This window comes from Moschus berezovskii, chromosome 20, assembly GCF_049115385.1.
Source record: "Moschus berezovskii isolate FMDL1 chromosome 20, NW_MosBer_1.0, whole genome shotgun sequence".
Lineage (NCBI taxonomy): Eukaryota > Metazoa > Chordata > Mammalia > Artiodactyla > Moschidae > Moschus > Moschus berezovskii.
The window spans coordinates 45,062,216-45,132,938 of NC_142479.1; the positions used below are offsets into that span (position 1 = coordinate 45,062,216).

A 70,723-nucleotide genomic window follows, 5' to 3' on the forward strand; every position below is an offset into this window, starting at 1 on the left:
TCAAAGAAATTCAAGCCAAAGACTGAACAAAAGAAGTACCTACAGGAAACAGACCTTTGTTATCTTTATTCCCTACATTTTGTGGCCTACAGAAACTGGCCAACACCAAGCCAACCACTTCCGATTATCTGTAAGAATCAAAAGATCTAAGATAGCTGGGCTGGTGGGCATGAGTAGACTTGTAACACCTTATTGGTTTTTTAATCAGTAAATACATCTCTGAAATTCCAAAACTAGTTTTTGCATTTTTTTTCCCCTGTATTCAAAATTTGAAAATTTCCAAATATACAAAAAAGTTTTACAGTGAATACTCATGTGCCTAATCCTGGAGTCTATATTTCATATTTGACCACAGTGACTTCCTCACATGCCCCTCTATCTATACAACTACCGCTCCACCCACCATGGCCTCTGGTTCTAAGCCATTTCTTACCTTCTCAGTATCCCCTACGACATGGCTCCTCAGCCCCAGCAATGTCTATACTCGGGGCCAGATAACTCTCTGACGTGGGGGGCTGTCCCGGCTATGCACCTTAAGATGTCCAGCAGCATCCCTGGCCTCCATCCACCGTGATGCCAAGAGCACGTTTCCCCACCCCGAGCTGTGACAACCAAAAATGTCTTCGGACGCTGACACACAACAAACGCCAGCTGGGGTTGGGGGGAATTGGCCCTGGCTAAGAAACACTGTCCTGGAGCTCCCATGGGAGCCTTCGCAATGGTGGGGACTCCTTCAGTTATCTGTGGTCAAGCTATCCTGGGGTGTCATCTAGAAATCACACATGGAATAGCCAGAGGTGACCCCTGAAGCAAAACCAATGGTGCGGACCAGAAGCAGTATGTGTGTGGTCTGTAGCTACAGTCGCATTTTTGTTTGTTTCACTTTAAAGCTGATGCAGGTTAACATAACACACAGACAAGTCAGTAGAGTAGTAACCTACTGTGACATAACTGGCACTTTTACACAGATGAGGCCTAAGGTAACAAAAAGATAAATTAACCCCAATGGAAAATGCTAAGTATCTTTTTTTTTTTTACTGTTTATACGTCATTCAATCTCATCGTATTAAATGATTTTAAAATAAAAACAATCAAACCTACCTTGACTGCCCAAAAGTCACATGACAACAACAAGATAATTGTCACCATACAGGCAATAAAGCTGCTGCTGAACAATTCACAGAGAAGATAGACTATAATTGCACTGACTCGAAAGAATAAATGGAAAAATGATGCCACTGGATGTCTGAAAACCAAAACATAACAAAAGAAATGCAATTACATTTTACGACACATACTGCAGATGTAAATGAAAACGTTTCAGCCACAGAACCATGCAGAGTCTTGTCAAAATAAAAGGTGACTTGAGGAAGAAGCAAACCGAGTACCTCTCTTTTTTCCTAAGTCCCATTATTTGACTAGGCACTGCTGTCACAGAAAATACACTATGTAAACATGACTTTACACCTCACTGACTATAAACTTTCACAAGATACATGACAAGAAACCTTACCAAGGTTGGAGAAATAAGGGACATTATACTCTTAGGACTGACTCCTATTTTCACCTGTCTAAAAAGCACGCCCTCAGAATTCCCAGGCCCTCAGAAATCCCTTCAGGCACTAAGGCAAAATACCCATCAGGCAGAGTTGGTATTTTATTAACAGCATCATTGAGATATAACCACATGCCATACAATTCACCGGTTTAAAGGGTATAATTCAGTGATTTCTGGTATATGCACAGAACTGTGCAACTATCACACAATCAATTTTAGAACTTTTTCATGATGCACCCCCCAAAAGAAATCCTATACCCGTGGGCGGTTATGCCCCCATTTACCCCAATCTCACCCCTCCTCTAGCCCTCAGTAACCACTAACGTATTTTCTGTCCCTATGGATTTGCCTGTTCTGGACATCCGCATAAATGAAATCACATAAAATGTGGTCTTCTGCACTGGTATCTCTCACTTGGCGTAATGTTTTCAAGGTTCAGGTAGAGTTTGATTTCATTAAGTGAATTTCTCTAGAGAGTATGAAGTTTGGAATTGCAATTTGTTTGGCTTGATGTTTTCATATTAATTGATACAAAAGATACAGTACTGAAATTTTCACAATAAACCCAAATGTAACGTAAAAACTATCTAAAAATACGGTGCGTCCTTAGTACAAAAATCAGAATTAAAAACACCAGTGTTCAAATAATTGGCTTTGCAGATTTGAAAACTCAGTAAAATTCCATATGTCAATTATTCCCAGAGAAAACGTGACATGTCATCTCATCTCAGACTGAAAAGCAAACTGGCAGTACACAATCTTCACCAGCACTGTCACAACCACTCTGCCCAGAAACCCAGTGCTGGCACCAGTCAACAGACAAAACAGCACCAGACGCTAACCCATCCCTTACACTTATCCTCATACCTGATTTTGGATTTTTTCGGTCTGTTAGTTGTCTCCTCTTCCGCGTCAAACAGTGAAACATCTTCAGTGTCGTCATTACTGTCCTGATAGGAAAAGTAAACACTCATGAAGCAAAACGAAATTCCGTCCTCCATGCCTACTCCATGCAAGGTAGCAAGCTAGTCAACACGGAAGACAAGGGAAAGACACGGTCACAGCCACCTGGAACTCACCAGCCCAGGTCTCTGCTATCACATCACCCTGGCTTTGTTATCACTACGTGAAAACACCTTTAATCTTGTAACTTATCCTGTCTCCGCGCCCCGGCCCTGGACCAGCCTCCACCCCCACACAGGCCATTTCACTCTCCCATTTAGGGAAGGAAGCATTCCGCGTTGTTCGCAGCTCTTTCCCAGAGCCTAGGACGGTGCCTGGACCACAGTAACCCCTCAACACGAAAACAGCACCTACGATAATCTGAGTAAAAGTGTAATCTTTCCGAAAACAGGAAGATATAAACTTAAGGGCTGTAATTAGCCCTGAGGGCAGATGTGGTCACGGGAGTGGACCAAGCGTCCATCACCTCCAACGCTGCTTCGACGGCATAAACGTCACTGCTAGGCCCGAGAGGGCAACTCCTCTAATCCCACGTCCAGGGCAAAGGCCCCCTCCCATCGCCGGTCCACAGTAGGGGGTCTTCGCTACCGCCCCCTTCAAACCCGTCAGGCCGGACCCCCCAGGCCCTCACCCGGCAGACCCAGCCGCCGCCACTCTCTCCCGGAGCCCACAGCCCCTCACCTGCTGCAACATGACGGCTAGGCACCAGCCCCACTTCCGGGAGCCACGTAAGCGCCGCAGCCGCGGGGAGGGACCGACCAGACACGGAAAGCACTACACCAGCCAGGAGGAGCCGAAGTAACAGCGGAAACCCGGCCCCACTTCCGCATCCGGGCTCTCGGGGGAGGAGCGAGTGGGGTGGGGCGAGAGTCGGGACGGGGCGACTCGGGTCGGGCGGGGCTCGCGAGTGGGCGGGACGAGAAGCCCGGACTCGGGGTGGGGCGGGGCCGACTCGGGGTGGGGCGGGGCTAGCGAGTGGGCGGGGACTCGCGGACTGATCCAAGCAGGAGCTGAAATTAACAGTGTGCAGCATGACGGGGAAAGTTTCATGGTTTATCACGTGGAGGTGTTGCTTGTACTTACAGGGTGTCCTTCCCATCAGTGTGGATGGCCTCAGGGCAGGTATGGGGGCGGGGTGTTCCATAGTTTTCGTTTGAGTGTTCTACGATGATGTGTAATCCTGTACAGCATTGCTTTTGTACTTTAAATGGTGGAAACAATTGAAAAAATAAATGTGCATTTACCAGTTATCTAACTGACCCCTGTGTTCCTTTCCTTCCTCGGGAAGGTGATGAAAGGGTGTCCCTATAAGGCGGGGACTCAATAGGAGATGTTATTCTTATTACGGTTTTAAGTTTAGCGGCTAAGGATGTGGTCTTGCCCCTTGAAGGAGCTGAGTTCAGGGACTTGGCCTCTTCTCTGAAACTGGGATTGTAACAATGTTCTATCTGCTAGGCCTATGTGAAACTGCTCTTGGAAGACTCATGGAATAATGTGTAGAAGCACGTTTCCTTAATTGAGGGGATTCTTTCCATACAAATCACAATTTTGTATGGCTATTGGCCAATGCTACTTTACACCTGATATCTTAATAATGGAGAAAAAAATTCTCCAAGGAGAGAAAGGCTGCCAAACATTAGTATTCATGCACTTGGAGGTGAAAGCGGAGGCTGGGAACAGGTATCCCGTGCATCTAGTCTGCCATGCAGGATTTTGGTGGCCCACCCAGTGTGTGGGTTGTGGGGTTGGTGTTTTGTTGTTTTGTTCTGCTACTGTTTGAATGGTTTCCATCCCACGGCCATGCTGGGCTAGTGGAGGGTACCCCCTTCGGATGACATTACTTTGTCAACAAAGGTCTGTCTAGTCAAGGCTATGGTTTTTCCCGTGGTCATGTATGGATGTGAAAGTTGGATTACAAAGAAAGCTGAGCGCCAAAGAATTGATGCTTTTGAACTGTGGTGTTGGAGAAGACTCTTGAGAGTCCCTTGGACTGCAAGGAGATCCAACCAGTCCATCCTAAAGGAGATCAGTCCTAGGTGTTCATTGGAAGGACTGATGTTGAAGCTGAAACTCCAATACTTTGGCCACCTGATGCGAAGAGCTGACTCATTTGAAAAGACCCAGATGCTGGGAAAGATTGAGGGCAGGAGGAGAAGGGGATGACAGAGGATGAGATGGCTGGATGGCATCACCAACTCAATGGACATGGGTTTGGGTGGACTCTGGGAGTTGGTGATGGACAGGAAGGCCTGGCGTGTTATGGTTCATGGGGTCTCAAAGAGTCAGACACAACTGAGCGACTGAACTCAACTGAACTCTGCATATAAGTTAAATAAGCAGGGTCACAATATACAGCCTTGACATTCTCCTTTCCAGATTTGGAACCAGTTTGTTGTTCCATGTCCACTTCTAACTGTTGCTTCTTGACCTGCATACAGATTTCTCAGGAGGCAGGTTAGGTGGTCTGTTATCTCGTTAAGAATTTTCCAGTTCGTTGAGATCCACACAGTCGATAAAGCAGAAGTAGATGTTTTTCTGGAACTCTCTTGCTTTTTCAATAAGCCAACAGATGTTGGCAATTGGATCTCTTGTTCTTCTGCCTTTTCTAAATCCATCTTGAACATCTGGAAGTTCACCGTTCATGTACTGTTGAAGTCTGGCTTGGAGAATTTTGAGCATTACTTTGCTAGCGTGTGAGATGAGTGCAGTTATGCAGTAGTTTGAGCATTCTTTGGCATTGCCTTTCTTTGGGATTGGAATGAAAACTGACCTATTCCAGTCCTGTGGCCACTGCTGAGTTTTCCAAATTTGCTGGCATATTAATTCTTCTCCCTAGGAGTTATCCCTGAGAAGGAAACACAATTTGAGGACTCCTTTTTGATACTTAATTGAACTTACTGCACTTCATCAGGCTTCTGAACGAAAACACCAGGGGACTCCAGTGCAAGATTCTGATATAATCCCTTTCGTCAATTTGCTAGAAGAAATGACCCAGAAAATTGGTAGCGATGAATGGTATTAAATTTCCAAAAACCACTTCTCCATCCCCCATCAATGAAACAAGGTTTCCATGCATCTCATTGAATGGTTTTCAGGGGGAATACAGATACCAATCTCTCTTAGTCTCTGTTTTCTTACTTTGATAAGTATCAATTCTTTGACTTATAGGAAGATAATGAAGAGTCCCCATGGTAATTGCCAGGGAACAGTTGAAAACAAACAAACAAAATAAAAGAGGCCAAATATCAACATCTACTTGGTTTCCTATTTATTATAAGACACTGTAATTTCCCAAGGCAGGTTCAAATAAACACATTTTGTCCAAGTTCGGGGGCCGCAGTTTTCCCCTGCTTCATGAAGTTGTCAATGGGCAGGCCTTTGATCTTCCTGATCCATGCAGCTCTGCTGGCCTTTTCTGGATCGACCACTCCAACTGGCTTTATGGTCTGAAACTCTTTCATCCTGGCCTCCCCATACTCTTTCTGCTCCTTCACAGTCAGCAGCATGAACTCTGTGTTCACTCGTAAAGGGTCAAGGGTAGAGTAGAAGCGGGGCCCTTCTTTCTTGGCAGCCTGAGCTGCCATGCCCGCAGGCGGAGCCAGCATGCGGTTTGGCTTGATGACCTGCGTGCTGGTTAAGGGGCTGAAGTTGCGCACTCCGTCAGTTGAACTGGTCACCCGGTCTTCGCCCTTCGAGCCACCACGGAACCTGGGGCAGATAAGCACCGGCTGGGGGATAGTGGACTGCACTCGGGGGCCATGTACAGACTTCTTCAGGTTGGGCTGAAGCTTCTGGATTTCGAGGGGAATACTGGTCTGCTTCACTTCTATGGGAGGAGTGCTGAATCTCAGTCGGTCAACTGCTTGTTCAACCACTTGGCCCTTCAAACTCAGGACCTTCCTTGGGTATGGAATGGAAGGTCCCCAGACATCGATGATCTGAGCCTGGGGCCTCCGGGGATAGGCAAACTCCCCGGAATTATGGGCTTTCTGCAGGGCGTTCACAGTCAGGAGGAACTGGTCAGGCGACATGGGAATCCACCAGGACTTCTTTGAGCGACTGATCGAGCCTCCCGAAATTCCCAGATACCTTTGTTTTCGTAATTTCTCCACATCATTTCCTTTTTCCAAAACCAGAAAAGAAAAGCAAATCAGTGTTCCATGAAAACCATTAACTACTCATGCATGAAAATTAAATCCATTCTAACTACTATGCAGACTAAGGTCACTGTTGCCCAATGGACACGCCACCATCATGTGAGCAAAAATCGTCTATGAAACGAGCAATCACAACATGTTTAACATGAGCTTTTAACAGATATGCTAGTATTTGTGTCCAAGGGTGCATTAACATCTAGATATGCATATTTTGGAAGGAACATCTCTATGTTCCACACATTCTTGAAATTCCCCTGTGGGAATGAACTTCACACCCCATTTATGGGCCTTATAAATTTTTAGTGAAGTGTTAGTTGCTCAGTCATGTCCAACTCTTTGCAACCCTATGAACAGTAGCCCACCAGGCCCCTCTGTCCATGAGACTTTTCAGGCAAGAATACTGGAATGGGTTGCCATGCCCTCCTCCAGGGGATCTTCCCGACTCCGGAAACAAACTCTCATTTCTTATATCTCCTACACTGGCAGGCAGGTTCTTTACCACTAGCACCACCTGGGAAGCCCATAAATTTTTAGTAACATACATAGATTTTTAAATAAAACTTGTATAGCAAAGCTTAATCTCTACTTTTTACAATCAAATTTGATTTAAGATCTTTGGATATTTCTTAGAATCAAAACTGCCTTCCAAAAATATGTCTCCACTGCAAAATGGAAACTATCACATGGCCAAAAAGCAACTTCTGAACAGGAGATCTCAAAATGTTTTGAACGATAACATGTCCAAAAGCCACTGATAAGGACAAGCGGTTCATTCTAGCACACTGGTGGCTCAGTGGCAAAGAATCTCCCTGCCAATGAGGGGACGCAAGTTCGATCCCTGGGTGGGGAAGATCCCCTGAAGAATGAAATGGCAACACACTCCAGTATTCTTGCCAGGAAATCACATGGACAGAGGAGCCTGGCGGGCTACAGTCCATGGGGTGGCAAAGAATCTGACACAACTGAGTGACTAAACACTTTCACACTTTTCTGCATGGCCTCAAGTTAGTAGGGGATGATTAGGGGAAATCAGTCACTAAACCAACACCACAGTCATTCCTAGGAGAATATGGGCATTTTATCTGTTCTCAATCAAAGATAAGCAAAATTATTGGCCAGGTAAAAAACTGGACTGAACAGAGAGAGAAAGAGGGGTTGAATTCTGTCACACTGATTCAGAATAAAGGATTACCCATCTTCTGATCTCTGGCAACAATGGGTTTTGCTTCCAAATTCTCCTGCTCGGCACCCATGCCATTTGCTTCCTGAGAACCCAGTCTCTTCCTGCCATCTTTCCAGGGTGACTTTGGCTTTCCTGCACTTGGAGGTGTCTCCATTAACACACCTAAATTAAGATTGAGGAGGAAACTGTAGTAATTCTGTGATTCAATCAAGGATGACTACTGGGGGCATAGCTGATAATTCAACTGATCTTCACCCAAATTATCACTTTATTGTTTGATGTTTCTTATTCCTTGAAGCTAGGCAGTCACCTGGAAACGAAGGTCCATCTAGGTCACCTGCTGACCACCCCCCAACCTGATTTCCTACTGATTATGAAGCTTTAAGTGTTATATGAAATTTCCAGTGCTCTGTCCTAGCTGACCATTTGTGGTATAATATGCTTGGATCTATTGATCTAGTATTTTCCAGGTACGCATGTTATCAACCAGATGTCTAGAGAGAAAAGCGCAATATATCTCGTCTCTGTCCTAAGGAAATAATCATGTACTATATGTTTGGAAAGTGAATCATGAACTATATATTTGGAAAGTGGCTTCCCAGATAGTTCAGCGGTAAAGAATCCACCTGCCAAGCAGGCGACACTAGAGATGCAGAGTAGATCCCTGGATTGGGAAGATCCCCTGAGGAAGGGAATGCCAATCCACTACAGTATTCTTGCCTGGGGAATCCCATGGACAGAGGAGCCTGGCAGTCTATAGTCCATGGGGTCGGACACGACAGAGCAACTAACACAACAGCAACATATGTTTGGATCAAGGGCATGGAGGAGGGTGTTGGTAGCTTGTTTCTTGTTTTAATGGCAAGTATGAAGGGTTAGCTTTTTTGGGCTCCAAAATCACTGCAGATGCTGATTGCAGCCATGAAATTAAAAGATGCTTACTCCTTGGAAGGAAAGTTATGACCAACCTTGATAGTATATTAAAAAGCAGAGATATTACTTTGCCAACAAAGGTCCGTCTAGTCAAGGCTATGGTTTTTCCCGTGGTCATGTATGGATGTGAGAGTTGGACTGTGAAGAAAGCTGATCGCCGAAGAATTCATGCTTTTGAACTGTGGTGTTGGAGAAGACTCTTGAGAGTCCCTTGGACTGCAAGGAGATCCAACCAGTCCATTCTAAGGGAGATCAATCCTGGGTGTTCATTGGAAGGACTGATGCTAAAGCTGAAACTGCAATACTTTGGCCACCTCATGCGACGAGTTGACTCACTGGAAAAGACTCTGATGCTGGGAAAGGTGGGGGGCAGGAGGAGAAGGGGACAACAGAGAATGAGATGGCTGGATGGCATCACCGACTCTGTGGACATGAGTTTGAGTGAACTCCAGGAGTTGGTGATGGACAGGGAGGCCTGACGTGCTGTGATTCATGGGGTCGCGGAGACTCGAACACAACTGAGCAACTGAACTGAACTGAACTGATGAAGGGTTAGTGTCACCTCCTATAGAAAGAGTCTAATAAATTTGGAAATTAGGCCTTGAAAATAAGCAGCTTCCTTTGAGCTACCTATTAGATTGTCATGTCAAAGAAAACTGTTCCCACCTGCCCTAAAGAACTGGGATGTACATCATTAAGAAACCACTGGCCAAAATATTCCACAAAGAAGCTGGTCCTTGCAGCCCCCTGCCTGCTCCAATGGATACCACAGAGGCTGCCTGGGTTCAGCTCTCTCACCTGTAGGTAATCTGGATGCCCTCAGGAAGATGCGGGACCTTAGAGGTTTGCTTAACAGGGACTCCTGGGCTGTCTGCTTGCTGGACACAGAATCCCTTGGGCTGTAGACCAGGGTGCTAGACTTGGAGAGGATTTCTGCAAAACTGTTTTCTTCCCTGTCCTCCTCTCTGTCTTTCTTCTTTTGTTTGGCCCGCTCCACTGAGTACTGCCACTTGATATTCTCAAACTGGAACAGAAGGACGTTGCTCTCCGTGTTGATCACCATCCTGGAACCAAAGCAACATGACTGCCCACAAAAGGGGACTTCCCTGGTAGTCCAGTGGTTAAGACTCCACCTCCCAGTGAGGGGAAGCAGGTTCAACCCCTGATTGGGGAGCTAAGATCCCACACACCCTTAAAAGGAACATGGAGGCTGCCATTGCCCCGGCTTCCAAATATGCATTAGGACTACTGTCCCATTGGATCCTGAGCCAAGAGATCAGTGCTGGGGAAATGACCACACAAACAGGGTGGTGTAGGTTGTTGCAGGGTCTAGAGGGGAGAAAGGTAGCAGGCCGTGCAGCAAAACTCATTGGCTCTCTAGCTGTTTTCTTTAAAAATGAGTTGTGAGCAAAACACATGTGTCCTGACTACTTGGCTTCTCGAGTTAAAACATTTTTAAGTGAATTTCTGTTCCTGGAGTAAACGCTAAGGACCCAGGTACCCAAGGCAGAAAGCTTAACTACTCTGCACACAGATGTCTGGAAGTTCACTCCTTTCTTAAGCACAGCATCCAAATGCCACATGTCTATTGTCATGATGGGATGAGAAAGCTCTCTAATGGGGCAAGTCTTTAAGCCCTCGCTGACCTTCTACCCCAACATTCACTCCATCACTCCAGGATCTCTGTGCACACTCTATGTCCAGACAGGACATTTGTATTTGGAAAGCAGGAGGGTTTCCATCTTCCCTAACCCCCCTGTACCCAGGACCCCAAACATTACCACCCACCCACTGTTCCTGGGGTTCACAACATTCACAGGGTGCTGCCCCCCAACCCTGGCTCCTAGGTTGCCTATAACTGTAAACAAGAGATGGAAATGCTGTGTGCAGGCTCCTTTCTGCTCCGAAAGGCTGTAATTTTAAGGCTGTCAACAGTAAACATAAACTTTCCATAAAAGTGACTGGAATGGAATCAGGAAACCATCCCAGTTAGAAATCTTTCAAACTCATTTTTACTCAAGTTGACGTCTCTCTTTGGATGTCACAAATGAGAAAAAGGTCAGAGGTGACCTCTCTTTATGGCTTTCTGACTTCATGACTGAAAGAGTATTCATTTATTGAGCCTTATTATGCAGAAGGAAGGCAAAGTAGTTCAGAGCGACTAGGTGATGTCTCAAGTCAGCCTGTGCTAGAATGTAAAAGTCTAGTTGGATATTTTTACATAATATCACGTGAACCTAGTGTATAACAACACAGTGCTATATTCAATTAGTGCCACCATGGTTCTGTTTCTGTAAACTCCTCTGCCCCCTGGAGAAGGGAAGAGCCACCTACTCCAGTATTCTTGCCTGGAAAATCCCATGGACAGAGGAGCCTGGCAGGCTGCAATTCATGGGGTCACAAAGAATAAGACATGACTAAGCGATTGAGCACACACACCTCTGCACAGTTCTGCCCCACTGGACATGGGGCCACCTGCCAGTGCCACCCCAACCCTCCTGCAAGTCTCTTTGCATCAGAAACGAGACACAGGGAGCTGAGGAGCACTCAAGCTGGACATGGGATCAGTGGAGGCTGCCTGTTGGCAGAACCAGGTCCCTGTAGCAGAGCTGTATCATGCCCATCACGTGATCAGATCCAACCCTGGGAACAAATGAGCCCCTGAGCCTATCATCCACTGCAACCCAAACTGCAGGTGAGCACAACCTGTGCTCTCCTGCTGCCCTCAAATCCAGGGCCAGTGTCCCAGAGGAGGGAAAAAGAAACCATCTAAACAGACTCGCTCAGGACCCTGACTTCCACACCGACCACCCACCTGTTGCCCTGAATAAAGAAGGACAGCACAGGATCACCTCTGCCATTGGCTTTCATCACCTTCAGACAGTTCCCGTTTAGGAAATTGTAAATGCGGATCTTGCCATCGGCACAAGCACTGATGACCCGGAGGAAGAGAAGGGCCACGTGGAGAACCTCCCTGGAAGGGAACAGAGTGACAGGCAGTACCCACCTTCCGGCGAACCACTCGGATGTGGCTGCAGTCAGGGACTTTGGTGTGTGGTTGGAGTGGGGGAGCTCATGACTGTCCTTGAAGCGATGTTTGCCATCATTTTGTGATTCTGGATGTAAACCACTAACCCTCAAGACACAGCTGGACTCTCCCCCCTCACTCTGCAGTTTCTGTTCCTACAACTTGGTCACAGTGCCACCAGGCAGAAAAACAAAAGGGCTTACGTCAAGGTTTTTTTTGGGGGGGGTCAGATATATAGATGGCTGTGCTTCTCTCTTACAATTTGATTTCTAGCTATCAGACTTCTACAAATGTCATGCTCAGAATCATTTGACGTTTTGAATCTTTTTTAAAGTATTATTATATAAAGAAAGAAAAAAAAACAGACGGGAAAAGGGTTATCTTTATAAGCAAACACCTGGTATTTGAGCAGGTTCTCTTGGTCCTTAAATTAGTGACTTTCAGTGAAACATAGGAAAACTGTACCCAGCAGCTGAGATTTTTGAGCTCTCTTTTGTGATTACCAGCAGGAGAACAGAGTGGAGGGGAATCGGGAGAAGATTTAGATAAATGCCTCTAACAAAATCCCCCTGACAACAGTTGGGTCCTAGCTGGGCTCCAGAGAGGTGGAATATTCAGATCTGAGAAGTGCCATTACCCTATTGCTATTAATGTTACTGAAAAATGGAACTTGATGTCACCAATTTGTTAGACCTTGGGTGCAAAGCAGGTCCATTGATCTCTGGCACCTCCACCCATCCAAGTCCATCCATGGCCACATTCATATGTTACTTTCTCCATAAAGCCATCTCTCATCTCCACTTCTCCTCTCACCCCACTCATATACATAGACTTCCAGTATATTGTCAGATCCTCTTGGGTACAGCACTTGTCTTATTCACCTTTGCACACCCAGCACCCAGCACATGGCCCAGTCCCGGAGCAGGTCCTCAATAAATATTTATTACGAAAGTGAATGTTGGCTGATGTTTCAGTGTATGATCATTGCTAAGGTATATTAAAACAATGACATCCAACATAGGGAGTTGGGATGGGCAAGTACACACTGCTCTATTTAAAATGGATAACCAAGGAGGACCTACCGTATAGCACAGAGAGCTTTGCTCAATGTTATGTGACAGCCTGGGTGGGAGGGGAGTTTGGGGGGAGAACACGCGTATATGCGTTCCCTGTATATGGCTGAGTTGCTCTACTGTGCACCTGAAACCATCTCAACATTGCTAATCAGCTGTGTTTCTGTTGTTGTTTAGTTGCTAAGTCATGTCTGATTTTTGTTTCATGTCTGATTCTTATGCTTCAATATAAAATAAAAAATTAAAAAATAAACAAAAGAATGAGATCCACCACATATCATCTGAACTTGGTCAGATTCCAAGGTGACCAAGGTACCAGAGTCATACTGAGACTTTTCAAGGCTCCAACAACTAGCAAAACAAAAATAACAAAGACTTTGAAACACAGAAGACATTCAAAGAACAGCAAAGAAGTCAATGTGGCTTGATGTATATCACGTGATGAACACATGGATAGATGGACAGATGGATAGACAGATAATAAATCTAAGGTATAAAATACATGTAAGAAAGTTCAACAAAGTTCTCATTTTTTCCCAAGATGAAAATGCAATAACTTCATTGGTGCCCTAAGTGCACCTCAGTCCACCTACGGCGAATCCAGCACTGGGAGAGATGCCTCGTGATTGAAGGGTTTGCCTCCTTGTGTGTCTCTTTGGATCTTGCTGAGCTGAGCCTACACTTCTCGTGGGTTCCTGTGACATTTGGTGGTTCAGCCTATATACCATTATAGCATGGTGATTTAAAGCACAGACTTTGGGATCAGAAAATCTGGGATCAAAACCTGATCGTACCTCTTACTGACTGTATAAACTTGAGAAAATAACCTCTCAGTCTTCAGTTTTCTCTTCCATGAGAAGGGAAACTGCTTCAGAGGATTCCTGTCAGGATTAAATCAATCAAGGTATTTTAAAAACTAAGCCCATACCTCACACAACAGTGGTTTTCATGGTTCTGGCATAATCCAGTCTCCTTTCATATGTTATCTCTGCCCTAGAAATGTCGTTTGTCTCTTTCTTTGTCCCTCCTTGTTCAAAAAAAGACACTCCAGAAGGTGATGTCAGTGAAAATGGTGGCATTCAAAGGAACTCCAAAATTCCATCCTTCCATAAAAGCAATGAAAAAACTGGCAAAAACTGTCAGTTTGGAACTTTGGAAAATAACCAAAGGCTTGCAGCAACCCAAGGGAAACCACTAATAAAGTAATTCAAAAATATATAGTAAAAACGTGATGACAGAATTAAAATGGTACACTGTTAATATCTAAAAATCCATTCAACATCCAAAAAGACCACAATAGAAGACTTGAGAGATGAAACAAACAAAATATATATATATATATATGTAAAAGACTATAGAAAAACAAAGAGCCAAATGGTAGAGTTAAGTTTGTTTTACACTTAATGTAAATAGATTAAATTCTTCCATTGAAAGGTGGACATTGGAAGAAACGATTAAAAACATAATCCAACTAAATGCTGCCTACCGGAGGCTTACTATAGATTCAAAGACACAAATATGTTGAAAGTGAAAGAGTGGGAAAAAAAGATACTTCTTGCCAAAGGAGCACCAGAGTGTCTATACAAATACCACACAAAATAGACTTTTAGACAAAATTGTTAATAGAGACAAAAAAAGAACATTATATAATAATGATAAAAGAATGAATTTACCAAGGAGATATAACAATTATAAAATATTTGCTTAGACTGCCCCCAAAAAATAAGAGATAAAATTCAAATTACTAAAATCAGAAATGAAACAGAGGACATTACTACTGATTGATGGAAATATTGTGTAATTAGATAGTGGGAATAGCCACACAACATTACAGATACACTAAAAAACATTCAATTGTACATCATGAAATGGTGAATTTTGTGTCATATGAATTATCTTAATTTTTAATTTGTAAATATATACATTCAATTTACTTAATATATATTTAAATGTTGTATATAATATATGCTGCTGCTGCTGCTAAGTCGCTTCAGTCATGTCCGACTCTGTGTGACCCCATAGACAGCAGCCGACCAGGCTCCCCCGTCCCTGGGATTCTCCAGGCAAGAACACTGGAGTGGGTTGCCATTTCCTTCTCCAATATAATATATAAATATATATTTAATGTATTAAATATATAATATATATAAATATACAATGTATAATTTAACGGAATGAAGGTGTTCAGTGTACTTGATAGTCATATTTCTTGCAGTAAATTAATAATTTGGCTTCTTTGTACAAATCAATAGCATGAATTTGCTTTCTCAACACTTCATTATGTCCAGCTAAACTACCCACCGAGGAGATCAAACTGCCCAATCCTAAAAGAAATCAACCCTGAATACTCATTGGAAGGACTGATGCTGAAACTGAAGCTCCAGTCCTTTGGCCACCTGATGCAAAGAACTGAGTCACTGGAAAAGACCCTGAAGCTGGGAAAGGTTGAGGGCAGGAGGAGAAGGGGACAACAGAGGACGAGATGATTGGATGGCATCACCGACTCAATGGACATGAGTTTGAGCAAACTCTGGGAGGTGGTAAAGGACAGGGAAGCCCAAGTTGCCACAGTCCATGCAATCACAAAGAGCGAGACACAACTTAACAACTGAACAACAATAATCAAGCACTTATATATACACAGTGCTGCTACAGATGAGTGGGAGAAAGGGCCCTACAAATGAGAACACTGCCCATGTCCTCCAAAGGTACTATGACTGTCTATGGATTTGCTGTAAGTATGCAGGGCATCAAGAGCCAATGTGGATGGTGTGTTGGGCTATCATTCAGTGGAAGTGAGAATGGTTTAAGAAGGTCTCATAGCTGAGGTATTAATAGAATGGGTTTGATGAAATGGTGAACACACTGCTGAGTTTGCTGGAAACAATTATCTTCCAATAACTAAATTAAATCCTACTGAAACATGCTTGGAGGGTTTTAAAAACGTAGCGTTACCATTTTAATGTGACATCACAAAGTTTAAGTCCCTCCTTGAGGTCAAGTTTGGACAAGCCAGATGATAAATGCTGAGAGGTTTATCAATAATCACCCAAGGGTTGACTAAATCACTGAACACTGGCCCTTCCTGATACTATGCACTGCCAACAATGCAGTTATACACCCCAGATAGAGAACATACACATATAGGCCCATATCCCTCTCTACTGCCCACAAAGTCAGTCTGCCTGCTCAAGAAGTTCCTGTGGATAACCAAAAAGGGCCTATTGTATAGCACAAGGAACTCTGCTCAATGTTATATGGTAGCCCGGATAGGAAGGGAGTTAGTTTGGGGGAGAATGGGTACATTCTCAGCAAAAGCTGAGTCCCTTTGCTGTGTGCCTGAAATTATCACAACATTGTTAATCAACTATACTCCAATATAAAACCTTTTTTAAAAATTTAAAAATTAATTTTAAAAAAGAGGTTCCTGTAAGGGTACAAGGAAATCTAGGACCATATTTCATTAAATAACTATCCTTGACAGATCCTTCTGGAAGACCCATTTTCTCTCTCAATGAATTAGGATAGCACTTAGCTTCCTGGCGTCTCTTATAATGCACTCAGGGGAAGAAGCAATATTAGTGCAGGACAAGACTGGCACAGAGCAGTCTGTAAAACCCACGATTATGGCAGAGCCATTAACTGACCACAATGCCCTTTCCAAATAAGCTTAAATAACCTCTGAGTACTTCTTAATTGGATCCAACCAGGCACCATCACTAAACTGGGGTTGGAAATGCAAAATGAAATCCATTTGCTATCCCGGAACAGAATTGAGCCCACAGGCTTAAAGGGAGCTCCTTCTTTAAGCCCTTAGTTATTTTTAAACCTTTGGCACCTGGGTCATTTTAAGATTTTGCAACCACAAAATTCCAAGAACTTAAGTTTACTGGAACTGGCATCATTGAGGGACAGTTCTGCCAATATTCCTAATTTTGGCAGGTAACAGATAAAATTTATCACATGTGCAGTAGCTTCTCAAAATCTGCACATAGTATTGTTGTTTCTTAAAAGAAACAAGGGAGGGCAGGAGAGGGGGTAACGATATTGGGCAACAGGTGGAAGAAGAGGAAAGTGGAAATGGGTGAGGAGCAGAGGCGAGAGGGTCAGCAGAGAGCAGTAGGGACTGATCTAAAGAGTGAAGTCTAGGTTCTGATGGGAAAATTGGGGTCGCGGGCAGGGACCTGGCCACGGTGTCCTGAGTACCTACTTTGGATGCTTGAAGGCCATGAGGCACCTCTCGTACTTTCCCACCATGCTCCAGGCCATGACCAGGCCATCAGTGCTTCCCGACAGGAGATGCCACTGGTCGAAGTATAGACACTTCACAGCCCCCTCGTGGCCATTGAGCGTCTGCAAGAAAAGATGCCTCTGTTCTCAGCCCATCTTCTGCCCGAATCATGATGCCTCAAGGAGCAGAGCTGGAGGCTTCTTTTTTTTTTTTTTTGGTAATTAATTTATTTTTTATTTGAGGCAAATTATTTTACAATATTATATTGGTTGGTTTTGCCATACATTGACATGAATTCGCCCCGGGTTTACATAAGTTCCCCCTCCTGAACCCCCCTCCCACCTCCCTCCTCCCTTTATCCTCCCTCTGGGTCATCCCCGCATGCCAGCCCCGAGCATCCTATAACATGCATCGACCCTGAACTAGTGATTCGTTTCACATATGACAACATACGTGTTTCAATGCCATCTTGAGATGGATCCCAAAGCCACGCTCCACCAATCTGTGGCTACCACAATGGGAGTCTGCCTGAGCCTACTGCATGTCTGCTCTAAGAAGGTTGGTGAGGTTCAGGCAACCTGCTCTCCAGAGCTCCCTCCCCAGTTAAGGAGGAAGGAGATCAGGGGAGGCCTTGTACCCAGTGGGTCTGTGGCCAGGCAGGCCCCGCCTTCCTGGAGTGCCTGAGAGGGACACGGTCTTCCTCCCTCCGCTGCCAGAAGGGCAAGGCTCATGTGTCAGTTTCCCGCCAGGACCAGAGGCAGCTTGATATCCAGTAACTGCTGCTCAGACCATGGTAACATCACTGGTGGTGAGAAAAGCCCACCAGCCAGGCAGCCGCTTCTCACTGTGATCCTTTGTTCTCAGCACAAAAGATATCTCAGCACCACCCATCAGAGACGGGCTGCCCATCCAGCAAGAACACTTCTTGTGTGTGAACATTCAATCACTTTCTAGACAGCCAATATTCTCTTCTCAGAAGAGAGGCAAGAGGAGATCACTGTGGTTTGTTCATTCCCAGACCCCCCGTACCAGAATCAGGGTCAAATGTTCCAGAAGAAGAAAACGTACTTTACCTGTGCTGCTGTGAAAAGACCCCACCGAATCCATGTGTCTTGCAGAGTCAGAACACAGCCTCCACCACCTCCACCCATGACAACATGGCTCACGTGGACCTTAACCTTCAGCCAACTCAGAACGGTCCCTTCTTAGGGGGTCTTCCCCTTCCCTTTCTCAGGACGACCCTCTTTTGGTGACTGCCTGTCAACCACCCTAGGGTGGTCTGGGGAGCTACCTGTCTGCCAGTGTCTATCAGTGTCCTCCAGCCTCTCACCCACAGCACTCCGCTCCCCCAGTCCCCATCCTTAACCCCTCCCCCTAGTCCCCTCCCCCCAGTCCCCACCCCTCACCTTTACCAGCTGGGCCGTGACCATGTGCCACACTTTGACCATGCCTTTCTCACAGCTGCTCACGATGTACGTGTCATTGATCCTGGTGTCCAGGATGGGGTCTTTGTGTTTGAAGGTCTTTAGGCACTTCCCTGTCTCTATATCCCACTCTGAAAGGGAAGGGGAGAGAGAAAAAAGGGTGCACGGAAAGGGTGCCAAAGGGGCTCCATAACCCATCGTAGAAGCTGAGACCAGCCGAGCCCATCATGTCAGTCTCCAGAAGGCTTCACCTGGTCCAGCACCCCCACTGGCTCACCCATAGTCCATGTACCTGCAACCCAGGGCTCCCCTCTCATAGCCCTTGGGAGATCCAACAATACATAGACCTTGGCTCTGACCCTGGAACTTAGCCTCCTGGTCTAAGAGGTGGACAGCTCATCTCCAGTAAGCCTCCTCCTCAAGCCTGAAAAATGCTAGAGTAGATTTCAGGAAAATCATGGCAGGTGTTCAGGGCATGATTCCTCCCAGACGCTGTCTCCTGACACTCACCTCCTACCCATCCCCAAAGAAGAGAAAGCTGTCTATCTCCATTTACATTTTAAAGTATTTTTTAATCTGACTATTGGATTTTACTTCTAAGAGATTGTCACAGCTGAGGGTGGATCTACTGCTGCTTCTACACAGATGGTGCTGGAGCCCCCACCTCTCATATCGTAAATGTTGGGTGGATATGAGAGTCCATGGGTGGTGGGAGAACTGAGCTTGAAGGAAGAGACTGAAAGTGGGCATCAAATTCAGTGATGAGAACATTAAAGCCCCCCATAGAACCTACTTCCTCAGGCAATGCAATGAGTATCACAGGACCAAATACTAACCACAGTGCACACCCACCCCACACGAGCCATGAGCCAGGCACCAAAGTGCTTGCCATGCATTAACTCATCTTCACAGGACAAAGCTATTATTACTCCTTCCTGTACAGATGGGGAAACTGAGACCCAGAGAGGTTCAGTAACCTGCTCAAGATCACAGGGGTGGTGAGCAGATTGAACTGGGATTTGAACCCAGGAAGTCTGGGTCCAGAGACCATGTTTCTAACCATTAACCCAAACTATGTGAGTAAGCTTTTCTACAGTGATCTTCTGCCCTCACCTGGGCATCTGTGGGAACTCTGCACTCAATGCGTTAGCTTCCCATTGCTGCTGTAACAGATTACTGTCAGCACAGAGCCTGAAAATGACAAATGGATTATCTTACAGAATCACTGCACAACCTCACAAGGCTAAACTCAAGGTGTCAGCAGGGCTGTGCTCCTTTAGGGAGTCTCGAGGAGGTGGGGGGAGGAATCCACATCCTTGCCTTTTCCACCTTCTAGAATCCCCCACACACACCTTGGCTCACAATCCCCTTTCTCCATCTTCAAGGCCAGCAACGTTCCATCTCTCTGACCATTCATCCACAGTCACGTCTCCTTTTGGTCACACATAAGAAAATGTCTGTTTTTACGGATCCAAGTGATGACCCATGGCCCCACACCAATAACCCTGGGTTATCTCCCCATTTTAAGGTCCCTGACTTCAGTACATCTTCAAAGTCCTTGCCATGCAAGGTGACACAGTCACTGGTTTCCGGGATTAGGATGGGACCATCTTTGGCTGGCTGTTCTTCTGCCTGCCACACTCAACGTGTCCAAAATACAAGCCATCATCTTCTCCTCCATCCCTCCCCTACCCTGTTCTTCCTCCAAGGTCCCATTTCCATCAACGGTACTTCTGTGTACCCAATGGCCTGAGTCATAAAGTCTGGCCCCACCCTTCGCCCTTCTTTCTTGCTTTTCATCTCCTGTTGGTGCTGAAGTCCTGCCAGTTCTCATTCTGGAAATCTCACCCCCGCCCCCCGCCCTCTGTATGTACCATCTTCTGTAAACTCAGATCCATCCAATAACTTCACACATGCCTATTCTCAGATATTCTGAAGACATCCACAGGTTCTCTAGACTGAGTAGAATTTTAACTTGTCCCCTGTCCCCACAGAGTTGCCATCTCTCCAAATCTTTCTTCCACAATATCACTAGAGCAGTCTTTCTCAAATACACATTTCATCATATCACTTCTCAGCTTAGAACACATTTACAGCCTCCTACATCTTACAGAATAAAGTTCAATTTTCAACACAGAAGGCCCTTTATAATCTGGCCCCAAACAAAGATACCTGCCTGATCACCAACACCACACACAACAGCTCAACCAACTGAGCAGAGGAAAAGTCCCTCAATTCTTCATTTTCTTTCATATTCTGTGATTTGCCTGAGCTGTTCCTTCTGCTTGAAATGCCCTATATGCTCCCTCTGGATGTAGAACTACTCATCCTCAGGACCACACTCAAACAGTACTCTGCCTGCAGTGCTTTCCCTTTAACTCTTCATTTCTATGGTGACTGAGCCCTCCACAAACTCACTGGAGTACACATTTTAGAACCAGACAGCCCTGGGTTCAAATCCCCACCCAGCCACTTAGCAGTTTTGACTCAGGGCTAGTTGATTTTCTCTCTGAGTCGTGGATCCCTTGTCTGCATCCACCCCATAGAACGCTTATGAGTCTGAAATAAGATAATGTAAAGCACCCATCACAGTCCCAAAGTCAGTACTCAGTAAACAGCAACTGTTGTCATTCACATATTTACTCTTCCCTCCATGATATATTTATGTATCTGTCTCCATTAGGAGACCACGAGGCTCTTGCGGAAATAGAAAGTCACGTCAAAAGGGCCATGGCATATGCTGCTTCCCTTACTCTCAGCACAGCTCCTAGCATTCAACCAATAGTCATCGAGTGAATGGATCAATGGATCCATAGACAGATGGATGAAGGGAGAAGCGACTGCCTGTCGAAATGAGCAAAACAAATCTTCTGGGAACCCATGGGCTTAGGGAAACATCTTAGAGAGTCTGAGGCATTTCTTTCTCACCTTTTACCTGGCAATCCTTTGCTCCAGAAGCGAGCTTGTTCTTATACACATCCATGCAGGTGATGGTCCCCTGGTGGCCATTGAAGATGCGTATACAAACCCCACTTTTCAGATCCCAGTATCTGCAGGAATCAGACCACAAAAAAATAGATGTTTTTGAGACTTTCTGAGGACCCAAGCATTCAACAGTATAGAGTTCCTTTAGGTTGATAGGTAGTTGGAAGGCATCAGAGTTTCATGATTAAGCTCAGAGTCCAAGGCTTGGATTTGAATCCCACTTGCAGCACCTCTTAGGTGTAACTTTAAGAAAGCTACTGAACTTTGGTGAAAACTTCATTTCCTCCTTGATGCAATGGAAATGACAATAAAAACAATTATCTCACAGGTTTATGAAGAATTAAATACAGTAGTGCAGAAATTGTCAACTAAGGGTGACATCCACTCCCAGGGGACATGTGACAATGTCTGGAGACATGTTTGGTTGTCACAAGTTGGGCTTCCCTGGTGGCTCAAATGGTAAAGAATCTGCCTGCAATGTGGGAGACCCAGGTTTGATCCCTGGGTCAGGAAGATCCCCTGGAGAAGGGAATGGCTTAATTCCATGGACAGAGGAGCCTGGTAGGCTACAGTCCATGGGATTACAAAGAGTCAGACACAACTGAGTGACTAACACTTTCACTTTTCATCAGATGGAAGGGTCCCTAGAACAATCACCAGGCTCAGAATCCACATCATTGATTCAGTGGTACAGCTTATCTTCAAACAAGAACAGTAGAACAATTGACACGTGCCACTTGGATTCAGACTATTTTATGTGCATTTCTAAAGCATGGGGTCGCTAAAAGTCAGACACAACTGGGTGACTTCACTTTCACTTTTCACTTTCCTGCATTGGAGCAGGAAATGGCAACCCACTCCAGTATTCTTGCCTGAAGAATCCCAGGGACAGGGGAGCCTGGTGGGCTGCCGTCTATGGGGTCACACAGAGTTGGACACGACTGAAGCGACTTAGTAGCAGCAGCAGCAAAGCATATCTAGGACTTCCCAGGTGACTCTGTGGAAAACAATCCACCTGCCATGCAGGAGACCTGGGTTCCATCCCTGGGTTGAGAAGATCTCCTGGAGGAGGAAATGGCAACCCACTCCAGTATTCTTGCCTGGAGAATCCCAAGGACAGAGGAACCTGGTGGGCTACAGTCCATGGGGTCACAAAGAGTCAGACATGACCTAGCAACTAAACACACACACACACACACACACACACACACAAAGCATATCTAAGAGATATATGGGAAACATGTATGAATCACACTGCTTTTTAATAAACAAACCTGCCTGAGGTCTCTCAACCATCATTCAAACTGAGTTTGTGGCAGGACAAAGTATAATGTCAAGAGACTGGCCTCTGGAGTCAGGCTGTCTGAGGTCCACTCCCACATCCATCACTCACTGGCTGTGTGATCTCAAATAAGTTACTGAATCACCTGCTATCTCAGTTTCCTCATTTGTAAATTGGGGATAATAATGGTACTTATCCCATAGAGTTATTAGGAGACTTGGCACATAATAAACAATAAGTAAATGTTTCTTTTGATTTGGGGGGGAGGTGCATTGTCAGACTTTTCCTTCTAATATTCCTAAGGGTCCCATGGCCTTTATCTGTTCATCAGAGCCTGCTATGCATACATAGTTGAGTTTAACAAGGTCCCAGTGGTCTGAAAAAAAAGCATGTTTTGAATTTATACTTCCTAGCAGCATGGTTGACCATATGCCCTGGTTGTTTTCGTAATTTATGCAGAAAACGTATTTGATAAACGCTTTTAGAAAAATAGGAATGGGGACTTCCCTAGTGGTTCAGTGGCTAAGACTCCATGCTCCCAATATAGGGGGATTGGGTTCAATCCGTAGTCAGGGAACTAGATTCTACATGCTGCAACTAAAGATCCTACATCCAGCAATGAAGATTCTGCCTGCTGCAACTAAGACCCATTGTAGCCAAATAAATAAACAAATATTTTTTAAAACTTGTAAATGGATGTTTATAGCCACTTACTCATAACAGAGGAAATGTAGAAGCAACCCAGATGTTATAAATAAACTGTGGTCCATCTGGACAGTGGAATATTATTCAATGTAAGTAAAAAATGAGCTATCCATACATGAAAAGACATCAGTTCAGTTCAGTTGCTTAGTCGTGTCCGACTCTTTGTGACCCCATGAATCACAGCACGCCAGGCCTCCTTGTCCATCACCAACTCCCAGAATTCACTTAAACTCATGTCCATCGAGTCGGTGATGACATCCAGCCATCTCATTCTCTGTTGTCCCCTTCTCCTCCTGCCCCCAATCCCTCCCAGCATCAGAGTCTTTTCCAGTGAGTCAACTCTTCGCATGAGGTAGCCAAAGTATTGGAGTTTCAGGAGACTTAAATGCATATGACTAAGTGAAAAAAGATCTGAAAAAGCTACACAATATATGATTTCAACAATATGACATTCTGGAAAAGGCAAAACTACAGAGCCAGTAAAAAAGATTAATGGTTGTCAGGGATTGGGCAAAGCATGAATAGGTAGAGGACAGAGGATTTTTAGGGCAGTGAAAATACTTTGTATGATACTGTAATGATGGATACGTGTCATTATACATTTGTCCAAATGAATACAATGTACACCACCAAGGGTGAGCCCTAAGGTAAACTGTAGACTTCAGGTAATTGCATGCATGCTCAGTCGCGTCCAACTCTTTGAGACCCCACAGACTGTAGCCCACCAGGCTCCTCTGACCAAGGGATTCTCCAGGCAAGAATACTGGAGTGGGTTGTCATTTCCTCCTTCAGGGGATCTTTCCAAGCCAGGGATCGAACTCACATCTCCTGTATTTCCTGCACTGCAGGAGGATTCTTCACCCACTGAGCCATCAGGAAAGCACAGATCATGATGTGTCAAAGCAGGGTCATCAGTTGTAACACATGTACCACTCTGATGGGGAATCTTGAGGACAAGAGAATATATTCATATGTGGGTGCAGAGGGTATACTGGAAAACTTTGTGTCTTTGCTGTGAATATGAAACTGCTCTATAAAAATTGTCTTTTTTAAAAAGGTGGTTTTGATGCAAGAATAGAAAAGCAAGCCAACAACACTGTGTTGCATTTTTGAAAGTTGCTGAGAGTAGATCTTGAAAGTTCTCATCAAAAGAAAAATAATGTCACTATGTGCAGTGATGGATATAACTAAATTCACTAATCATTTTGCAATATACATATATATCAAGTCATTATATTATATACCTAACATATTGTATGTCAATTATACCTCAATAAAAAATTTTTTTAAACTTTTTATGTCAATTATACCTCAACAAAAAAAATTTTTGGTACACATGGGTACCAGGAAACATACACAGGAATGTCTACGGCAGTAATCTTTAAAAGAATAAAGAGCTAACAACAATGCAAATATCCACCAACAGAAGAGTAAATAAATGAGTTATGATGATGTATTCATCCAATAAAATACTATATCTCAGTGAAAATAAGTTAATTACTGCTATCTATATCATAAAGATGAATCTCAAAATTAGTGCAAGAATCAAGTACACATGAATTTTTAAAATACAACTACATTTATGTTGAGTTCAAGAAAGGACAAAGGTAGTGAATATATGTGGAGATACATAAATAGGTAGCAAAACTATAAAGAAATTTAAGTATAAAATTTATACTGATCAGGAGTAAGAAAGAAAAAAATAAGAGAAAGGCACATAATGAGATTTGGGGAATGGTAATGCCCTGCTTCTTGACCTGAGTAACGAGCACACGAGTATTTATTATATTGTTTAAAAATATTTGTATATATACACTTTTATCACTATTTGGCTTCCATACCAGGTTTCACACCCACAAAAAAACTACTTTCCCCTGAAGGAATCTGTAAAAAGAAATATAAATTATGCTTTCATCTAAGAATACTAAAGAAAATACTTTCTGATTCATAGCCTTCAGCTAGAAAATAGATCTAATAATTGCTATAAATCTATCTCACTCAAAGTTTAAACAATATACAAATTTTTGGTTTTTATCTTGCCAAAAAAAGTGTGGGTTATTCTAGAAGTCAGCATCATTTAGGATAACTTTTGCATAAATACAAAGAAACGTAAAAGCACACGTGCTTCTTCCACAAGCTGTGTTTAAACCTGGGCAAGTTGAGAACCACAACTTTCTTGGACAACTTACCTGATACTCAGGTCATAACTCCCACTCAGGAGAAAGTTCTCCTCTTCACACAAGAAGAGGGCCCGGACACTCCCAGCATGGCCTCGAAACCTGATGGGTATCTCCTTTACACGTATGATGTCCAGAAGCTGGATCTTTCGATTGGATGACACGGCTAACAAATCTCCCCCAGAATAGTGGATGATTCTGTTTCGGTCCCACCTGAGTTGCCAGGAAAAAGAGGCACCATGAGAGAAGAGAACCATGGAACTACTTAGCACAGTGCCTTTCACCTATAGCAATGCCATGATGGAAAATCCATCCAGCAACAATGTAGCAGAAGGCAAGGCCTAGTGTTAATAAGCCCTGATGGATCCCTACCTCGCACTGTAACAAAAGTGCATTTCAAGTAGATTTAAAAACCTAAACACAAAAGGCACAATTATTTTAACAATTCCTTCTAATGTATAATAAATCCCCAGGACAGAGAACAGAGCATGCAGCATTTTCTGCTTTATTTGACCATGGAAACCTTTTTTCACAGGAAACCTCAGAGGAACACAGTTGGGAAGCCTTGTACCCACTGCATATCCCACTGCTGTCATTGTTGTTCCCCCTAACCAATATCCAGTGAGCTACTACATTAGGGGCCAAGTCTTCTGCTAATAGGTGCTCATGGGAAATACAAAGATGAGTAAGAGATGGATGGACCCTGCCCTCAATCAGTATGAAAACCAACAAAATAGGGTGAGTTGAATTAATTTTCCAGTCCCAAGATTATTAGCAAATAAATAAAACATGAGCAGGATGACCAAAAAATTTATTGTCCAAACTGAGATATTTTTATCATGAAAAGGGACACTATTATTAATTACTCAAGGATCACAGAGTAAAGCAGGGTTGTTTGGATAAACAGGGATGGATAGTCAGTCTAAATATGAGAAGCAATTCCTGACATTTTTGCCCTCATTCCATTTGTCGTATCTAGAGTTCAACCTGTCGTTCTCTCTGCTAAAGAGCATGTATCACCATACTACTCATAAACATTCAGCTCTGCCTTTTCCCATCTGTTCTGTCCTCCCCTTATTTGACTGGTCAAGATGCAGTTTGTTAGTAAGGTTCACAGCCAAAAATAGAATAAAAGATGTCCTTCACAAAACTTTTTGAATAAAGAGTGAAGTCCTAGATCTAAAATATGTCAGGAAGTTGACATTATGAAAGGATCTTATTCTGGCATATTCAAATGATGTCACACTATCTAGTTACCATAAATACCATTTTCATATTTAACATAAAAGACACAGTACTTTCAGTGGGTTACTGAAAAATGTAGAGCGTAGCCCCATTTCTATTTAAAATATGTATTTCCTGTATGGATGTGAGTTGGACTGTGAAGAAAGCTGATCACCGAAGAATTGATTCTTTTGAACTGTGGTGCTGGAGAAGACTCTTGAGAGTCCCTTGGACTGCAAGGAGATCCAACCAGTCCATTCTAGAGGAGCTCAATCCTGGGTGTTCATTGGAGGGACTGATGCTAAAGCTGAAACTGCAATACCTTGGCCACCTCATGCGACGAGTTGACTCACTGGAAAAGACTCTGATGCTGGGAAGGATTGGGGGTGGGAGGAGAAGGGGATGACAGAGAATGAGGTGGCTGGATGGCATCACCGACATGAGTTTGAGTGAACTCTGGGAGTTGGTGATGGACAGGGAGGCCTGGCGTGCTGTGATTCATGGGGTCGCAAAGAGTCAGACATGACTGAGCGACTGAACTGAACCGAACTGAAGAAAAAATTCTACAATAGACATCAATATTAATAGTAGTTATCTCTACATGATGAGATTATAGAAGAGATTTCTTTTTCTCTATACACTTTCTGGCATTTAGTGGATATTTTTTCCAATGAGGATATATTACTTCTAAAATAAGAATTAAACAGTAAAGATAGTTTTAAAAGATTTCATGCATGTGAATTGTGCAAAAGGTTGCTGGTCAGTGTACCCACAATTTGTAAGGGCAGAGTGTCCTCCACCCGCTACTGTTTGTTGTTGTTTAGTTTCTAAGTCATGTCCAACTCGTTTGCAACCCCATGGACTGTAGCCCGCCAAGCTCCTCTGTCCATGGGATTTCCAGGCATGGATGCTGAAGTGGGTTGCCAGTTCCTCCCCCAGGGGGTCTTTTCCACCCAGGGATCGAAACCATGTCCCCTGCATCAACAGGCAGGTTCTTTTACCACTTAGCCACCACCTCTACTGAGAATGATGCAAAAATCAAGCACCAAGTCTCCAGATGGGTTTGGGACTGGAGTTTCAGGTGAAGAAGGATTGCTTTTCCAGTGAGCGAGGGTCATGGGAATCCTCAGATGCTTGCATGGGTAGTCCAGGGACCCTGGGCCCTTGATACTGAGCCTAGTACCTACGTGTCGGAGAGGATGCGGATGTTGTAAGAGCCACAGAAGACATTCCTCTCCTCCATCTGCACCTGCTGAGTCTCCTGGTTCTGGTATGCAGTCCACAGGTTGTAGTCATTCTAACAAGGGAACACCCGCAGTCAAAGGACAGCAGCGACCTGACCCAGGGTCCCAGACATGTACCTTGGGATTCCCCCCTGGCAAGGGTGCAGGGGTCCACGCCTCTTCCTCTTCAGGCCGTGGCAACCGCTACGTGGTGATGGGGAGGGGGCCAACCAGTGAGAAAAGGAGCCCCTGAGGGCGGAAATACCGAGTCGAGGGTCCTGATTCCTCTTCCACCTCTGATTCTGTGAACGTCCGGTGCCGCTGATAACACAACTTTTTTAAACTGAGCTCAGGACCAAGATGGGTGCAAAATAAAGTCACTGGTGCCCTTTGACTGACCATTTCATGGGACCCGGGGATTCATGTTCATGCTGTGTACATGTGACAGTACAGAGCATACTTGTGGGAACTCGAGGCACAAGTGAAATCACTGCTACACGCTCTGTGCCTTGTGTGTCGAGGTCTTCATACATCAGCAACCCTCATCTCCTCACAGCTGCGTCACACAGCACGTCACCTGCCCCACCAAGCATTCTCATCATTTCACAGATGAGACAGCTGAGCCTCAGAGAGGGTAGCCTCAGAGAGGCCCTGACCCCACGGGCACATGCTGGGACCATGAAATGCAGGGACAGATGCGGCCATGAAATGCAGCGACAGACCAGTGGTTGGGACACCCAGTGATGCTGACATTGCTGCCGGCTCTAATCTGCCCACTAGATGCTTGGTGTCATGGACATAGGACCTGATGTGGGAGCCACAGTCAGGAAGAACTCCAAGAAGACACCGAAATGAGCCCTCACTTAACAGATGAGGAAGATAAGGCTTAAGGAGAGGAAATCACTCGCTTATGGACACACAGCACAGGACTCTGGCCTCTTTCTTAGGGTACGTCACCTCCCATACCCCACACCCATAATATACTCTATCCTGTACCCTCTGATGTCTGACATCCTTATGTGAGGTCCGAGCCTGGACTTCGGCCTTCTGTGGCTGGTAAGAAAGGACGCCCTACAGTCACTTACCCCAGATGCCATCAGAACCCACCTTCGTTCTCAGTTTCCACTTCTGATTTTTCACACGTAGGCGCTTCCCATCATCCATCATTTTCGGAATTGGGATAATAACCCTGTTGGCATAATTAGGGTCTATTCCCCTGGTGTAGGACCCCTGGGGGAAATAACAGAAAACAGTTATTCTTTGTCCTTACACTACAAGAGAAAACTAAAAACTAGTGCTTGGCAGGATCTGAAAGATGGACAAGCACTGGCCCAGGAAGGCCTGGGCCTGGAAAGTTGGGCCAGTGGTGTGGGCAGACTGGCTTGAGGAGGGTAATGACATCAAACGTCCAGGGAGGACCAGCAAGAACGGTGGGTGGTATGGCTGATTCATGTCAATGTACGGGAAAAACCACTACAATAGTATGAAGTAATTAGCCTCCAATTAAAATAAATAAATTAATTAAAAAAAAAAAGAACGGTGGGTGGTCCCCAGCCTCCAGCATGTGGCCTGCCTCAGGGCCTCCTCATCTGTCTCCCGTCCCCTCCCTCTGCTGGGAAAAAACCAAACTACCAGGAACCCCGATTTAGGGTCAGGCTTCAGGCAAGAGACAGAACTGTAAACACCAGAGGTGGTTACTATCCAGAGAATAGTGCATCATAACCTAAAAATACACTTTGTGGCCTTGTAAACATCTGTGTATGATGAGGCTTTCTATGGCACAAGCTCTGGTAAGGCTCCCTGGGGAAAGTTCCCAGCTCTGTAGGGCATGGGGAAGGCTCTGTCTCTCTCAGCCTACAGGGCTTCTAGACGGGGTACTCCCCACTAGAGAGTCAGTGATAATCAGGAGTCTGGACATGAAGGCAGTGAGGAAGCAGTCCACGTGGAGCTGGAGGCCAGCTCGGGTACCACCAGAAAGGAGGCTGGTCTGACCTGTCCCTCCCAGACAGGCCGTACCTGCAGGAAGGTGATCTGATGCTGGATGAAGGAGTGCATGGATAGGTCAGTCTTGACCTGCTGTGCCAGCGCTGCCCAGTGCTGGCTCACAAAGCTACACCTGTTCAAGGTGCTCCTATCCAGCAAACCTGGAAAAACAAGAGGTGAGCCTGGGAACCTCCCACCTGAGCCACGATGAGGGAGAAGGGGTGCTTGAGAAACCCAACAGGCCCCACATACTTAGAATATACTTGGAGAGGTGGATGGGCAGCTGGCGGATGAAGTCGCAGTACCTGCTGACCCCGGAAGACAGTTCTCTGACGGTGTCCAGTTCCAGCAGCACATCAGTGGCCGGGGCCAAGCCTGATTTGGACACACTGGCTCTTTCAGAAACTAGCCTGTTCATCTCGGAAATACACTGGAGCGAACTCTTCCACTGTACTTCTAGAGGGAAACCGGGGAAGGGGGCACAGCTGGGGCATCTTTGGGATGAGTCCAAGCCCACCCAGGGACATGTGCTTTCTCCGAGCACTTTTGGGCTTCCCTGGTGGCTCAGCCAGCAAACAATCTGCCTGCAATGCAGAAGATCCAAGTTCAGTCCCTTGGCCAGGAAGATTCCCTGGAGAAGAAAATGTCAACCCACTCTGGTATTCTTGCCTGGGAAATTCAATGGACATAGGAGTTTGGTGGGCTACAGCTCATATGTGTGTGTGCTTAGTCACTCAGTAGTGTCCGATTCTATGCGGGGTTGCAAAAAAGTCAGACACGACTTGGCAGGCCCAGAGCAAGTCCTTGCCAAAAGCTCCCCCACCAAAACAGAGCTCATTACAGTCTACCCTGAGGCCACTGAGCTTTGGTCATTTCTTCTGCCAAAGTGAAAATACAATTTCCCCTACCCAAGCACACAAGCAGTTTTCAGCGTTCCCTGCTCAAGGTGATATGTGCAGAATGAAAACTGCCCTGCTGGTGAAAAGGCATGGTGTCCAGAGTTCCCTTTAAAGGATCCCAACAAGAAAAGGCCTCAGACAGTTTCAAAGGAGAGGGTTGGATGAAATGAGATGGACAAGATGGTGACGATTATTGAGCCTGGAAGACAGTTACACAGGTGATGATTACACTGTTCTACCTCCTTGGAACAGACCCTGATGCCAGGAAAGATGGACGGCAGGAGCAGAAGAGGGCAACAGAGGAAGAGATGGTTGGATGGCATCATCGACTCAATGGACAGGAGTTTGAGCAAGCTCCAGGAGACAGGGGAGGAGAGAGGAGCCTGGCGTGCTGCAGTCTGTGAGGACACAAAGAATCAGACACGACTTAGTAACTGAACAACAAAAACAAACCTATTTTTTGAAACTTCAAATTTTCCGTATAAAAAGTGTTTTAGAACCTATGCTTTGTGTTTTCTATATTTATTCCATGTATGTGTCTTGATTCAAAAACCAACTGAGGACAGCCTTAAGGTCAGAGCCCAATTCCCCACTGCTCTTGTTTCCACCTCAAGACTGAATCCAAGGACAGCCCTGGTGGCCCAGTGGTTAAAGATTGCACTCCCAGTCCAGGAACCTGGGTTCAATCCCTTGTCAGGGGACGAGGTCCTTCATGCCACAACTAAAGATCCCACATGCCACAACTAAGACCTCGCAGAGCCAAACAAATAAAAAGACTGAATCCAGTGCTGCAAAAATAGCTCCTGGTGGGTTGGATTCTGGAGGTGACCCTCCCCCTCCCTGTACCAGAGGTCAGGGGGCTAGACCAAGGGATACAACCTGGTGCAGAGCAAGACGTAGGATCACACTGACTGATTTTCACACTTGTTGCTCACATCACCAGGGAGCATATGCACACTCAGTCACTCACTCATGCCCGATTCTGTGACCCCATGGATTAGCCCACCAGGGCTCCTCTGTCCATGGGATTCTCCTGGCAAGAAGACTGGAGTGGGTTGCCATTTTCCTCCTCCAGGGGATCTTCCCAGCTCAGGGAACAAACCTGCGTCACCTGTGTCTCCTGCATTGCATTCGGATTCTTTACCAGCTGAGCCATTGGAGAAGCCCACTTAACAGACATGGGATTAAATGAGGGAATAAACACCATTGTGCCCAGCCCACTTTGTAGACAACAAATGAGTGTGAGTTGCCCACATCTGTCCTCCTCAGATGCCATCACCTGCCAGCACCTCCAGGTCCACGGGGACCCCTCCCCTTGGGCTTTCCTGCCACCAGTGGACTTACCAGCAGTGGCTGCTCCCCGCCACACAAGGTCATGCAAGCGTGCTTTTCCTGTAGCTTTGGACAACGGGAAGGTTGTATGCCTGGGTCTGGCTGCCCAACAGACTTGTGAGGTGTCACACGAGTGTGTGTGGCCTTCCTTATGGATGAAAAACATGTTGGTAAAGTCTGGATCAGTCCCTGAAAAACAAAAGACCAAGACGAGTGGCCCCTGAAGCAGGTGCATGGAGAGGAAGTGCTGAAGAAAAGTGGCTTTAGGTCTACCGGTTTCTTTTAAATCTACACAAAACAGACCAGGCCAGTCATGTCTGTTTTTATTTAGGGGCCTCTGAGTTTCTACACAAAAGTCACAGAAAGCCTCTGTTAGCCTTTGCCAACCTGCCTGCACTGCAAACCTCATCAGTTCTCTATATACGCGAAGATAGAGACTGACAGAGCGGGAAGGAGGAAAAGAGAGAGAAAAAGAGGCAGGAGTTGAAAGAGGGATTTCTTTTTTGAAGCACTTACTAAATTTTCTTCAGTGATATGACTAAATGCCCTTGAGTCAAATTAGAAAATTTCATTTTTAAGAGAGATGCTCCCCTAGGAAAGGGAGACTTGTAAATACAAGGAGCTGATTCCTATGGTGAGGGAGGACCTCAGAATAGGGCACGTGTGTGGACAGAGCCTGCTTCCCTGTCTGGAGGGCAGCCTTGCCCATGGGAGACGCTTAGGATGGGAGGCCTGGTTTTCACCCCCCAACCGGATGACCACAACCAAGTCACTCAGATTCGCTGAACTTCAACATCATTACCTACAAAATAAAGGTGCTGGACTAGTCAATCTCTAACCTAACTGACGGGATTCTCTGATTTTCTCCACCACTTCTTCATTCCATATGATTATTCTTTTACTTCCTGGACACACCAAAGAAAGCAAGTGCCTTTATCAGGTTCTAATAGCCCTCTGCTTGCGTGCTCAGCCTCTTCAGCCGCGTCCGACTCTTTGTGACCCCAGGGACTATAGCCCACATCTGTTCATGGGATTCTCCAGGCAAGAATACTGGAATAGGTTGCTATTTCCTTCTGCAGGGGATCTTCCCAACTCAGGAATTTTTACCCACTGAGACACCTGGGAAGCCCCTAATAGTCCCCTAGGGAGCTGTAAAGTTTCTTGAAATTCTATGAATCTGCAAAGAGGACCACACTCCAGGTCTTGTGGACAGCAGGAATCCCCCACTCTCATGAGCTCGACCTCTGAATCTCTCCATCTCTTGCCCCCTTCCAACCTTCTCCCATGCCGCTAAACCTCTGCTTCCCTTTCTAGACACCCCCCTGCAACCCCAGTCCCTTGCCTCCTTTCTGACTGTTTTTGCTGCTCTAGTCCAGCTGGCCAACATACCTTCTCACCAACAGACTGGACCACTGGCTCCCAAAATGAGGTGCATGGACCAATATCAGCATCTTTAGCAACATGTTTGCAATGCAGACTCATAACCCACATCACACCTGTTGGGTCAGGAGATCTGGGGGAGGACCACAGCCACCTGGGGGTTAATAAGTCTTCCAAGTGATTCTGATACAACAATAATGGAGAACTCCTATCCCAGCCTTATTCAGTCCTTTCATGCCTTCAGAAGACTTTTGAGAAGTTCCTTGGACAGCCAGGAGATCAAACCAGTCAATCCTAGAGGAAGTCAACCCTGAATATGCATTGGAAGGACTGATGCTCCTTGAAGCTGAAACTCCAGTATTTTGGCCACCTGATGTGAAGATCAGACCCACTAGAAAAGACCCTGATGCTGGGAAAGACTGAAGGCAAGGGGGTAGGGAGTGGCAGAGGATGCAATGGTTAGATAGCACCATCAGTTCAAGGGACATGAATTTGAGCCAACTCCGGGAGATAGTGGAGGACAGAGGAGCCTGGCGCACTGCAGTCCATGGGGTCGCAAAGAGTCAGACACAACTTAGACACTAAACAACAACATCCAGCTTTGGATAAACTCCACATCCAGGTTCGATTTCATGTCCAACCAAGGAATACAGTGGAATGAATGGAGATCGGGCTTCCCTGGTGGCTCAGGCAGTAAAGAATCTGCCTGCAATGCAGGAGACCCAGGTTCAATCCCTCAGTCAAGAAGATCCCCTGGATAAGGGAATGGCAATCCACTTCAGTATTCTTGCCTGGAGCATCCCATGGACAGAGGAGCCTGGTGGGCTATAGTCCATGGGGTAGCAAAGAGTAGGACACGACTGAGTGACTAACACTTTCACTGAATGGAGAAAAGTCCTAGGTTTGGACTTCTTGGCCTGGTTTCCGTGCAGTGCAAACTGAAGGGCAAAATGACTCAGTAGTAACCTTAACCGCCTCCCAAACCCACTTCAACCCTGAATGCACTAAGGAGGGAACCGGCCCGGCACTAATGAGCAGAGACAGCGGGACCAGCCATTTCTGGGCTTCAGGGACAAAGAAGTGACAGCTGAAAGTTCCTTCTGCATGTGTCATTTCATCATTTTTTAGAAGGAAATCACATTTCAGCAGCTTCTCCTTCGGTCAACAGGACCAGGCACCAGGATGGTGGCTCAGCCAGTGAAGAATCTGCCTGCAACGCAGGTGAGACCTGAATTCTATCCTGGCAAGTTCCCGTGGAAAAGGAAATGGCAGCCCACTTTAGAATCCTTGCCTGGAGAGTCCCATGGACAGAGGATCCTGGTAGGATACAGTCTATGAGGTTGCCAAGAGTTGGACATGACTGAGCAACTAGCCCAACACCACCTGCCATTTGGAAATGCGCCATCAACCTGAGTTCGTCCACATCTCCCGTCCCTTCACAGGCTCCTGGTCTCCAGGGACCCCAGGTCTCTCTACCTGTGGTCTCACTTACCTGAGGTGTTACCCCACTCTCTCAGAAACAGGACTCTGATGACGTCAGTGGCTGTGAGCAGCAAGCCGGGGTCACACATCTGCAGCAGCAGGAGTGTGTAGTTGGCCTTCGTCCGCTGGCTGCTGTTCTGGAGCCAAAGCAGAGCCTCCCGCATCTTCTGCTCCACCATCTCGTTCATCCTTTGATTCCAGGAGGACTGGATCATCTTGCCCTCCTTCCTGCTCAGGTCGACCCGGGTCCTGTGGTAGACCAGATCCTTGCCCTGCGTGGTCTGCAGGAGGGTTAGGAAGTAGTGTAACAAGTACAGGCTGTCCAGTTGCTGCAGGACACTCACCAGGAATCTCCTCTGGAACCCAGCACCCACCCTCCAGAACCACTCTCGTGTGCAGAAGATCTTCCAGGCCAGGACGCACGTCTCACACTTCTGGCACACAGGGATAGTATCATTCCCCTTCTCACAACGAAAGTACGGGGCATTCTTGAGCCTGGACTCCGGGTTTTCCATGGCCCCAAGAGGACCGGCTCATTTTATCCTTGCCCGCTGCCAAAACCCAGACGAACAGGAGACGCTGATGAGTATCCCAGTTGAGCCTTTTCCAACACGAACATCTCCCGAAGAAAAGGTACACTGCTGCAACAGGGTGGAGAGCTTCTCTCTCCCAGAAACTGCCGGTTGAGTCTGGCTTTCAGTACTGACCTCCTAGGAAACATGCCTTTACCGTAAATCTCCTAAACCTAGAGCTGCTCAGAGGGAGGCAGTTGCTGTATATTCTGAAAGAGCTGGTCATCTTATTTCTAGAACAACAGGAAGAGAGGTGGTCAAATCTAGATAGTCGATGGACCCCTTTTAAAGAGAAAAATATATGGTGGAGCCTGGTGTTGAGGCTTCCGATGTTGTGAATAAATTTTAAGTATTTATGAAAATGAAATTAGATGGAGGCTTCTGTGGATGGCTGTTCAGCTAGAATGATCTTGCATATGTTTATAGCTCTCTTCTTCACATCAAAGTGAAAACACAAATGCTTAATATACATTTGCCTGGTAGGCGACAGTCGGACATGACCGAGTGTCTAACACTTTCGCTTCAGTTTCACTTCACTTTTCAAGTTACGTAAGTGTTTCAGAATGCTAACCAAGGGACTTCCCTGGCTGTCTAGTGGTTAAGATGCTGCCCGTCCAATATAGAGGGTGTGGATTCAATCCCTGTCCAGGAACTACAATCCCACATGCTGAGGAACAACAAAGCCCATGGGCCAAAACTAGAGTCTGTGCACTACGATGACAGATCCCTGATAACACAAGGGAGATCCCAAGCCCTGCAACAAAGACCCAACCTCAGCCGAGTAAATACAAATAATAAAGTAAATAATAATAATAAAAAGAATCCCACCTGGAAATCTCCGCGGGTAAAATTCCTTAGTGAAAAAAATGTCATTGGGCCTGAGCATATATTTGGGGTCTCTTCAAGCCTCAATCACATGCCAACCCTGGTGTCTGGAGACACTGCAGCTGAGCAGAGAAGAGCGAGGAGTCTGGGGTCAGAACCCTGGGTTTGGACCCCAGACCAGCTGCTCACGAGGTCTGTGAACACAGGTGGATTGCTTAACCCTTTATACTTCAGTCTCCTCATCTGTAAAAGAGAGACAACTGTTCAGTTCAGTCGCTCAGTCGTGTCTGACTCTTTGTAACCCAATGAACCGCAGCACGCCAGGCCTCCCTGTCCATCACCAACTCCCAGAGTCTACCCAAACCTATGTCCATTGAGTCGGTGATGCCATCCAGCCATCTCATCCTCTGTCGACCCCTTCTCCTCCTGCCCTCAATCTTTCCCAGCATCTGGGTCTTTTCAAATGAGCTCTTCACCTCAGGTGGCCAAAATATTGGAGTTTCAGCTTCAACATCAGTCCTTCCAATGAACACCCAGGACTGATCTCCTTTAGGATGGACTGGCTGGATCTCCTTGCAGTCCAAGGGACTCTCAAGAGTCTTCTCCAGCACCACAGTTCAAAAGCATCAATTCTTTGGCACTCAGCTTTCTTTGTAATCCAACTCTCACATCCAAACATGACTACTGGAAAAACCATAGCCTTGACTAGAAGGACCTTTGTTGATAAAGTAATGTCTCTGCTTTTTAATATGCTGTCTAGGTTGGTCATAACTTTCCTTCCAAGGAGCAAGTGTCTTTTAATTTCATGGCTGCAGTCACCATCTGCAGTGATTTTGGAGCCCAATAAAATAAAATCAGCCACTGTTTCCACATCTATTTGCCATGAAGTGATGGGACCAGATGCCATGATCTTAGTTTTCTGAATGTTGAGTTTTAAGCCAATTTTTTCACTCTCCTCTTTCACTTTCATCAAGAGGCTTTTGAGTTCTTCACTTCCTGCCATAAGGGTGGTGTCATCTGCATATCTGAGGTTATTGATATTTCTCTCAGCAATCTTGATTCTAGCTTGTGTTTCATCCAGCCCAGTGTTTCTCATGATGTACTCTGCATGTAAGTTAAATAAGCAGGGTGACAATATACAGCCTTGACATACTCTTTTTCCTATTTGGAACCAGTCTGTTGTTCCATGTCCAGTTCTAACTGTTGCTTCCTGACCTGAGTACAGGTTTCTCAAGAGTCAGGTCAAGTGGTCTGGTATTTCCATCTCTTTCAGAATTTCCCAGTTTATTGTGATCCACACAGTCATTTTCTGGAACTCTCTTGCTTTTTCCATGATCCAGCGGATGTTGGCAATTGGATCTCTGGTTCCTCTGCCTTTTCTAAAACCAGCTTGAACATCTGGAAGTTCACGGTTCACGTATTGCTAAAGCCTGGCTTGGAGAATCGTGAGCATTACTTTGCTAGCGTGTGAGATGAGTGCAATTGTGTGGTAGTTTGAGCATTCTTTGGCATTGCCTTTCTTTGGGATTGGAATGAAAACTGACCTTTTCCAGTCCTGTGGCCACTGCTGAGTTTTCTAAATTTGCTGACTTATCGAGTGCAGCACTTTCACAGCATCATCTTTTAGGATTTGAAATAGCTCAACTGGAATTCCATCACCTCCACTAGCTTTGTTCATAGTGATGCTTCCTAAGGCCCACTTGACTTCACATTCCAGGATGTGTGGCTCTAGGTGAGTGTGAGTGATCACACCATCGTGATTATCTGGGTCATGAAGATCTTTTTTGTACAGTTCTTCTGTGTATTCTTACCACCTCTTCTTAATATCTTCTGCTTCTGTTGCTGCTGCTGCTGCTAAGTCACTTCAGTCGTGTCCGACTCTGTGTGACCCCATAGACGGAAGCCCACCAGGCTCCCCCGTCCCTGGGATTCTCCAGGCAAGAACACTGGAGTGGGTTGCCATTTCCTTCTCCAATGTGTGGAAGTGGAAAGTGAAAAGTGAAAGTGAAGTCGCTCAGTCGTGTCCGACCCTTAGCGACCCCACGGACTGCAGCCTACCAGGCTCCTCCATCCATGGGATTTTCTAGGCAATAGTACTGGAGTGGCTTGCCATTGCCTTCTCGTCTGCTTCTGTTAGCTCCATACTATTTCCACCCTTTATTGAGCCCATCTTTTCATTAAATTTTCCCTTGGTATCTCTAATTTTCTTGAAGAGATCTCTAGTCTTTCCCATTCTATTCTTTTCCTCTATTTCTTTGCATTGATTGCTGAGGAAGGCTTTCTTATCTCTCCTTGCTATTCTTTGGAACTCTGCATTCAAATGGGTATACCTTTCCTTTTCTCCTTTGCTTTTCATTTCTCTTCTTTTCACTGCTATTTGTAAGGCCTCCTCAGACAGCCATTTTGCTTTTTTGCATTCCTTTTTCTTGGGGATGGTCTTGATTCCTGTCTCCTGTACAATGTCACAAACCTCCATCCATAGTTCATCAGGCACTCTGTCTATCAGATCTAGTCCCTTAAATCTATTTCTCACTTCCACAGTACTCATAAGGAATTTGATTTAGGTCATACCTGAATGGTCTAGTAGTTTTCCCCACTTTCTTCAATTTAAGTCTGAATTTGGCAATAAAGAGTTCATGATCTGAGCCACAGTCAGCTCCTGGTCTTGTTTTTGCTGACTGTATAGAGTTTCTCCATCTTTGGCTGCAAAGAATATAATCAATCTGATTTTGGTGCTGACCATCTGGTGACATTCATGTGTAGAGTCTTCTCTTGTGTTGTTGGAAGAGGGTGTTTGCTATGACCAGTGCATTCTCTTGGCAAAACTCTATTAGCCTTTGCCCTGCTTCATTCCATACTCCAAGGCCAAATTTGCCAGGTATCTCTTGCCTTACTACTGTTGCATTGCAGTCCCCTATAGTGAAAATGGTTTGATCCCTGGGTCGGGAAGATCCCCTGGAGAAGGAAATGGCAACCCACTCCAGTATCCTTGCCTGGCAAATCTCATGGACACAGGAGCCTGGCAGGCTGCAGTCCATGGGGTCCCAAAGAGTTGGGCACAACTGAGTGACTAACACTTATAGTGAAAAGGACATCTTTTGGGGGTGTTAGTTCTAGAAGGTCTTGTAGGTCTTCACAGAACCATTCAACTTCAGCTTCTTTAGCATTACTGGTCGGGGCATAGACTTGGATTACCGTGATACTGAATGGTTTGCCTTGGAAACCAACAGAGATCATTCTGTGCTAGTGTCATTTAAATGTCAGTATGAGGATTAAATGGGCTCAGAGGTTAAAGAGTCTGCCTGCAGGCTCAGAGGTTAAAGAGTCTGCCTACAATGCAGGAGACCTGGGTTTGATCCCTGGGTCAGGAAGATCCCCTGGAGAAGGAAATGGCAACCCACTCCAGTATTCTTGCCTGGAGAATCTCATGGATGGAGGAGCCTGGTGGGCTACAGTCCACGGGGTCACAAAGGGTTGGACACGACTGAGAGACTTCCCATGAGGATTAAATGAGGTATTACATGCAAAGCAGGGCTTCCCCACTGGCTCAGACAGTAAAGGATCCCCCTGCCAATGAAAGAAGACCCTCTGGAGAAGGGAATGGCAACCCACTCCAGTGTTCTTGCCTGGAGAATCCCATGGACAGAGGAGCCTGGCGGGTTCCAGTCCATGCAGTCACAAAGAGTCAGACATGACTTAGCAACTGTAACACCATCAAAAGGCATCAATGGCATGAGCATTTCTAGCATCCACATTTGGAGACTAGCTACTGCCAGAGAAAGGAAGTGGAAGTTATTGCCAGGCTGGTCTTGTAAAAGGTTAGGGTGAAGACAGGAATCAGGCCCAGAAGGAGATCAGTGCCAACAGCGCAAGCCTGGAGAAGAGGCAAGAGTGGATTAGCTTCTGGTCCACCAGGAAGGCCAGACAGAGCAGAGAGCCCCAAAGCACCTGTATGGGGGCACGTTACCCCCAGAAATGCTACAGACTGGAAGCAGCTTGTTCCTAAAGGCCTAAATAAATTAGGGTTTTAATCTGTGGGGCTGACATACACCAAAGAAGCAGTTTTACAATCCAATCGGGCCTTGACTTCATGCTTGAGGGCCCAATCTTGGGAGTTAAGAGATGGAATGGAATCCCCCACTGTTTTCTTACTGGAGCTGTGGCCTTGGGCAAGCCCTACAGCCCCTCCGGGCCCCGTTCTTATCGTAGAAGACGCGTCCTTACCACTGCCTGGTGGGGTGTCCTGGTGTGAGGCCTACATTCCATCTGTGCTTAAGGAGCTGCCAGAGACAGTGAAGGCTCCTATATGACATACAGAAGAATGGCACATACTGACCGAGTTTGGAGAAAATGACAGAGAATATAACACTGGCCTTTGTTCTCTTTTTATTTTTTATCTGTTTGTTTTAGGCAATTTTCAGTTTTGGACCAAAGACAAGAAGATATGTCTGTCATTTGAGGCAATGATAGAAAGAAACTAAATGTTCCTAACACCCAGTTTTGCTGTGATGATCAATCAATTTTGATCACAGCAAAACTGAGTGTTACTAACATTTAAGAAGGGTCTTCCCTGATAGCTCAGTTGGTAAAGAATCTGCCTGCAATGCAGGAGACGCTGGTTTGATTCCTGGGTCAGGAAGATCCCCTGGAGAAGGGATAGGGTACCCACTCTAATATTCTTGGGATTCCCTTGTGGCTTAGCTGGTAAAAAACCCATCTGCAGTATATGAGACCTGGGTTCGATCCCTGGGTTGGGATGATCCCCTGGAGAAGGGAAAGGCTACCCACTCCAGTATTCCGGCCAAAAGAAAGAAAAAGAAAGTGATAGTCGCCTAGTCGTGTCTGACTCTTTGCAACCCCATGGACTATAGCCCACCAGGCTTCTCTGTCCATGAGATTTTCCAGGCAAGAATACTGGAGTGGATTGTTATTTCCTCCTCCAGGGGATCTTCATGACCCCAGGATCGAACCTGCATCTCCTACATTGCAGGCGGATTCTTCACCCCTGAACCACCAGGGAAGCCCTTAGCAAGTGAACAAAAAGAGAAGCTGGTGTTGAAGACAGGTGAGGAGACACCCAGAGGGTTCCTTTTATGAGTCTGAGTGTGGCCTAAACAAATGACATCTCACGACACTGACACAATTTACCAATGTGACTGAAATCCAGGAAGTGAATTTTGAGAAACTAGGGAGAATGCTGGAGGATGGAGACGGGAAAAATTGTCTAGATTTTTTTAAAGAAAAATAAGGTGGATTCTAGAAATAGCAAACTAGATGTGAATTTGTACCTGAATTCTAAAATGCTTTTCAAATAGTTTGTGAGCATTTAGGAAAGAAGCATCAACAACCTGAAAAGTGAAGTCGCTCAGTTGTGTCCGATTCTTTGCGACCCTGTGGACTGTAGCCTACCAGGCTCCTCCGTCCATGGGATTCTCCAGGCAAGAGTACTGGAGTGGGTTGCCATTTCCTTCACCAACAACCTACTAGGGTTTAAAAACAACACAGTGGCCAAGCTGATCTCATTTTCTCCTTTCAGAGCACTATTAGAAGGAAGTGCTGACATAGAGTATCTTGACATTTGCCATTGAAAAAGCCCTTCATGGTGTCCAGTGCATAAAGGTGCAGAGGTGGAATGTTATCGAACAGTTCTACTCATGCATAACTTTTTTAAAAGATTTTTTGACGTGGACCATTTTTTAAGTTTTTATTGAATGTTACAATATTGCTTCTGTTATGTCTTGGTTTTTTGGCCACAAGGCATGTGGGATCTTAGCTCTCCAACCAGAGATTGAATTCATACCCGCTGCATTGGAAGGCAAAGTCTTAACCACAGGACTACCAGGGAAGTCCCACACTGATGCATGACTTATTGAATAACTAAAACCAAAAGGTATTGACTGAGGACTGCAAGACTCTAACCAATTTATGTAACAACAAGAGTAAGATTTAAGAAAAGGTCACCAATTTCTACAGGATAGGAAGGAGAGCTGTTATAACATGGTAGGATCATGAAACAAATCTATCTCCACAAGCAGCAGCGATGTGATGAGTTTTACAATTCAAATTTTTTAAAAGTCAATGAAATTCAAAAATTTTTAATTCAGTTTGAAAATTAAAATCCTACACTGTGTAAATCCTATGATTCAAATGCCTGACAGGGTCTCCGGAAACAAGTCAAGTGATGCTGAAATAATGTGCTCTTGAGACAGGACCACCAGACAGGGCAAAGAGGAAGAGGCTTGCTTTGACACAGGTTATGGAAAAGACCCAGAAGTTATATTTCCAGTGAATCCCAGAAGGGACTTCAGATTATGTCCTCAGAAACCCATTGAGATATAGTTTGTCACTTGCCTAAAGGTTTGATGTTGGTAAAGAATCATCTGCCAATGCAGGAGACACGAGACGTGGATTCAATCCCCAAGTTGGGAAGTTCCCCTGGAAAAGAAAATGGCAACCCACTCTGGTATTCTTGCCTGGGAAATTCCATGGACAGAGGAGCCTGGCAGGGTACAGTCCATGGGGTCGCAGAGTCGGACACGACTAAGCAAGAATGAGGACTAAGGACACCTTTAATTTTAGGGAACAATCAGTTGAAAGGAAGAGAAAGTGATCAGAGGGGTAAAAGATCTGGAAACCACAAGGAAACTGGGAAACAGGATGTGAAACACACATTCCTGGGGGACCCGTGAGAGCTACCCCTAAGTGTGTAGACAACTGCCCGTTGAATGAGGAATTAGACACGTCCCCACCGTCCAGGTGGCTCCAGAAGAGAGGTGCTAGGGCCATCCGCCGAGGTCACAGGGACTAGGACGTGGACCCTATGAAGACAGTCCTGCAGTTCTCGCTGTGCCCAAGCCAGGAGAGCTGCCTGTGAGCTCTCCGTCACAGCACAGCTGCAAGGCCCATCAGACGTGGGCACGAAAAGCCACTGAGACTGTCAGACTCTCCATGCTCACAAATGCAGTTCACCTTGTAGTTTATTCCCTTACAAACAACACCTGTGATCTAAGGAGGAGGGCAGTGTGGGGTAGTGGTTAGAAGTTCGATGTCAGGTTTGAATCCCAGCTTGGCCACTCACTCACCACGTGACCACAGTGACCCTGAGTGAGTTCACTAACCCCCTGGACCGCAGCCCGTCCGTCCGCCAAGTGGGGGTGGTTGAGCACCTCCCCATGGGGCTGCCGAGAGGGTTACGAGGGCTGAGGCCCAGGAGGCACTCAGAACAGCGGACGCAGGAGTAAGACAAGGTTAGCAATTGGTTTTGATTCCTTTTCAGTCTTTCTGATCGCTCTGAAGTTGCCTGGTGATCACCTCTGGGAACAGCATGTGGTCCACCCAAGCAGACAGGGCAAGATCATATGATGGCAAGGGGGACCTAGGGTTTGAGGATTACTGCAAACACAGGGACCAGCGCAGTGAGGAGCCCAGGATGATGACCAGAGACCCTTCTCCTCATCCTCACACGATTTCTAAAGCCAGCAGGCACTGGCATGGACCCCCAATCAGTCTTCCAATGAAAACTGCCACCTGTCTGTGTGTCAGCACAGTTCTGAGCCCTGGATCGGCATCTAGGCAGCAGACTCCACCGGGGCTGGCCCTGGCTTCTCGGGTTCCTCTCCCAGATCTGCAATCCGGATGGCACTGTCCTTCTTGGAAAGCCAGAAGGCCGGGTAGACGGGCTCCGAAAACTTACACTGGAACCTGTGCAGCAGCGTCAGGGTCTCAGGCTCGACGCCGTAGAAGGAGAGGCCCCCACCGGGGAAGTCCACATAGACCCCCAGCCTCCGGCAAGCACTGGCACTGAGTAGGGTCTCTGCATCACTGTGCCATGCCCTGAACCCCTTCCCGTCCCAGTGGAGGCTCCAGGAAAAGTCGTTCCCAGAGATACAGCTGTTGCGCTCCTTGCCCTTGCGGTCGATGCCCTGGCACGTCAGGCCCACATAGACACCCGCTCCCGAGAGCTCCACCTCGAAGTAGTACCTGTGCAGGTACAGGCTCTGCTGGGCCAGCACCTGCCGCCAGTGTGAGAACCTGCTGGGCAGGTCGGGGTATGCGTGCTCCCAGGGCGCCGTGTTGGTGACCTTGCGGTTGTCCTCCTGCAGCCGGAGGTACCTGTGTGCCGTGTCGGGGTCGAAGACAATGTCACAGGCATCTGGGGGGGGGGACATAGAAGGTCAGGGGCTGACAGCTGACTCACACCTAGCCAGCCTCCAAGGGATGAGAAGACATCCATCCCTCTGTTCCCTTCTACCCAGGTTCCGTCCCCTCCCGGAGAAGAGGTGGGTGAAAACCAGGAAACAGAACACAAACGGAACTCTGTGACTTACAGGAATTATAGACTTGGTCTCTGCCCCGGCTCCTAGCACAGAGTTCCCTGTAATTTCCGGACTGGTAGCAGCACTGGCACCATCTTTTGTTCTAATGTTTGGTCTTTGACGGGCTTCCCAGGCAGTTCAGAGGTAAAGAAACTGCCTGTCAGTGCAGGAGACGCAATAGACTAAGTTTTGATCCCTGGGTCAGGAAGATCCCCTGGAGCAGGAAATGGCAACCTACTCCAGTATTCTTGCCTAGAAAGAATTCGCCTGCAATGCCGGAGACATAGGAGACACAGGTTCGATCTCTGGGTCGGGACGATCCCCTTGGAAGAAGAAATGGCAACCCACTTTAGTATTCTTGCCTAGAAAATCCCATGCTGAGACCAGCTCCTGACACAGAGCTCCTGAAACCCTTGTAATTTCCCGGGTTAAACAAATGTCTTTTTTTTTCTTAAGAGGTAAAGTTTGGGGGTTTTCGTTTTGTGTTTGCTGCTGCTGCTAAGTCGCATCAGTCGTGTCCGACTCTGTGCGACCCCACAGACGGCAGCCCACCAGGATCCTCCGTCCCTGGGATTCTCCAGGTAAGAACACTGGAGTGGGTTACCATTTCCTTCTCCAGTGCATGAAAGTGAAAAGGGAAAGTGAAGTCGCTCAGTCGTGTCCAACTCTTAGAGACCCCATGGACTGTAGCCTACCAGGCTCCTCCGTCCATGGGATTTCCCAGGCAAGAGTACTGGAGTGGGGTGCCATTGCCTTTTCCATGTTTTGTGTTTACTTATTTATCTATTTGGCTACACCAGATCTCAGTTTTGGCATGTGGGATCTAGTTCCCTGACCAGGGATTGAACCCGGGCCCAGGGCCTTGGGAGCTCAGAGTCTTAGCCACTGGATCATCAGGGAAGTCCCAGTGTCTTTTGTTCAAACGAGGTGACTCTGTGCGGGGTGGGGACGGCGGCGCTGGCTGGTAACCAGAAGGACCAAGTCATAACCAAGTTCTTGGATCTCGCAGCCCTACCTCCTCTTCTCTTGGGAAGAGAGATGGGCTGGAAGTGGTTCATCATGCCTGTGGGATAAAGCCCCCATAAAATCCCAGTAGTATGGAGTTCTGAGCACTTCCAGGCTGACAAACATCCACACCAGGCAACTGACCCCACCTCCATGGGGACCCTCACAGCCCTCACTCTGAGCATCTCTCCCTTCGTCTGGCTGCTCATCTGTGTCCTTTGTCACATCCTTTCATGAACTGGTAAACAAAGTGTCTCCCTGAATTCTGTGAGCTGTTCTAGCAAATGCTCGAATCCAAGGAGGGTCCTGGGAGCCATGGATTGTAGCCAAGTCGGACAGAAGTTGTGGGTCCTGGGGGCCCCGTAATCGTGACCAGCATCTGAAGCAGCGTCCGTCTGGTGGGCTCTGTGACACCATCTCCAGGCAGACGGCATCAGGACAGAGTTAAATCCTGGGACGCTCAGCCATGTCTGGGGGAATTGCTAGGTGGGGGCGGGGAGAGGGGGCCTCTCTCCCACACACGTGGTAAGTGGTCCCAGACACCTTTCAACAAGTCACCCCCACTTCCTTCCTTCCTTCTTGAAGCTCAAACTGCTTGCCATTTACTGTATTATTGTTGAACTGAATCAAGAAATAAAATTTACTGATGGGCTCATGTTTTCATTCATTCGACAAACATGTCCTGAAAGTCAGGTGCTTTCCTATGCAGTGTTGGCAACGGTCATACCCCCACATCTGATTCACTCATTTGTTAAAATATTTGGCCACTATTTAGCAGGGGAATTCTCAAGCAGTCCCCCCGCATGTACACAGATATTCTCTTCCTGGCCCCAGAGGACACCTCCACACACCCAAATGCTCAAGTCACACTCCAGGTTATTTTGACATTTCTCTTGGCCCCATCCTCCCTCATTTTGCCCCTCAACTCACACTGGAATCCCCAAGTCCCCCCTAGAGACCCCATTCACCCTCATCTAAGCCACCCCTGAATCTCCCCCAACACATGCAGCAGCTCCAAGTCAGTTGGCCTCTTGTATCAACTATGTTTGCACATACTAAGTCACTTCAGTCCCTTTGCAACCCCCACGGACTGTAGCCCACCAGACTCCTTTGTCCATGGCATTCTCCAGGCAAGAATACTGGAGTGGGTTGCCTTCCCCTTCTCCAGGGGATCTTCCTAACTCAGGGATCAAATTTGCATCTCTTATGTCTCCTACATTGGCAGGAGGATTCTTTTCCATCGTGCCAGCTGGGAAGCCCCTATATTAACTGTATTATCTGTTTGTAAAACATGCTGCTGTCAGGAAGCACGAAAGAATAAATAAAGGAAACTGGAAACCAAGAGGTCTTGGGGGCGACGAAGAGCTGTGGCAAGAACAGGGTCATCAAACCCGAGGCTCCATGTCAAGACCAGAGCTCACCCCCAGAAAGCAAGCAGAAGCAGGGTTGAACAGTGAGTTCCAAAGAGATTAAAGTCGGAAAAATGAGCCTTGATTACCCAGACACGTCCTTCCTCTCCTGGGAGATGAGACCTCCCTGTCTTGTTAACCATGAGCAAGTATTGATTGGAAATAAGTGTTTCTAAAAATGCCAACAGACCAGGACACTTCCATGTCAGGACAGGACTATGGGCTAGGTAATTCCGGCCAAGTCAGACTTAAAAGGGAGCCACCTGGTAACCAGCCAGGATCTTCAAAGGGGACAAGGTTGTGAAGGACACAGAAGGATTAAAGGACTGGACACAGACTGAAGGAAGCTAAGGAGATCAGAAAACATCTGTGACTCTGGACTGGACTTCCAACCAGAAAAAGGACACCAGGAGCAACCCTGGTGAAATCTGATTAAATTCCAGCCAGCAATGCTCACTTCCTGATTTGGATCAATGACCATAGTTATGTAAATTGCTCACGTTTGGAAAAGCTAAGTGAAAGGTGTATCAGAATTCTTGGTCCTCTTTTTTGCAATGTTTTTTTAACTCTGAAACGGTTTCAAAATCAAAAGTTCTAATTTTTTTTGAAATTCAACTTATTTAAAATTGAAATGTACCATTTGGGGATAGACCTGAGGTTGCAAGAACCTGAAACCTGCTGAAAGATGGTATCTTTGCTTCTGAAGCATCACATGTACATCCACACCCGGGAAAGCAGGGCGGCTCACGACTTACACTGGAGGAACTGCTGCCTGGTGTAGGGCTCGGGTTTCGAGGTCCAATGTCTGTGCTCAGTGACAGCACACACCTGAGTTCTGATGTCGTACTCCTCTAGAAAATCAAGAGTTGTAAATGCTCACCTGTCCAGGTGGGCAAGAGAACCTAAGGAACAGGAACCCCCCACTTCAGTTGCTCTTCCCTGGGCCTCCTGGGGATAGTAGGGACCAGACACTAGTCATGCTTCAGAGAATCCTGCTCAGTGGACCACATAGCAGTAAAACCCACTGAGGAAATATCCCAGCCTGACCTGGGTTTCACTTGAAAGCATAGGCATCAATGACCTCGGAAGTTAGTCTGCACTTGAGTGGAGATGCAGGCCAAGCGCATACCAAGACCATGTTCTCTGATCTCAGTTGTTGTTAAGTTAACATCAACAAGGTACCTGTCCACCAGCCGCATGGTCCAACCAGAGGACGGCTCTGAAAATGGGACATTTTCTCCACCCCTGTTCTGTTCATCCTCCCTGACTCCTACCTCCCCCGCCAACTCCTCCAGAGATGTCACAAGCCTTGGCGTCTCACCGTCCTTAGAGAACTCCTGGAGCTTCTCCTTGTAGCTCTGCAGCAGCTGGATCAGGTGGGCAGTGGAGTCCGTGATGACCTTGTGGATGCCCGATAGCTTGTCCTTGAGCCCTATGTAGACGCTGGGGAAGGTGCCGTCCTCCATGTTCTTGAACTTGCAGTACTCCTGCAGGAAAAGAAACACAGCAGCACTTGCCCTGGCTTCTGTGCTTCCTAAACAGGGCTGCCCTACTCAATACAGCACCTTCTGCATCTGTGACACGGGCTGATAGGGGCGTGTACTTCACAAAATGTAATGGGTCCAGCTCAGCACCTGACCACATAGAAGGCATCTTCCACAACCTGGTCTGGCCTCTCCACTCTGGGCAGCCCTCCCTCCTACTCCTGTTCTCTGCTGCTCTCTGCCTCATTTATCAACAGGGTGGTTGCCTTGCCACATCCACTGCGGACCTAGCAGAGTGAGGGTCTCTCTGGCTCCAGCATCGCAGTGACCCATACCTCCAGGAACAGCACGGGACTGCCAATGGCAGCGATCCTGTCCAGCTCCTGCCTGGCCTTCTCCATCTCTGCACTCCTGTACTCCAGGTGGGTCTTGATGCCATTGGCCTGGCCCAGGGCAGCTTGCTCCTTCTCCTCCAGGAAGAGCATCACGTCGGCCTGGGCCTTTGTCACGGCAGCACGGAGCTCCCCGAACTGCTCCTCCACCCCAGCCTTCACCTCTGACACTGACACCTAGTGGCGAGGGGGTGGGGGAGAATCAGTGAAGAATCCATTAGTGATTAGTGAAGCATCAATCTCATCAACACACAGAAATGTAAACCCATGCGTGCGTGCACAGTCGTATTCGACTTTGTGACCCCACAGACGGCAGTCCGCCAGGCTCCTCTGTCCATGGAGTTTCCCAGGTAAGAACACTGGAGTGAGTTGCCATTTCCTCCTCCAGGGGATCTTCCCCACCCAGGGATCAAACTTGCGTCTTCTGAATCTCCTGCATTAGCAGGTTAATTTTTAACCACTAGCGCCACCTGAGAATCCCAATACAAACCCAAGAAACCTTCAAATTAGGGAACAATTTCCTATTATAAAAGAAAGCCTTTATTCTCATTTGAATCCTGGGTTCCATAAAACAAGAAGGACCCCCCAGGGTGTGAGTCCTTATTTACTCTTTATTAACTTTGTCTCTCATCCATCGGACGAGACTGTGCATTGTCTGCTGAGCCCAGCTCTGACAGTCAGGTTCCTCTTCAAGTCTGTGACATCAGTCTTCCTGCCTGGACAATGGACCTGTTCAATGTACTTGATAGTCATATTTCTTGCAGTAAATTAATAATTTGGCTTCTTTGTACAAATCAGTAGCATGAATTTGCTTTCTCAGCATTTCATTATGTCCAGCTAAACTACCCACCAAGGAAATCAAACTGCCCAGCAAGGAGATCAAACCAGTCAATCCTAAAGGAAATCAACCCTGAAAATTCATTGTAACGACTGATACTGAAGTTGAAACTCCAATACTTTGGCTACCTGATGTGAAGAGCCAAATCATTGGAAAAGACCCTGAGGCTGGGAAAGATTGGGGGCAGGAGGAGAAGGGGACAACAAAGGGTGAGATGGTTGGATGGCATCACCGACTCAATGGACAGGAGTTTGAGCAAATTTCAGGAGATAGTGAAGGACAGGGGAGCCTGGTATGCTTCAGTCTGTGGGGTTGCAAAGAGTCGAACACAACTTAGTGACTGAACAACAGCAAACTGCCCACTGGATCCATCTGAGCTGAAAGCACACCCTCTGGCATCTGAGCCAGGCACAAAACATTTAGGACATGTGAAGGCGACCACAGCACCTGAGCATTGCAGGACAAGCCTACCTGTGTGGAATGGAATGCCACGTTCAAAAACATATACAACTAACCCCACGTGATGAACAGTAGGGATTTGCCTGATGGCACCTGTGCATGTGGGAGTCTGTCCTTCCATATCTTTAGTAAATGCCCTAGTCAAAGTCATATTTACAACTTCAATCCACGTTGTTTTCAACAGTTTCCTCTTATCTTTGGTAGTTCTTAGGTACTGGTGCTCACGGTGAGTGGGTGGATGGATGGTTGGGAGAGGGATGGATGGAGAGGTAGAATCATTCTTCATATGCAAAGATGCTGCTTCTAACTGCCAAAGGGTGCACGTCTTGCATTCTCCTCTGAGTTGTGGTTATTGGCTTGCCACTAACGAGAAGCTTTTATGAAACTGTTTGGGTCCACTTAGAGTTTACTATGGAAAGTGGTCAGAAACCAGAGAGACTAAAATTAAGTAGCCTGGCATACCATTATGGGACTTCCCAGATGGCCCAGTGGTAAAGAGCCCGCCTACCAATGCAGGAGACGCAAGAGACTTGAGTACAATCCCTGGGTCCGGAAGATCCCCTGAAGGAGGGCATGGAGAGCCACTCCGGGATTCTTGCCTGGAAAGTGCCATGGACAGAGGAACCTGGTGAGCTAAAGTCCATGGGGTCGCAAAGCGTCAGACTGAGCGCACACACACCATTGGCCTTATCAAGTTGCTGTTGTTGTTGTTTAGTCACTAAGTCATGTCCGACTCTTTGCGACCCCATGGACTGTGGCATGCCAGGCTCCTATGTCCATGGACTTTCCCAGGCATGAATCCTGGAGTGGGTTGCCATTTCCTCCTCCAGGAGATCTTCCTGATCGAGGATTCAAACCCGCAGTACCATCCACTAATCCAGCCGCTCTCACCTCTCTTTCCTGTCTGCCGGGACTTAGGACAGGCAAGTATCACATGTGGAATATCCTCTTACGGTGGAGGAAGCCAAGATTATGCATAATTTCTGGAGCTCGAGCTAACCACCCCCCTCGATTCCCACATATACCATTTGCTCCTGGTCAAAAAAGCATATGCAAATATACAAATAAGCCAGAGCTATCACAGGACTGGAGGAGGGCATGGCAACCCACTCCAGTATTCTTGCCTGGAGAATCCCACGGACAGAGGAGCCTGGTGGGCTAAAGTTCACAGGGTCTCAGAGTCGGACACGACTGAAGCAACTTAGTACGCACACACATCACAGGACTAGTTTGCTTCTACTTTCTGTTGTTGAAAGTGAATCACTTGCCAGTTTTGAACCTTGAACTAATTTCACAGCAAATCCCAGTGACAAGGTGATACCACCCTATGGTGTAGCCACTGTACCCACAGTTTCCATCAGATGATAAGACCTAAGGGGCCTGTGGACGTGGAGGCCAGGCCTGCAGCCATGTCCCACAGTTCCGGGTGGGCCTGACTGAACCAGCAGCAGCAACCAGCCAGGTGTGTCAAAGCCCAGCAGGTGACCCCAGCCAGACTTACCAGGACAGATTTATGGTTAGCCTGGAGCCTGGAGATGGCATTTTCATTCAACTTGAGTTTCCGCTCCAGGTCTAACTGGGTGCTCTGAAGCTCAGCCTAAGAAGAGGAAAGGTTAGCAGCATTAGGGAGGAAGGTGCCCAGGGCACCCAGAAGGTCCCTGGGAGCAACGGTGCCACCCCCCTCTTCCACAGAAAGGAGAGTTTGCCTTGGAAGCTGCTCTCAGGAGCAGGCTGGGTGCCCTCCGTGGAGGCAGAGCGGGTCCACTGTGCACCAGCTTTACCAGCTGAATCTCCTCCTGTCGTTGTGACCATGCCCACAGCAGGTAAACACGCTGTCTCCATAGCACAGGTGAGAAAACAGAGCCACGAGGATCACGCAGGTGTCAGTGGAATTGACAGGCCCATCTGGCCCTAGAACAGGCTGACAGGGAGCACAGGACGGAGCTGGCAGTGGGGGGTACCCCAGCCAAGACATTGGAGCAAAGTTGACCTAACGCTTTCACACTTGCATTTCTTCACTGCGCGGTGGGGAGAGCTAGTGTCCAATTCACAGGGTTCCTGTGAGGACAGGAGGCAGTGGGAAGTCTGCACAGCAGCTGGCATCTCACGGGTGCTCCATAGGTGGCAGTGGCATCATTGACTTCGTCATTTTACCAGTGCCTCCTTGGCTGCTTTCCATCACGGAATCTTCTGTCCCAGATGTAGGCAGGACAACCCCTCCCCACCGAGGTGAGTGCCCACATGAGAACTCTGGGTTTGCCTGCTTTGACCCCCACCCCTCGCCCAGCCCCACTCCACCTCCCTTAGCACTCTCTGCCCAGAACCTGACAAGACAAGAAAGCAGAGCCTTTGTGAACTTCAAAGGTCCCCGTCACTTTCTTCCTCCACAAGGGTATGAGACAGCAGCAACAGAAAGGACAGCTTTCGCTGCTTTTCACAGCAGTGTGTGTCAGCACTGAGTTCTGAGTCACTTGCCCTAACAGGTCTTGGATTGGTGGGGAGCACCTGATGCGTCTCCCTTCCTCCCACCAAAGCCCGTGGTAATCCCAGGCCCCAGGGACAGAAGCCAAGGCGGGCAGGGGACCCGCCTCACTCTGAGTAAAACCAGGAACATCTGATCAGGCTCCAGGGTCCTGACTCAGGGCCGATGGAGTCCACTGACTTCCCACGCCTGAGACCTGATGTCCTGGAGTGGGGGAAGCGGGAGAGAAGGAGGGGATCTGACCTATTTGGGGGAGATTGTGGAATCCTGGTCTATCAGAAAGGCTTACCCAGTGACCTGCTCCAGGTTGGGCGGGGGGAAGGACATGAGGTGCTTGTTTAAAAGGTGGTGGGAGACACAACAGAACACACAATAGCAACAGCACAGACATGAGAACATGTTAAAGGGATCAGCCCCAGCGTGACCCAGGGACCCAGGAGACCCTCAGAGCATATAGGGAGGGGTTTCTCCCCGCTGTCTGCAGACTGCCATTAAAGGAGAAAAGGACTCCAAAGTGCCTCATGGGGACCTCTGAGTCACCCCACCAGCGGGCACTCCCGCTTACCCATGACAGGCGGGACCAATCAGGCAACCAGCACCTCCAGTTATTCCTGTTCCCAGAAAATGACAGGGTGCCTCAGACCCCGGCTCCAGGATTTCCCAAGACATCACCCTCACACACATCGCAGGCCAGGGCAGGCTCTGCACCAAAGCAGAACAGGGGTGCCAGTGAGCATAAATGCCCCACATCTGGGGGCACGGAGCGCCCCACCCGCCTTGGCGGGGAGAGGACAGATGCTGTGCAAAGGGCACCGTGTCTGTGATCCAACACCTGCCACTGGCGGGCTCCATAGCCCTCATCAGACCCTCTAGCATCTCCTCTGGCACCTCAAGAAGATGTTAACAGACTGTTTCTTGCTTCTTCCTCCAGGGAACAGGGGGCACCCAGCTGGGTGGCCGGAATCAGGTTAGAGATGCAAACTGGAACAGCAGAGGGAGTGAGGAGAGAGAAAGAAAGACATTCCACATGGTGTCAGGCACTCTGTGTGTCCCTCTGGGAACACGAGATCCCGCCTGGGCCCTGACTTCATTCCTCAGGCAGCTGGCCAGAGCCTACTACATGTCAGTCCAGTTACATAAGGCAGCCTCCCTGCTCTCAAAGGCAGTAGAATGTTTAAGAAAAAACAAGTTAGATAATACTGAGTGCCACATACTCTTCAGAATTTCTAGAAGAAATTCTTCTGAACGGCCTCAAGCCATCCACCTTCTGGCAGCAGACGGCCATGAACAACGCTGGTTAACTGCTCCCCCGAGAACTGGGGACACTTGTGGCTCTCAGAACCTGGCTCTTGCTTCACCTTGAGACCATGTCCACGTCCCTACCCTGTCCTTAGCTTTCTGGAACCTGTGCTGAGGTTGGATGCAGTGACCTGCCATGAATGGACCTAAAGGTCTAAAATGGGGTCCAGCCCAGGCCTTCCCTCCTCCCAAGACCCCCGCCCCTCACTGCCAGGGGGTCCCTCCTCAGAACACACGGTCGAGCTTTTGTGCTTTCCTAGCCCTTGGACGTCCGGGGAGCCACGGGCCTGCCTTGGTTTCCTGATTACAGCCTACGCTCCCTGGGAGGGTGCAGCACACTGAGCCCACAAAAAGCTCTCGATAACGTTTGATAAACATAGCAAGGAACAGAAAAGAACAGAAAAGCAGTCACAGAAGTGGTACAGACTTCACAACATGCACACACGCACACAGGCACGCAAGCAAGCAGCCTCACTTCCTGGCAGTGAGCCTGAGTTCTGAGAAGGTGAGAGGAGTTAAGACCAGCTGCTCTTGAAAGCTAAGGGAGAGGGATAGAGTGGGAGTTTGGGATTCAGTTCAGCTCAGTCGCTCAGTTGTGTCCAACTCTTTGCTACCCCATGCACTGCAGTTCGCCAGACTTCCCCGTCCCTCACTATCTTCCGGGGTTTGCTCAAATTTATGTCAATTATATATAGGATGGATAAACAACAAAATCTTACTGTATAGCACAGGGAACCATATTCAATATCCTGAAATAAACCCTAATGGAAAAGAATATTTTAAAAAGAATATATATATGTTAAAACTGAGTCACTCCATTGTTGTACAATGGAGACTGGCCCAGCATTGTAAATCAGCTATACTTCAATTTAAAAAAAAAAAAATTTTTTTAAGTTAAGGGGCCCTGGGAAGTTGGCCCCAGGAAGGGGAAGAGGTGAGTCCCCACAGGAAAGGGCTGGACCCTAGGAGCCCAGCAGCACAGAAGAAGTACTCAGAGAACACCTGGAATTACCAAATTCAGAGTTTTTGCCCACAGGCATAGCTGAAGAGCATAGGAGCCACAGCAGAGGCTCAGTTGGAGAACTGAGAAGTCAGTTGCTCTGCAGACCCTGTGCAGGGTCCTGGCTGCCCTTTGTCCCTGTGGCTGACCCTGCCATTCTCAGTTTCTTCTGCATGACAGGTGTGCCTGAGCAAGCAGCCCTAAACATCATTCAAAGTGACCTTCAGCAAGCAGCTCCAGCAAGTTCAGGCTGGCTGAAGGAAAGATGGAACTTCTGGAGCCTTACTTAGGTCTGTTAAGTCTTTCCAAATTATCCTGGTGGAGGCTGCAGCCTCCTCAAGGAACTGTGTCTTCTGAGCCGGTCTCCTGGCAAGAAATCTTTCGGCTCCTGAGCCTCAAGGACCACTGAGAGAGAGAGTACTTACTGGGCACGCTAGCTCTGAACTGAAAGCAAGGACGCAGGGCAGAAAAGCAGAAAACTCAGACAAGCAGACCCACAAGCAGAAGCGATGAACAGGCCAGAGCCGAGATCTGGGGCCCGGGGCTACCGCACTGCTCCTATAACCACCACTGCTTTCAGCACCAAAAACTGTCCTGGGTGTCTTTGTGTTACCTGACACAGCTCCCTCCCGGGATGTCCGAATTTGGGGTTCTGCACATGTACTACGTAAGCGGTCCCCAACTTTATTAGCACCAGGAACTGGTTTCATGGAAGAAAAATCCTCCATGGATAAGGGGATGGTTTTCTGGGTGATTCAAGCACATTACTTATTTCTATTATTTATTGTATACTTTATTTCTATTAATGGTAAAGAATCTGCCTGCAATAAGGGAGACCCAGGTTCAGTCCCTGGGTTGGGAAGATCCCCTGGAGAAGGGAATGGCCACCTACTCCAGTATTCTTGCCTGGAGAATCCCATGGACAGAGGAGCCTGGAGGGCTACAGTCCATGGGGTCACAGAGTTGCACACAACTGAGTGACTAACACTTATTTCTATTATTACATCAGCTCCGCCTCAGATTGTCAGGTTAGATCCTGGAGGTTGGGGATCCCTGCACTAAACAACTCTCCCTGCTCAGAATGACAACTACTCAATGCCTCTGTAACGTACCAGCTTACACTACATTTAAAATTCATATTGTATCTATGCTACAACAGGCACAGAATTTCTGAAAGGAACAAGAAGGAAGAGTATATGATGGTATTTACCTCTGAAGAGGGGCTTTCCAGGTGGTTCAAAGGTAAAGAATTTGCCTGTAATGCAAAAGATGCAAGTTTGATCCCTGGGGATTGATGTTATTCCCATGCAGAGTTATTCCCCTGGGTCAGGAAGCTCCCCTGGAGAAGGAAATGGCAACCCACTCCAGTATTCTTGACTGAAAAAGTCCCATGGACAGAGGAGCCTGGCAGGGCTACAGTCCGTGGGGTTGCAAAGAGTCGGACATGACTTAGTGACTGAGCATATATACTTCTGAAGAAGGAGATGGGTGGATCCAGGATGGAAGGGAGAAATTTTCTGGTAAAATCTATTGCAGTATTTGGTGATTGTTCCTCTGTGTGTATGTACATGCATTCCTTTTCCAGCTAAACATGACAGAATTCAGATATTATACCCTGAACAAGGGAAATGCACTCTGCCTTCAACTCTTTACTACATGTATGGCAGGTTTTTGGTGCATTAAAAAAAAAAACATTGTGACCTTGGGGTCCTTCCATGTGTCCTCCAGTGGGTGGCCTTCCAGAAGTTCCCATCACTCACTCCATGACTTAGCCATCTGTATGAGCTTGGACAAATGTGGTGGGGATGAAGAGTCACTACCTCATAGAGTTATCCCAGGACCGAATGGGGAAATCCCAGGGAAGCATGTTGCACATGGCAACATTCCAAGACCAGTTTCCTCAATTACCTGGAGCTCTGTCCTCTGACCTGTCTGTTGACCCAGAGCCTCCTCGTGGCCATGAACATGAGGAGTGGGTGGAAATGACCAGCTCTCCTGACTGGATGTTTCCTGGCACTAGAGATGCTGTGAACAGTCAACAAGTGGATTCTAGAGCTGGAAATGGTGACTCACTGACATCTGGGATACAGAACTTTCCAGAACTATTCCCACTAACACCAGATAAAATCCACACTTAAGGGAGGACGTGGAAGAGGGACCCTGCTAGGAACCTGCCCCTCCCAGGAAGCTCCTTCTCAGCTGTCTCAGAGCCCTGGGCCAAGGCACTGTGCTCAGTGCCAACAAGGGAGCTGCCCAGCATCTGCACACAAGAAATGTGGCACAGGACTTCCCTGGTGGTCCAGTGGTTAAGAATCCACCTTTCAATACAGGGGACAAGAGTTCGATCCCTTGTCAAGGAACTAAAATCCTACATGCAACTAAGCCAGCATGGTTCAACAAAGGTCCAACGCAGCTAAATAAATAAACATATTTTTTAAAAAAAGAAAGAAATGTGGGACAAAGTTCAACTGCAAGTTCCCCCCTCCACCCCCCGAACCAAAGTGCTCGTAGGAAGTCCAAGTAAGAGAAACAAAGCATTTAAGTCCATTCCCAGAAATTCTCCAGGCTCTCAGCTTTAGGGCAGAGAAAAGCCAGTTGTTCCAGAAATAGTTTCCCTATCTGATGGGAATAAAATTACAGGCTATGAGCACAGTGTTTCTGTCTCTCCTGATGCCTCTATCTGTTGAGGAGGTTTATTTTCCCTAAGGGAAGTGGTCCTTGACATTGTCCAGGAGGGAAGTTCCCAGTTCTGTTATTGCAGCCTATCTCAAGGTCTTGAATTTCATAGCTGGCACCTCCAGAGGGGCCCTGTCTCCTGATATCTCGTTTGGGGTAAAGGGAAGAAGAGAAATTAGGGGGAAATGTTGGCTCTTCTCTCTAGAATTTCTGCCAAGGTTTACATTTCATTCATTGCCACTCTGATCTGACCAGAGGGGAACACCACTGTCCTCAGTTGTACACCTTGTATACCCCACCCCCAGACACAGATCAGCACTGAAAGCTGAGCGAGAAACAGCAGGAAACTAGCAAGAGGAGTGACAGACAGATAGGGAGCGTTGCAGGGACAGTGGGGCCAGTGGGGCCAGAGTGAGCTACTACAGCATCCAAAGCCAAATGCAAGAGACATTTAGGCTGGGTGTACCGCCAGGCAGCAAGGCTGAGAGAACGCAGCCCCAGGGGCCTCGGCAGAGGCCTGGCGGCCTCCCCACCTCCCTCTCCCCCAGACCCCAGCACTCACCTCCTTGTCCCTGCGGGCGGTGTCCAGGGAGACCAAGGCGTGGCCCCTGTGCTCGGCCTGGCTGCACTCCTCGCAGATGCACTGCCCGTCGGGGTCACAGAAGGCGATCAGTGGGCTGTGGTGGGCGGGGCACACCCGCAGGTCCCGGTCCCTGGCGGGCTCAGTCAGCTGGTGGCCGTGGAGCCTGCTGTTCTCCTGGTGCGGCCGCAGGTGCTCCGGGCAGTAGTTCACCATGCAGGTCAGGCAGGACTTGACGGCCCTCACCCTGCTGGCCCCGAGACAGAAGTCACACAGGACCTCCTCCTCCTCCTCCAGGCCTTCTGCCTCGGGAGCTCCCTGCCACTCAGAGCCCTGGCCCCCAGTTTCCCCTGGGGGCCTCCCCGGGGAGCCCGGGTTCTCTTCTTCTGTGGGACTGGCCGAGCCAGAGTCTGGGCTGAGAGTGGCCGGAGGGTGAGCAGGGACCCCATGCAGCGGGCCTGGAGCCATCAGATCCAATTCAGCCATGTAGACAGTCTGCCACTGTGGAGCTGGGCTTCCTCTGCCTCTGGGCCCAGGATCGGGAGCCCCAGTCAGACAGCAGAACCACGCCCAGAGGACTGCAGCTGCCGCAGGACTTTAACTGTTTCCTCCCCCAGAGGCAGCTCGGTCGCTCATTACTCCACTGAGCTGGGAGGATGGCCAACTGTGATGGCCACCAGGAAGCCCAGGTCCTCGGGCTCAACGGCCCAGGCTCCGGCCCCTCCTCCAGCCCAGAACCAAAACAGCTATTCTTCTGTGAATCATTCGCACCCCCACCCCCACCCCATAATCTCAGCCAAGGCAGGTCAGTCTGGAAAGGACCGGAGATTCCTGAGATCTGAGGTCACAGCCGATGTTGCTTTATATAACTTGACAGGTTCGACTTTTTTGTCTTCAATTTTTTCTTTTCTGAGGTCACACCACATAGCATGTGTTCAGTCACTAAGTTACATCTGACTCTTTGTGACCCCGTGGACTATATCCCACCCCAGGCTCCTCTGTCCATGGGATTTCCCAGGCAAGAATACTGGAGTGGATTGCCATTTCCTCCTCCAGAGGATCTTCTTGACCCAGGGATCGAACTCGCATCTCCTTTGTCTCCTGCATTAGAAGGCAGATTCTTTACTGTGGAACCACCTGGGAAGCCCACCAGATAGCATCAGTTCAGTTCAGTTCAGTTCAGTGGCGTCCGACTCTCCGTGACCCCATGAACCACAGCACGCCAGGCCTCCCTGTCCATCACCAACTCCCGGAGTACACTCAAACTCATGTCCACAGAGTCGGTGATGCCATCCAGCCATCTCATTCTCCGTCGTCCCCTTCTCCTCCCGCCCCCAACCTTTCCCAGCATCAGAGTCTTTTCCAGATAGCATACAGGATCTTAATTCCCCAACCAGGTATCAAACCCAAGCCCCCTTCAGTAGAAGCACTGGACCGTCAGAATGAAAGTGAAAGTCGTATCCAATTCTTTGCGACCCCACAGACTGGAGCCTACCAGGCTCCTCCATTGACCCCACGGACTGGAGCTTACCAGGCTCCTCCATCCATGGAATTTCCCAGGCAAAAATACTGGAGTGGGTTGCCATTTCCTTCTCCAGGGGATTTTCCCAACCCAGGGATCGAACTCGAGTCTCCCGCATTGCAGGCAGACACTTTACCATCTGAGCCACCTGGGAAGCCATCAGGGTAGTCCCCTCTTTTCAATTTTAAAAGGGACCCAAAATGTAAGGACTTAAGCAATAGGGCAGGCCTTCAACCCTTCCCACCTCTTAGAATAGGAGGGACACAGTTGGGAACAAGATCTGTGTCTCTGACCTTTTGCATATAACCTTCTCCATTCCAGGAGAAGGGCTTTGGAGGGGGGGTCTAGTGGTGATCGGAAGGTCAGGAAGAACTTGTCTCTTTCCACATAAAACTAAGCAGACAGCCTCGAGCTGCACAACCTACCCAAGGGCTCCTAGAGATGGCTGGTCTCTTTACCCACTTATTAAGGTTTTCCTAGATATGGTGAGGGCTTCCCATGTGTCTAAGTGGTAAAGAATCTACCTGCTAATGCAGGAAACATGGGTTCGATCCTTGGGAAGATCCCCTGGAAAAGGGAATGGCTACCCACTTCAGTATTCTTGCCTGGAGAATCCCATGGACAGAGGAGCCTGGTGGAGTCCATGGGGTCACAGAGTTGGACAGGACTGAGCGACTAAACAATAAGATGCGGTGATGGGTTTCCTCCAGCTACACAGATTGGCTGATTTAAGCAACAGAAACTTATCTTCTCCCAATCCTAGAGGCCAGAAGTTCAAGATCAAGGTCTGAGCAGGGTCGGTCTCTCCTGAGCCTCTCTCCTTGGCGTGCAGATGGCCGTCTTCTCACATGACCTCCCCTCTGTGAGCTCACATGACCTCCCCTCTGTACATACCTGTGTCCAGATCTCCTCTGTTTATAAAGACAGCAGTCAGATTTGGATGAAGGGCACCCTCATGACCTTTCTCCTACCTTAATCCCCTCTTGAAAAAGCCCAGTCTCCAAATTCAGTCACATTCTGAAGGTTTGGACTACAACATATGAATGGAGGGGACACAATTCACCACGTAACAGATGCCAGAGGATAAGACGTGAGCATTTAGCTCCTTAGGAGAAAGACGGGGATAGACAGCAGACGAAGCATCTGCCAGGTGGGTATCACGGAACCAGGATATTCCAAGGCACCTGGCCCCCGTCTGTATCTGTTCTACAGCTCCCCCCTGCCCAAGGATTTCTCCAGATACACTCAAGGGATTTGGAAAATTAATGGAACAGAGACAGAATGGGGTGGGGATGATCTAGTTCGCCCCTGAGATTAGCGGTGGGGTAAGTCCAAGTCATGGCACCGCACACCCCCCTGCCATGGCTCTCCACCCACGTGAGTTCTACAGGATCCAGATAAAAGCAAATAAACCAAGAAGTCCTGCCTCATGTAGGAGGGCAGGGAGGCAATAAAAATCTATGTCAGGCGCAGCCCTGTTTTTTGTCAACATGCACAGAGCATGCATGTAAGATGACCTAGACACGGTCCTTTTCAGCAACATGAAGGTTCTTAAGTTTCCCCAACCCGACTCCCCTCTCCACTGGTGAACACACCCAAGAAGAGGTTTCCCTGCATTTCATTCCACGGGTTTTTTTCCCTAATCATTCTATTTATTTACTTATTTTTGGCTGTGGTGGGTCTTCATTGCTGCACAGGCTTTTCTGTACTTGCAGCAAGTGGGGGCTACTCCCTAGTTGCGATGCCCAGCCTTCTCATTGCTGTGGCTTCTCTTGTTGCAGAGGTTCTAGGGTGCTTGGGCTTCAGTCGTTGTGGTTCCTGGGCTCTAGAGCATGTGTTCAGTAGTTGTGACACATGGGCTTGGTCTCCACGTGGCATGTGGGCATTTCTGGATCAGGGATTGAATCCAAGTCCCCTGCATTGGCAGGTGGATTCGTCACCACTGGGCCAGCAGAGAAGCCCCACTTCGTGGCTTTAAATCTCCAGGTGGGAGGGAAAGGAGATGACTTCTCCTGGCCCAGACCATTCCTGGGATTTTAACAAATAGGGTTGCTTTCCTTTCTCTTTCTCTAGATAAGCTGGTTCTGGAAACTGAACTGGTCTACTCACATGCCAGGAGCCTCTGATTTTTCTGGGGAGGAGGAGGGGAGGTAACTGCCTGGCCCAACCTGTTCCACAGCCTCGGGCGCCAGTCAGAGGGCACTGAGCCAGCCTCTCCTTCACAAATGGTCACCCTGCCGGCCCCTTCTCTTCTGCTGACCCCAGAGGGCAGCCCGCGCGCTTGGTGCCCATTGGAGTCCTGAGCCAGCAGACACTCCACAGCAGCATGGAGAACAGGAAACCTGACACTCCCATGCCAGCCCGACCTGGGAAAATCATTTGTCCTCTCTCAGTCTCAGTCTCCTCATCTACGAAGTGGGCAGGCTGGCAAAGCCAAGGCTGGTAAACACATTCCCGGTTTGACTCTCAGGACAACTGTGCTGCTGTTCCTGAGTCTGCCCGAGCTTGTGGGAGAGGGCGCTGCTGTCTAGTCGGGACGTCTGGCCTGGGCTCAGGCCTAGAGAGCGCTGACCGTCTGGAGGCCCCTGGCCCTCTAAGGACCATGGAATCCACCTCAACTTCTAAGTCTCCTCCACTGCCGGGCCTGATGAAGATTCTTCCAGACAACACTGCTACCTGAGCTCCAACCTGACCTCCCAAGGCTGTAGGGCATCTCATCATGCCCCAGGCCCTCTGGTGCAATGCTCCAGCACCTCAAGACAAATTCCCTACTGACCCATCATGCCACAGTCACCCCCTCTCTCCCCTGTGCCCCAGGTGCCCCAATATTCTCAGTCACAGTTCCCTACTTCCTAACTGAAGCTCATGCGTGCTAAGTCTCTTCAGTCAGGTCCAACTCTCTGTGACCCTGTGGACTGTAGCCCTCCAGACTCCTCTGCCCATGGGATTCTCCAAGCAACAATACTGGAGTGGATTGCCACGCCCTCCTCTAGGGGATCTTCCCGACCCAGGGATCGAACCTGCGTCTCTCATGTCTCCTGCATTGGCAGGCGGGTTCTTTACCAAGCTCAGCTTTTCCCAAAAGTGCTGTTTTTCTCACTGCCCCCCTCCCCTTTCCCAGACCCCTGCCATATCTCAGGCTCAGGTGGAAGTCCCCCATCACAACATCCAGACCACCCTCCGGCCCTCTCATAACATCTGTTCCTTTGATGTCAGATGGAACCCCACATATTTTTCTGGGCTCCAAAATCACTGCAGATGGTGACTGCAGCCATGAAATTAAAAGATGCTTACTCCTTGGAAGGAAAGTTATGACCAACCTAGATAGCATATTAAAAAGCAGAGACATCACTTTGTCAACAAAGGTCCGTCTAGTCAAGGCAATGGTTTTTCCCGTGGTCATGTATAGATGTGAGAGTTGGACAATAAAGAAAGCTGAGCGCCAAAGAATTGATGCTTTTGAACTGTGGTGTTGGAGAAGACTGTTGAGAGTCCCTTGGACTGCTAGGAGATCCAACCAGTCCATCCTAAAGGAGATCAGTCCTGGGTGTTCATTGGAACGACTGATGCTGAAGCTGAAACTCCATTACTTTGGCCACCTCATGGGAAGAGCTGACTCATTGGAAAAGACCCTGATGCTGGGAAAGATTGAGGGCAGGAGGAAAAGGGAATGACAGAGGATGAGATGGTTGGATGGCATCACCGACTCTATGGACATGGGTTTGGGTGAACTCTGGGAGTTGGTGATGGACAGGAAGGCCTGGCGTGCTGCGGTTCATGGGGTCACAAAGAGTTGGACACGACTAAGCAACTGGACTGGACTGGAACCCCACAACTCCACCCTCTCCTGTCCTCCAGGCCAATCTCTGATTGTTCAGCCTCGCACGATACTAATGTTCTTCTTCTTCACAAAACAAACATAATTTCCTCTTCCCTGAATCACATCTGCCATCAGGGGCCTCAGGGCCAAGCTACAGCTTGGTTTTCCTTTCCGGAACTGAGGGAGGTTTCCTGCCCAGAATTCCTGCTCAAGCCCCAGTGGTAGGAAATGAGTCGGCAGGTAGGTAATGGTTAATCTTTCACGGGTGACTCTGTGATGAATAACCCCACAACCTGACACTCTCCCTCAGGGCCACATGAACGGCTGCGCCAACACACCCCTCCCTGGTTTCTGGGTCTAAGGTCATCCCCCTGAGGGAAGAGCTCAAGAGGAACTTTCTCCACATGAAGACTCTTGTCTGGCAGTTTCAGGATAAGGAAGCCTCTCAGCCTTTTTCCTAAGGAAACAGCTTCAAAACTCTCACTGAGGATTTCCCGGGTGGTCTATGGGTTAAGAACCTGCCTGCCAATACAGAGGACATGGGTTCGATCCCTGGTCGGGGGAGATCCCAAATGCTTCGGGGAGACTAAGCCCATGTACTGCAACTACTGAAGCCCGTGTGCCCGAGAGCCTGTGCTCTGCAACAAGAGAAGCCACAACAGTGAGATGCCCATACACCAGAACTAGAGAGTAGCCCCCATGACCACAACTAGGGAAAGCCTGCACACAGCACAAAGACTCAGTACAGCCAAAAATAAGTAAATAAATACATCTTAAAAAAAAAAAAACTCACAATATTTTTCATCTGTGTCTGCTGAGCAGTGATTTATAAACCTAGCTAATACTAGTCTGCCAAAAATTAGAAAGGGGACTTCCCTGGTAGTCCAGTGACTTAAACTCCACACTCCCAGTGCAGGGGGCCCAGGTTCGATCCCTGGTCAAGGAACTAGATCCCACATGCCACACCTAAGAGTTGGCCTGTCCCAACCAAAGATTCCACTGCAGCAAAGATGTAAAATCCTGTGTACCACAACTGAGAACCTGGTGCAGCTAAATAAATGAATATTTTTTAAAAAGAAATTAAGAAAAAGCAGGCATCAGACTGAGATAAATAAGAATAATATAATAAACAATCATACATCTGAATTTGACCCATCTCTAGAGATAATACTTTAATTGAGGCTGTGTCCTTTCCCCTTTTCTGGAACTGGCAGTCTTATCTTTAATAGGTGGGGTAGAGTTATCTGGAAGAGTTACACCAGTCCTCCAAATTCACTTTGCAGCTTTTCTGGTGAAATCCCAGGGTCTGAGAACCACAGAGGTGGAAGCTGCACCATCACTCCTCCAGACACCAGCCCAGACTTCTCCTGCCACCTGGGGATGTGGGTCCAGTGGACTTTCCAGCCTATGGTCACCATCAGCAAACTGGTCCCCAGCCCTGCCTTTCTCTCAAGATGAAAGGACAGCCTCTTAGATCATTCTGGTAATTTGCAAACTAAGAGAACAAACTGCAGAAGAGAATAGACTCAAAGGGTCTTTGCTCTAAGTCTCAAGAGCCGGATGGCTGTGACTACCCCAGCCCCTCCCCAGCCTTACCCCCAGGCCCCTGGTACCTTTGTGGGGTAGTGACTGGCCCACTTGGGAAGGAGGGGCGGTCCCGGGGTGCTGCACATGCTTGCTCTTTACAAAGACAGGGGACACACATGTTGGTTCAGGAAATAAGACTGTGAACCCGAGAGGGTGCTCTGCCTTGCCCATGAGCACCTACCACAGAGCCTACAAAACTCATGCTGATGGACAGAGAAAACTGGCCGAAATCACCTTTCACTGTGCCTTGAGTGACAGACTTCCTCCACTGAAGGAAGTATATGGGTCACTTCCTGCCTCATCCACAGAAGGGCTGGCCCTGGGCTGTTTCCAGGTCACTCTTATTTGCCCATGAGGTGTGGTCACAGTGCACCCCTTGATCAGCAATCCTCAAGCCACCCAGGCTCTCGGGGCCATAATTAGCTGCTGAACCTGCCAATAACTCCCATGGGAGCTTTCAATGCCCTGGAAACAGGGAGCCCAGGATCCAGGCCACAGGCTCCAATCATTCCTCATACATTCCAGACCCAAGAGCATGACGTTTTATGTGGCAGGTGGCTACCACATTCCTTAAACCGTGCCCTGTCCAACCTACATAACAACTCTAAGAACCATGTGAGAAAATCCAAAGTAACTACACAAACTAATTGCTAGTCCCCTTTACAGTTTAGGCATAAAACAGCCAAACAACCTATTCTGACCAAAAGAGTAAATCTTTTAAAATATAGAACAAATGCTCTTTTCCACCCTGGGGACGGAAAATGGGTTCCAATTGTGGCTCACCCCAGAGGTCCCAGGACAGCTGCGGCTTTGCCCAGTTTCCTAGACCTGGGACAACTGCACAGCCCCCAGTCAGAACAGGCTGGGACACCACACATTCCAAGGAGCCCTGTTCACTTTCATAAAAGTATTTCAGGCCAAGAAGTCTTTCTGGGACATCCCTTGTGGTACAGTGGATGGGAGTCCACCTGCCAATGCAGGGGACACACGTTCCATCCCTGGTCTGGTAGGATTTCCATATGCCGCAGAGCAACTAAGCTTGTATGCCACAACTACTGAAGCCCTGGCGCTCTAGGGCCCGCAAGCCACAACTACTGAACTGTGTGCTGCTACTACTGAAACCCTCACGCTCTAGGGCACATGCAACAAAAGAAGCCACCACAATGAGAAGTGGTCACACCGCAAGGAAGAGTAGCCCCTGTTCACGGCAACTAGAGAAAGCTTGCACAGAGCAACAAAAACCCAGAGCAGCCAAAAATAAAAAAGAAGTCTGTTTACCTCACGTGAACAGTCTGAAAGAATGCAGAGCGAGGGCCTGTTCCAGGAAGGGAGCTGTCACCAGAGATAACTACAGTGAGAACTAGGTGTGGAGACAGGGAGGAATCCAGCCGAGTCTGTTTGCTAGAATTCCACTCAGCAACCCATTGGCTCCACTGGCCCTGCAAACACTTGTTAAACAAACATTCGTTTTTTCATCTTCTTGTAAACTGACATCCTCCCCTCTGAAATCCCAAACTACTACCCATAACATCCTCTTTTTGTCTTTAACCTAAAAGTGTTGGTCACTCATGTGTCTGACTCTCAGCAACAGCATGGGCTATGGCCCGCTAGGCTCCTCTGACCATGAGATTTTCCAGGCAAGAATACTGGAGTGGGTTGCCATGCCCTTCTCCAGAGAGTCTTCCTGGTCCAGGGATTGAACCCAGGTCTCCTGCATTGCAGGCAGAATCTTTACCGTCTAAACCACCAGAGTTGAAGATGGTATTTAGAGTGAGGGTTTCAACCATTTTGGTAAGTTGCTCAGTTTTCCTGGGTGTCTCCTAAGTACATGTATTGTTATTAAACTTTTACTTGATCTCCTCCTGTTAATCTATCTCATTTAACTCTCAGACTAGCCAGAAGAACCCAGATCAGTTCAGTTCAGTCACTCAGTCATGTCTGACTCTTTTTGACCCCACGGATTGCATCATGCCAGGCTTCACTGTCCACCACCAACTTCCAGAGTTTACTTAAACTCATGTCCATTGAGTCAGTGATTCCATCCAATCTCATCCTCTGTCATCCCCTTCTCCTCCTGCCTTCAATCGTTCCCAGCATCAGGGTCTTTTCAAATGAGTCAGTTCTTTGCATCAGGTGGCCAAGGTATTGGAGTTTCAGCTTCAGCATCAGTCCTTCCAAAGAATATTCAAGACTGATTTCCTTTAGGATTGACTGGTTGGATCTCCTTGCAGTCAAAGGGACTCTCAAGAGTCTTCTCCAAAACCACAGTGCAAAAGCATCAATTCTTTGGCACTCAGCCCTCTTTATAGTCCAACTCTCACATCCACACATGACTACTGGAAAAACCATTGCTTTGACTAGATGGACCTTTGCTGGCAAACTAATGTCTCTGCTTTTTAATATGATGTCTAGGTTGGTCATAGCTTTTCTTCCAAGGAGCAAGCATCTTTTAATGTCATGACTGCAGTCACCATCTGTTGTGATTTTGGAGCCCCCCAAAATAAAGTCTCTCACTGTTTCCATTGTTTTCCCATCTATTTTCCATGAAGTGATGGGACCAGATGCCATGATCTTAGGTTTCTGAATGTTGAGTTTTAAATCAACTTTTTCACTCTCCTCTTTCACTTTCATCAAGAGGCTCTTTAGTTCTTTGCTTTCTGCCATAAGGGTGGTGTCATCTGCATATACGAGGTTATTGATATTTCTCCTGACAACCTTGATTCCAGTTTGTGCTTCATCCAGTCCAGCATTTCTCATGATGTACTCAGCATATAAGTTAAATAAGCAAGGTGACAATACACAGCCTTTCCCGATTTAGAACCAGTCTATTGTTCTACGTCCAGTTCTAGCTGTTGCTTCTTGACCTACATATAGATTTCTCAGGAGGCAGATCAGATGGTCTGGTATTCCCATCTCTTTCAGAATTTTCCACAGTTTGTTGTGATCCACACAGTCAAAGGCTTTTGCATAGTCAATAAAGCAGAAGTAGACATTTTTCTGGAACTCTCTTGCTTTTTCGATGATGCAGTGGATGTTGGCAATTGGATCTCTGGTTCCTCTGCCTTTTCTAAATCCAGCTTGAACAATTGGAAACTCACAGTTCACATACTGTTGAAGCCTGGCTTAGAGAATTTTGAGCACTACTTTGCTATCGTACGAGATGAGTGCAATTGTGCAGTAGTTTGAGCATTCTTTGACATTGCCTTTCTTTGGGACTGGAATGAAAACAGACCTTTTCCAGTCCTGTGACCACTGCTGAGTTTTCCAAATTTGCTGGCATATTGAGTGTAGCACTTTAACACCATCATCTTTTAGGATTTGAAATAGCTCAACTGGAATTTCATCACCTCCACTAGCTTTGTTCGTAGTGATGCTTCCAAATGTCTTCCTCCCTGACGACGCTAAGATGGGGACAGTAAATACAAGAGTTGGAAGAGAGCAAAGGAGATAAAAAGCATAGATAAATGTAAAACGGGAGCAAAGGCAAAGGTGGGAAAGTTCAGCCTGAAGAAATCCAGACAGAGGTTGAGGAGGACCTGCTCTGACTTCTTACCACACACCCTGGGTCTGTTCAGACTTCTGAGCTCTCTCCCCAACATGACATCTCAGTCCCAGCATCTCAAAGCTGGACAGACCACGTCCTAAGAAAACATGCACCAGGGACGCTTCCTAAGTCAGGCAGGAGACAGTCTCAGGATCTAGGTTGTTGCTCATTGTTCAGTCGCTAAGTGGTGTCTGATCAAGGCAGAATGTGCCTTAGGTCTGCAGCCCTGACCACAAACAGGCAAACAGGACTTCCACTGACCCTGAGGGTATGTGCTCTACTCCCACTCTGGCTTCGTGTGTGCATGCCTTCTGGATTGGCGTCAGGTTTGAAATTGGATCCTCCCTGGGACCCATCCTGACACCCATATGAACCTATCTGTTTTGTTCCCTTCAACTGAGCATAGGGGCTTCTGAAGTTTTGTCTTTGAAATACAGTGTGGCTTCCTTTCAGGGACCAGGGAAAGGGTGTGTTCGTTCTGTTCCCATAAACTAGAAACCCATGTGGACCCACAGGGCCAGGAACATCAGGTCAGGCCCAGGCACAGAACACATGCCCTCCAGGGTTGCATGAGAGCAGTAGGGATTACTGATGTGAGCCGTGGAAACTTTAGTTCTGGAACCACTGTTCATTCCAAAAAGTGAATGCATATGTTCCATAGAAAGTATATAAAAAGATCACAGAAGCTGCGTAGGACTGAAGGTCATTCACCCGACAAGGCTTGTTTGCTTCTGCCAAGTTGTTCTATTTGCTTTTCTAACTCATTCAAAACCAGTTACTCATTATTTAAAGGCATGAGGAAGGATCACAATATATTAAGTTTCTTAAAGGTTATATAAAATGGATTGTACAGTAGGAGACGATGTCAAAAAGAACAGCTTTAATGTATGTGTGCCACTGCAGGAAACACAGGTTCCATCCCTCGGTCAGGAAGATGCCCTGGAGGAGGAAATGGCAACCCACTCCAGTATTCTTGCCTGGAAAATCCCATGGACAGAGGAGTTTGGTGGGCTACAGTCCATGGAGTTGCAAAGAGTCAGACATGACTGAGTGACTGAGCAAGCACACATCTATGTGTAGACAGCAGGAATGAAGTTATTCCAGGTACTTCATCCAGAGATGCATGAAGTTATTCCAGATAGTTGTGCTTTCTACCTGGAATGTGCTTTCCCAAATTATCCAACTTTTAAAATAACAACTCATACCATGCATTATCATAAAATAGTATTAGTAACTTTAAAAAATAAACCTGTTTGTCGACATGTCCCCTGTGGCAGTTCAAGGGTCATCTTCCAAGGAGAGATGTCCAAGACTCAGGAATCAGAAGACAAGTCTGCACTCAACTCAGCCACTGGTTCATTAACCACTTTTGTATGTCATTTGTCATCCAATCCTTTAGTTTCTTCACCTGAAAAATAAGAGTAGGACTTGCTTTGTCTAACTCTCAGGGTTATGGTATGATTCTAAATTTTAAATCAAGATAGCGTAGCAGGTAACACAACATTGTAAATCAACTACGTTTCAATAAAATAAAATTTAATAAGAAACAAGATAATGTAGTAGAAAACTAGATAATGACTAGACAGACTTCAAAGGACACTCCCCCGCTTTCTCCTGACTGCCCTGTCTCATGGCCACTACCTTCCCTTCTGCTCTTCTTGCTCCTCTCCCTTTCCCTGGCTGTAAAGACAA

At 47.4% G+C, this 70,723-nt stretch overlaps 3 protein-coding genes across 7 annotated transcripts in view; all 3 read right to left on the reverse strand.

Annotated features, from left to right (window-relative positions):
* Positions 1-3,344, reverse strand: part of TVP23C (trans-golgi network vesicle protein 23 homolog C) — a 9,582-nt gene extending 6,238 nt beyond the window's left edge. Inside the window, exons 1-3 of the mRNA XM_055407339.2 lie at positions 3,203-3,344; positions 2,426-2,508; positions 1,102-1,246 (exon numbers count right to left, since the gene is read on the reverse strand). Of these exons, the coding sequence (XP_055263314.1) occupies positions 1,102-1,246; positions 2,426-2,508; positions 3,203-3,214 (240 nt within the window). The 5' untranslated portion in view covers positions 3,215-3,344. The remainder of the gene's footprint in view (positions 1-1,101; positions 1,247-2,425; positions 2,509-3,202) is intronic.
* A 2,422-nt stretch (positions 3,345-5,766) lies between these two features.
* Positions 5,767-42,153, reverse strand: FBXW10B (F-box and WD repeat domain containing 10B). 4 transcript variants are annotated; one of them, XM_055407342.2, is made up of 16 exons: positions 39,191-42,153; positions 36,623-36,862; positions 35,233-36,027; positions 32,373-32,549; positions 30,382-30,504; positions 30,163-30,290; positions 29,254-29,376; positions 28,111-28,220; positions 25,712-25,912; positions 21,479-21,600; positions 18,533-18,681; positions 17,106-17,248; positions 11,610-11,768; positions 9,593-9,858; positions 7,871-8,023; positions 5,767-6,641 (listed from the first exon to the last, which is right to left on the reverse strand). In XM_055407342.2, the coding sequence occupies exons 3-16, from the start codon at positions 35,735-35,737 to the stop codon at positions 5,824-5,826; spliced, it is 3,177 nt and encodes a 1,058-aa protein (XP_055263317.2). In that variant the 5' UTR covers positions 35,738-36,027; positions 36,623-36,862; positions 39,191-42,153; the 3' UTR covers positions 5,767-5,823. The 4 variants fall into 4 exon arrangements, with proteins under 4 accessions (XP_055263317.2, XP_055263315.2, XP_055263319.2 ...); XM_055407340.2 differs by having other exon boundaries at positions 30,382-30,585; XM_055407344.2 differs by lacking the exon at positions 11,610-11,768 and having other exon boundaries at positions 30,382-30,585.
* A 155-nt stretch (positions 42,154-42,308) lies between these two features.
* On the reverse strand, positions 42,309-59,237 carry TRIM16 (tripartite motif containing 16). 2 transcript variants are annotated; one of them, XM_055407345.2, is made up of 7 exons: positions 58,541-59,237; positions 56,513-56,557; positions 52,023-52,118; positions 49,168-49,401; positions 48,670-48,835; positions 48,104-48,199; positions 42,309-44,771 (listed from the first exon to the last, which is right to left on the reverse strand). In XM_055407345.2, exons 1-7 carry the CDS (start codon positions 59,042-59,044, stop codon positions 44,188-44,190), a joined length of 1,725 nt encoding a protein of 574 aa, XP_055263320.1. In that variant the 5' UTR covers positions 59,045-59,237; the 3' UTR covers positions 42,309-44,187. The 2 variants fall into 2 exon arrangements, with proteins under 2 accessions (XP_055263320.1, XP_055263322.1); XM_055407347.2 differs by lacking the exon at positions 56,513-56,557 and having other exon boundaries at positions 58,541-59,234.
* Between the last annotated feature and the right edge of the window lie 11,486 nt (positions 59,238-70,723).

Excerpts from the sequence above, each read along its gene's own strand:
- TRIM16 (XM_055407345.2), bottom strand. The coding sequence starts at position 59,044 with ATGGCTGAATTGGATCTGATGGCTCCAGGCCCGCTGCATGGGGTCCCT. Across the intron at positions 52,119-56,512 it reads TGGAAAGCCCCTCTTCAGAG|GCTGAGCTTCAGAGCACCCA; the intron begins GTAAATACCATC and ends TCCTCTTCTTAG. Across the intron at positions 48,200-48,669 it reads CCAGGAGTTCTCTAAGGACG|AGGAGTACGACATCAGAACT; the intron begins GTGAGACGCCAA and ends TTGATTTTCTAG.
- FBXW10B (XM_055407340.2), bottom strand. The coding sequence starts at position 35,737 with ATGGAAAACCCGGAGTCCAGGCTCAAGAATGCCCCGTACTTTCGTTGT. Across the intron at positions 28,221-29,253 it reads AGTGGAAACTGAGAACGAAG|AATGACTACAACCTGTGGAC; the intron begins GTGGGTTCTGAT and ends TTCCCTTGTTAG. Across the intron at positions 11,769-17,105 it reads ATGGCCTTCAAGCATCCAAA|GGAGGTTCTCCACGTGGCCC; the intron begins GTAGGTACTCAG and ends GTTCCCTTCCAG.